The sequence below is a fragment of the Triticum urartu genome, chromosome 7 (assembly GCF_003073215.2).
Source record: "Triticum urartu cultivar G1812 chromosome 7, Tu2.1, whole genome shotgun sequence".
In the NCBI taxonomy this organism is placed as follows: domain Eukaryota; kingdom Viridiplantae; phylum Streptophyta; class Magnoliopsida; order Poales; family Poaceae; genus Triticum; species Triticum urartu.
The window spans coordinates 71,193,429-71,264,209 of NC_053028.1; the positions used below are offsets into that span (position 1 = coordinate 71,193,429).

The 70,781-nt window shown below is 45.8% G+C and overlaps 6 protein-coding genes across 6 annotated transcripts; 5 read left to right on the plus strand and 1 right to left on the minus strand.

Moving 5' to 3' along the window:
• The first annotated feature begins 23,335 nt into the window (after positions 1-23,335).
• On the plus strand, positions 23,336-24,167 carry LOC125521512 (non-specific lipid-transfer protein A-like). The gene is made up of 2 exons (XM_048686567.1): positions 23,336-23,751; positions 23,872-24,167. The coding sequence occupies exons 1-2, from the start codon at positions 23,384-23,386 to the stop codon at positions 23,888-23,890; spliced, it is 387 nt and encodes a 128-aa protein (XP_048542524.1). The 5' UTR covers positions 23,336-23,383; the 3' UTR covers positions 23,891-24,167.
• A 5,658-nt stretch (positions 24,168-29,825) lies between these two features.
• On the plus strand, positions 29,826-38,762 carry LOC125523187 (long chain acyl-CoA synthetase 4-like). The gene is made up of 19 exons (XM_048688238.1): positions 29,826-30,074; positions 30,270-30,333; positions 30,432-30,521; positions 31,956-32,012; positions 32,162-32,210; positions 33,624-33,700; positions 34,666-34,705; positions 34,796-34,890; positions 35,380-35,547; positions 35,650-35,760; positions 35,835-35,922; positions 36,415-36,481; positions 36,573-36,648; positions 36,762-36,879; positions 37,010-37,255; positions 37,346-37,485; positions 37,994-38,176; positions 38,272-38,391; positions 38,533-38,762. Exons 1-19 carry the CDS (start codon positions 29,947-29,949, stop codon positions 38,566-38,568), a joined length of 1,953 nt encoding a protein of 650 aa, XP_048544195.1. The 5' UTR covers positions 29,826-29,946; the 3' UTR covers positions 38,569-38,762.
• Positions 38,763-40,461: 1,699 nt separating this feature from the next.
• LOC125522238 (L10-interacting MYB domain-containing protein-like) lies at positions 40,462-43,099 on the plus strand. Its single transcript, XM_048687320.1, has 3 exons — positions 40,462-40,830; positions 41,304-41,620; positions 41,706-43,099. The coding sequence occupies exons 2-3, from the start codon at positions 41,306-41,308 to the stop codon at positions 42,069-42,071; spliced, it is 681 nt and encodes a 226-aa protein (XP_048543277.1). The 5' UTR covers positions 40,462-40,830; positions 41,304-41,305; the 3' UTR covers positions 42,072-43,099.
• Positions 42,561-44,010, plus strand: LOC125522237. The gene is made up of 2 exons (XM_048687319.1): positions 42,561-43,332; positions 43,413-44,010. Exons 1-2 carry the CDS (start codon positions 42,561-42,563, stop codon positions 43,883-43,885), a joined length of 1,245 nt encoding a protein of 414 aa, XP_048543276.1. The 3' UTR covers positions 43,886-44,010.
• A 649-nt stretch (positions 44,011-44,659) lies between these two features.
• Positions 44,660-47,961, plus strand: LOC125520152. The gene is made up of 3 exons (XM_048684986.1): positions 44,660-45,200; positions 46,369-46,497; positions 46,747-47,961. The coding sequence occupies exons 1-3, from the start codon at positions 44,815-44,817 to the stop codon at positions 47,426-47,428; spliced, it is 1,197 nt and encodes a 398-aa protein (XP_048540943.1). The 5' UTR covers positions 44,660-44,814; the 3' UTR covers positions 47,429-47,961.
• On the minus strand, positions 47,704-51,911 carry LOC125520153 (nuclear nucleic acid-binding protein C1D). Its single transcript, XM_048684987.1, has 6 exons — positions 51,513-51,911; positions 51,359-51,414; positions 50,922-50,976; positions 50,745-50,825; positions 50,419-50,664; positions 47,704-48,047 (listed from the first exon to the last, which is right to left on the minus strand). The coding sequence occupies exons 1-5, from the start codon at positions 51,733-51,735 to the stop codon at positions 50,456-50,458; spliced, it is 624 nt and encodes a 207-aa protein (XP_048540944.1). The 5' UTR covers positions 51,736-51,911; the 3' UTR covers positions 47,704-48,047; positions 50,419-50,455.
• Positions 51,912-70,781: the final 18,870 nt, after the last annotated feature.

The following is a 70,781-nucleotide window of genomic DNA, read 5'->3' on the forward strand; positions in this document are numbered from 1 at the left end:
TCCAAGTAAATTTGTATGTGGAAAACTCTAAACCTTCAAATAAACATTCTGTTTTGTATGCTCGAATAGCTCATGTATCAACTAGGGATGTATGTATCTTCCATGCTAGGCGGGTTATTCTCAAGAGGAGTGGACTCCGCTCCTCACTCACGAGAAAATGGATGGTCACCGGTATGCCCAGTCCCATGCTTTATGCAAATCAAATCAAAATAACCGCAAACAAAACTCCCCCGGGACTCTTGTTAGTTGGAGGAACTCATTGTTTCGAGCAAGCCATGGATTGATGCTTGTTGGTGGAGGGGGGGTATAAACTTTACCATTCTGTTTGGGAACCGCCTATAATGTGTGTAACATGGAAGATATCGAGATCTCTCGGTTGTTATGTTGACAATGAAAGTATACCGCTCAAAATATTATTCATATCTATTTCAAAATCAAGCTTTGGCACCTCTACAAATCCCTGCTTCCCTCTGCGAAGGGCCTATCTATTTACTTTTATGTTGAGTCATCATCCTCTTATTAAAAGCACCAGTTGTAGAGCACCTCTATCATTTGCATCCATTACTGTTAGTTTACATTGAGTATGACTGTCACTGGATCTCTTTTACCATGAATTACAATGTCTAGTCAGTCCTTGATCTTTAAAGGTGCTCTGCATTTATGTTTTGCGGTCTCAGAAAGGGCTAGCGAGATACCATCTTGTCATATCATATCATGATTATTTTGAGAAAGTGCTGTCATCCGAGATTTATTATTATTGCTCGCTAGTTGATTATGTCATTGATATGAGTAAACATGAGACCTAAGTGTTATTGTGAATATGGTTAGTTCATAATCTTTGCTGAAAACATGAATGCTGGCTTTACATATTTAGAACAACAAGAGCAAACAGAGTTTGTAAAAGTTTTTCTTTATCACTTTCAGTTTATCAACTGACTTGCTTGAGGACAAGCAAAGGTTTAAGCTTGGGGGAGTTGATACGTCTCCGACGTATCTACTTTTCGAAACACTTTTGCCCTTGTTTTGGACTCTAACTTGCATGATTTGAATGGAACTAACCTGGACTGACGTTGTTTTCAGCAAAATTGCCATGGTGTTATTTTTGTGCAGAAATAAAAGTTCTCAGAATGACCTGAAAATCAACGGAGATTATTTTTGGAATATATAAAAACTTTGACTCCATATATTCACTTTCGGGGAGAAAAAAATCAGAGAGAAGGATTCATCGCGTTTTACGATACGGAGCCGCCACCAAGCCCTAAACTCCCTCGGGAGGGCTGATCTGGAGTTCATTCGGGGCTCCGGAGAGGGGAATCCGTCACCATCGTCATCATCAACCTTCCTCTATCACCAATTTCATGATGCTCACCGCCGTGCGTGAGTAATTCCATCCTAGGCTTGCTGGACGGTGATGGGTTGGATGAGATTTATCATGTAATCAAGTTAGTTTTGTTAGGGTTTGATCCCTAGTATCCACTATGTTCTGAGATTGATGTTGCTATGACTTTGCTATGCTTAGTGCTTGTCACCAGGGCCCGAGTGCCGTGATTTCAGATCTGAACCTATTATGTTAACATCAATATATGAGAGTTCTTGATCCTATCTTGCAAGTCTATAGTCACCTATTATGTGTTATGATCCGTTAACCCCCGAAATGACAATAATTGGGATGCTTACCGGTGATGACCGTAGTTGTGACAACTATTGCATAGGCAGTTATGGTGAAGAAACCCTACTTTTATAAAACGTTTAGATGTTATAAGATAAATAAAACAGTAGCGAAAACTATTATTTAAATACTGTTAAATAATAAATAATTACAAAACTATTTTAGTTTACGTAGCTAGTTAATGTGGCAGTGGCATATTTGGTAACGTTAAAATAGGTACCATTTTGGTATTTTGCTAAATCAAAAATAAAAGGAAACTAAGCTGAAACAAAAAAGGATAATAAATAAAAGAAAAAGGGAAAACAGAAAAACAGAAAACTAAACTAAAAAGAAAAGGGAGGAAGAAAACCCCCCTGGGCCGTGGCCCAACTGGGCCAACCCACCAGGCCCAGCCGGCCACCCACCCCCACTCCTTATCCCCTCACCCCCCGTAACCCACTCCACCGACACCCCACCTCCCCTCCCCCCACAAAAATATCTGCCCCCTCTCTCCCCGATTGGATCGGGATCGGGGGAGGAGGTCGCTGCCCCCACGCCAGGACGCCGCCGCCGCCAGGAGCGCTCCCCCGCCGGTCTGCTTCTCCTCTTCGTCATCGTCCCCGTCATCCACCTCGCGCATCGCTGCCACGATCCCTACGCCCTCCGTGAGCCGCGCCCCTCCCTCTCCTCCTCTCTCCCTCAACGCGTCGCATCGCCGCTGCCCCGTTGCGTGGCCGCTCCCTTCTTCCCCCTTGGCGCGCTCACCACGCCCCGTGGCTGCGCACGCGCCCCCACCACTGCCTGGGTCGCCCGCCGTGGCCGGCTCCTGCTGCTGCCGCGTGCTGGTCTCGCCCCGCTCCGGTCCACCACCCGACCGCGCCCCTAGCCCCCTGCTGCGCGCGCCGCCAGTCCCGCCGTGTCCTCGCACTCGCCTTCGTGCCTCCTGCGGCCGCCTGCTCTGCCATCGTTGCCGCCGCTGCGCCCGGCCGCCGAACCATGCCGTGGCCGCGCCGGTTCCGCCCACCACTGCGGCCGCCGACGCGCCGTCCTGCTCCGCCCCACCTCCGGCTCGCTGGGCCGCCACCCCGTCGTGGCCTCGCCGCGGCCATCTCCGGCGCCCGGCGCCCGCGCTGCATCGGGACCCCTCCGTTCCCGCGGGTCGTCACCCGGGTTGGGCGCCTACAACGCCCGTGTGCCCGTTAGGCCCCGTTGACCCTATGACATGTCGGGCCCCACCCCACAGAACGGTTTATTAAAAATAGAATAAAAAATATATAATAAATAAATAAAATTAATTAACTTAATTAACTTAATTAATCCTGTTTAGTTAAACTAATTAAACTTGATTAACCTAAATATCTAATTAACCTAACTAATCTGTTAGTTAGGGTGATGTGTCAATGACAGACGGGACCCACACGTTAGTTTGACCCAGTCAACCCCCTGTTGACTGTTGACGTCATGCTGACGTCAGCGTGCACTGTTCTGGATAATGTTGGATTAAAATAATTAAATAAATGCTAAAATGATTTAAATCTTTTTAAATCAATATAAAATAAACCGTAGCTCGGACGGAAAAACTTTGTACATGAAAGTTGCTCAGAACGACGAGACGAATCCGGATATGCAGCCCGTTCCTCCACCACGCACCCCTAGCATAGCGAACACGCAACTTTTCCCCTCCGATTCATCTATCTGAAAACGCGAAACACCGGGGATATTTTCCCGGATGTTTCCCCCCTTCACCGGTACCACCCCATACCGCGTTAGGGCACCCCTAGCACCGATACTTGTCATGACATGCATCCCTATGCATTTGTTTGCTTAATATTTATTGTTTCATCCCCCTCTTCTCTCGCTAGACACCGAGACTGACGCCGCTGCTACCCAGTACGACTACAGTGTTGACGACCCCTCTCTCTTGCCAGAGCAACCAGGCAAGCCCCCCCCCCCTTGATCACCAGATATCGCCTATTCTTCTCTACTGCTTGCATTAGAGTAGTGTAGCATGTTACTGCTTTCCGTTAATCCTATTCTGTTGCATAGCCTGTCATTATTGCTACAACTGTTGATACCTTACCTGCAATCCTACATGCTTAGTATAGGTTGCTAGCACTTCATCAGGGGCCCTACATTCTTGTCCGTCTGCCATGCTATACTATCGGGCCGTGATCACTCGGGAGGTGATCACAGGTAAATACTTATACATTTATACATACTATACATGTGGTGACTAAAGTCGGGTCAGACCGTTGAGTACCCGCAGGTGATTCTGATGTGGGGGCTGAAGGGGCAGGCGGCTCCATCCAGGTAGTGGTGGGCCTGAGTTCTCGACGGCCCCCGACTGTTACTTTGAGGTGGAACGACGGGGCAGGTTGAGACCACCTAGGAGAGAGGTGGGCCTGGCCCTGATCGGTGTTCGCGGATACTTAACACGCTTAACGAGATCTTGGTATTTGATCTGAGTCTAGCTACTGGCCTATACGCACTAACCAACTACGCGGGAACAGTTATGGGCACTCGAAGTCGTGGTATCAGCCGAAGCCTTTGTGACATCAGCGACTGAGAGGTGCGCGCCGGGTTGGACCGTGTAATGCAACTTCCTTTGTAATGGAGGTTGCTAGGTCTACTCTCCGGCCGCCCACGCAACGTGCAGGTGTGCAATGGGCGATGGGCCCAGACCCCTATGCGCATAGGATTTAGACCGGCGTGCTGGCCTCTCTGTTGTGCCTAGGTGGGGCTGCGGCGTGTTGATATTCCGAGGCCGGGCATGACCCAGAAAAGTGTGTCCGGACAAAGGGGATCGAGCGTGTTGGGAAATGTGGTGCACCCCTGCAGGGAAGTTAATCTATTCGAATAGCTGTGATCTTCGGTAACAGGACGACTTGGAGTTGTACCTTGACCTTATGACAACTAGAACCGGATACTTAATAGAACACACCCTTCGAAGTGCCAGATACAACCCGGTGGTCGCTCTCTAACAGGGCGATGAGGAGAGGATCGCCGGGTAGGATTATGCTACACGATGCTACTTGGTGGACTTACCTTCTTCTCTCTTCTACATGCTGCAAGATGGAGGTGGCCAGAAGCATAGTCTTCGATAGGACTAGCTATCCCCCTCTTATTCCGGCATTCTGCAGTTCAGTCCACATATGATAGCCTTATTCCATTTGATACCAATGCATACATATGTAGTGTAGCTCCTTGCTTGCGAGTACTTTGGATGAGTACTCACGGTTGCTTTGCTCCCCCTTTTCCCCCTTCCTATACCCGATTGCTGTGACCAGACAATGGAGCCCAGGAGCCAGACGCCACTGTCGATGACGACTACTACTACTCGGGAGGTGCCTACTACTACGTGCAGCCCGCTGACGATGACCAGGAGTAGTTTAGGAGGATCCCAGGCAGGAGGCCTGCGCCTCTTTCGATCTGTATCCCAGTTTGTGCTAGCCTTCTTAAGGCAAACTTGTTTAACTTATGTCTGTACTCAGATATTGTTGCTTCCGCTGACTCGTCTATGATCAAGCTCTTGTATTCGAGCCCTCGAGGCCCCTGGCTTGTAATATGATGCTTGTATGGCTTATTTTATTTGTAGAGTTGTGTTGTGATATCTTCCCGTGAGTCCCTGATTTTGATCGTACACGTTTGCGTGTATGATTAGTGTACGATTGAATCGGGGGCGTCACAAGTTGGTATCAGAGCCGACTGCATGTAGGAATCCCCCTTCCACACTCCTTGGCCGAAGTCAAGTCTAGACATTACAAAACTTTTTACTAGCATGGCTGTGTGCCTTACGGGCCCACGTCGCCATTTGGGTGGTATTAGGATCTTTTACTCCTCGACCTTTACTCTGGGACTCTAAACTTTTTCTACTCGGGTTAAATGAATTTTACTAACTCTAACATTAGGATCTCGTGGTCACTTCCATCCGGAGAGCCCCTTATTACTGATGGTCGCCTGCTGCATCAGAAGATCCCGAAGATAATCTCCATGTTTTCTCGAGACTTGTCCCCGTTGCTTTTGCAATTCCCTACCACCGAAATATCCCTATGGATAAATACTTACACATGTCGTTCTTACTTTTATTCACAATTGATCTTGTTATTAGGAGATACCTCGAGAATACTTGTGCCGACTGCCTTGTAGTTCTTTGCCCCCTGAATACCCCTACAAATAGTTTCTCGCACTTATCGAGTATCTGCTCATCCCCAATTGATTCAAGTAATTCACAAAGGTCTTCAAAATACTATTCGATCTTCCGAAAATCCTCAACAGCTTATTGCTCTTGAAATTCTTGCTTGCTTGCATTTTGGTTAATCCCATAAGTAGTGTAATCTTATTGGCATCATTTGCCACTATCCTTTTGAGTCCATTGATTCAATAAGATGCGAATGCTCGCATTCCTCGGTCGAATATCCTAGAATTCATCCTTCCGACTCAGTGTCAATTTGAACATGAGCTGATCCTCGACCAATCAAGTTGTCGTCGAATATACCCCTAAGTCTATTCAGCTTGTCCATTCTTAATCAAAGTGTTTTCTTCTAATCCCTTGATTTGGCAATCATAATCATTTGCGTTTGAGCTTTGAATTAGTTAATGGTTTCTATAATCTGATACCTTGCATTGTTTTCCCTTCTGATTGAGTACTGATACTCACACCAGGTTCCTTGTGGTCCGCGAGACCATTTGCTTGGTTATTATCCGACTGTGTCCTTCATTTCCAATAACCTTGAGAGTTTCTCCCCTGATACATAATGCCTTTGGTAAATTATGTCTTCTGCCTTTGGCAAGTTATATCCTATGCCTTGTCAACCATGCTCTGCTTCAAGCACGTGTTAGTTGACCTTAAAGTTCATGGTATATGTCCTAAGATGCCCCGATGGGTTGAACCTATGCTTTCCATAATCTGTGTGAACCCAGAAGTTTTCACGGGTCATACTCCTCTGGTAATTCACCGGGTAGGTTTTGACACTGAAATCATTTTTATTTTGAGGAGTGAATGAAAGGTTATGCATTGGAGAAGTGGGAGTCGACCTTGAACTTTGCGTTCATGCCCATGGACACGATGTAGAAGTTATCATGGAAGCTGCTCGTGAAAATAATTACCCCCTTGTTATGAGTTCATCTTTTATCCATGGTTTGATCATTTATGATTGTGGTTCCGACCATAATTTCTTCCTTTGATTCCATTTCTCCGACAATTTAAAGCGCTTGTCTTCTATAGATCAATACACCCCACTTCAACCTTTAATTTGATATGCCTTCGAGTATTATCCACCTGGTATCTCGAGGATATCATGCCATTGCACTACATCTTACGAATTTGTAATGGAGTAATACCTTTCCCTGTCATAGTCACTCCACGAGTTCTGGGTTGTCGTCAACCGAGAACACCGAATAGTGGATCGAGTTCTCACTGCGATTCGACAACTTTTAGTAATCTTCATTGCTTACGAGTTTGCACTTGATCATGTCATTCCCAACGGATTGACTACATCATCATCGTCAGGCTGACTGCTTGACCATTCTACCTATGTCCTTCATCCCCGGGACACAATCCCGATAGTGCTCTAAGCTTACATCGAACTTTGAGATCATATTGTTTGTCTTGAGAGACAACCCCGAATTCTGAGATGGCATCTTATCTATGGTTGTAGTAACCTTTTACTTCACCATTCCCTTGATGTGATGTCTTCGCCGATCGATTACATCTTCTTGAAACCTCTCGATAAATGTGTCATGATCATCGTCAACATTTTAACTTCTTCCGAGACGTACATTGAGTTCCTGATGAGAAATTCCATGCTTGCCCCCTTGATGATTTGGGTTAACATCGACAACATTATTGCATTCCCTCCAACACAAAACTTGTTCTTGTTTTGTGTTGTACCTTGAGTTCCGTGATATCCAACAATTGTTATTCTTTACCTTGGAGTATTACCATCTGTCTTGTCAAGAATGTCATGAGACTTTCACCACCTCTTATGAATTATTGATGCAAGTAATACTTCTAACCATAACCTTCCCTTCTTGGTCCCCGTGTTGATTCTAACCGGGATTCCAACAAGTGAACGGTACTGCGTGGATTTTGTACTTCTAACAACCCTATTGCTTTGAAGTTGATGGTCGATAGTTCGTTCTTAGACTATTGGTTGTTGAACCACCATTCTAACATTGATCATGCTACCTAAGCCCATCTTTCGGGTGCACCTTTCAATCAATGTTCAATTGTGTATGCTTTCCTCGAGCATACATCATTATATCACTTGATCTGACAAATGTTATCTCCTTGTTCACATAATTGTGTAAACCCATCCTTTCGAAATCTCGATGAATTGTCACTGAGTTCATCAACTACCTCCTTATCCCTTCATTGGTTTAATGATGAGCTCTTGTTCTAGAACTCCCTTCCATAGTACATTTCCCGAGAATCTTACAATGTCATCTCGTCAATTTGTTTTGCACCTTTTCTTCTCAGGAATCCTGAGTCTAAGGTATCCTGACACCAATCAAATCTGAATCTCGGTCAGATATGATGGTGGGAACATATTTACAAGAGTTATAACATTGGTCTTTATATGACTCGGTAAGGTGATGTCATGCCTAGCACACCTGACCGGAGAACCTATTGTTATAATTTCCTTTTTAGCAAGGAGAACCATTTTTCCATGAAGAATTTGAATGCCTTGTTTAATAAGTTATCCTGATGGATCCTTTGTGTTTCCAAGGTCTAAACTTTGCTTGAAGACCATGTCAGTGCTATCTCGAAGCATGTTTGTGGTACTTTGATTTTCAACAAAAACATTTGAAGCCCAAAGCTAAATGTTTCTTGCCTAGTTATCCAAACACCGTTGCTTGGGTAATGTCATGAACGCCCTCCCCCCTTACCTAAATGGTTTTCTACGTTATATCCTATCATGGATATCATGCTCTGGTTGACCTTGGGAAGGATATAGCCCCGAAATATGTGTTTAAACACATTTTTCTTTCCATTGTTCTGATTAAATTTGATAGACACTTTTCCCTTTCCATTGGTTTGTTTAAACCCTTACTGTGATCTATATGATAAAAGCAGTAATAATTCCTTGCTTGTGCAAACACCTCGGTGTATAACTCTGTCAGTAAGACCCTGTTACTATTGTTGATATCATTCCGGTAGCCACCGATGGACGAGAACTTTGCCTATTGGCCCGCCTCGTTCAACGAGCAGGAGAATGGTTCTCTTTGTCCCTCTCCCTTGGTACCGATGTTGTTGTCGACATAACCGACAGACTATCCTCTGACATGCCTTGCTCACATGATCGTGCAAGATGTCATCACCCTTCATACTTTTAACCCACATGGTGGACCCATAACCCACAGTTCCACAGGATCGAAACCTGACTCTCATGTACAACCTATTGTCAAAGTTATTTCTAGCGCTTGACTTCGTATGTAATTCACGGGCCACCTGCTTAGTGATCTATTATGGTATCAGACGCAATACTTATTCCCATTGCTCTGAACCCCTGTCACCCTTCATTTTAGGCAACGAACGAATGCCTATGCGCTTCAAACTTCTATTTTGCGCCTTCTTACTTTGCTCTCGATATTTTCTTAAGTTTTAATTCAAGAGTTACTATCCGGTATCCGCCACCTTCCCTAATGTTGTCGACTAGATAGTCGACCTTGCATAGGTTTGTTCTCCCGGAATGCCCACCCTTTATTCTTTCAGAAGTACGATGGAGTTCCTGAAGAAAGGATGCCGACTTCATCATGATGACCTGAAGCAGAGAAATGAAGACATCAATGTATTGGACCGGCCTCTTCAAGAAGAGGAAGCCAGGATGAGAAGACCCGCTAGATTCGTTACCAGACCTCCCCCCTTTCACTACCTCTTAAATCTTGGAACGAGATTTCTTGTAGTGGAGGAGATTTGTGATGCCCGGGTAATTAAGCTACAGTAACCCCCTCGTAATGATGCCACATCACCTCGGTTACTAATGATAAACTCGCATTGATTAGAAACCGATTCAAATTGAAATTCAAAATCAAGGCAAACAACAAAAAATTTCAAATGTTAAAACTAAAATGTTCGGGTTGTGACAACTATTGCATAGGCAGTTATGGTGAAGAAACCCTACTTTTATAAAATGTTTAGATGTTATAAGATAAATAAAACAGTAGCAAAACTATTATTTAAATATTGTTAAATAATAAATAATTGCAAAACTATTTTATTTTATGTAGCTAGTTAATGTGGCAGTGGCATATTTGGTAACGTCAAAATAGGTACCATTTTGGTATTTTGCTAAATCAAAAATAAAAGGAAACTAAGCTAAAACAGAAAAGGGTAATAAATAAAAGAAAAGGAGAAAACACAAAAACAGAAAACTAAACTAAAAAGAAAAGAGAGGAAGAAAACCCCCTGGGCCGTGGCCCAACCGGGCCAACCCACCAGGCCCAGCCGGCCACCCACCCCCACTCCTTATCCCCTCACCCCCCGTAACCCACTCCACCGACACCCCACCTCCCCTCCCCCCACAAAAATATCTGCCCCCTCTCTCCCCGATTGGATCGGGATCGAGGAGGAGGTCGCTGCCCCCGCGCCAGGACGCCGCCGCCGCCCGGAGCGCTCCCCCGCCGGCCTGCTTCTTCTCTTCGCCGTCGTCCCCGTCATCCACCTCGCGCACCGCTGCCACGATCCCTACGCCCTCCGTGAGCCGCGCCCCTCCCTCTCCTCCTCTCTCCCTCAACGCGTCGCATCGCCGCTGCCCCGCTGCGTGGTCGCTCCCTTCTTCCCCCTTGGCACGCTCACCGCGCCCCGCGGCTGCGCACGCACCCCCGCCACTGCCTGGGTCGCCCGCCGTGGCCGGCTCCTAGTGCTGCCGCGCGCTAGTCTCGCCCTGCTCCGGTCCACCGCCCGACCGCGCCCGTCGCCCCCTGCTGCGCGCGCCGCCAGTCTCGCCGTGGCCTCGCACTCGCCTTCGTGCCTCCTGCGGCCGCCTGCTCTGCCATCGCTACGCGCCTGCTCTGCCATCGCTGCCGCCGCTGCGCCCGGCCGCCGAACCGCGCCGTGGCCACGCCGGTTCCACCCACCACTGCGGCCGCTGACGCGCTGTCCTGCTCCGCCCCACCTCCGGCTCGTTGGGCCGCCGCCCCGCCGTGGCCTCGCCGCAGCCATCTCCGGCGCCCGGCGCCCGCGCTGCATCGGCACCCCTCCACTCCCGCGGGTCGTCGCCTAGGTCGGGCGCCTACAACGCCCGTGTGCCCGTTAGGCCCCGCTGGCCCTATGACATGTGGGGCCCCACCCCACAGAACGGTTTATAAAAAAAGAATAAAAATAATTAATAAAAATAATTAATTAATTAATTAACTAAATAATTAAGTTAATTAATCATGTTTAGTTAAACTAATTAAACTTGATTAACCTAAATATCTAATTAACCTAACTAATCTGTTAGTTAGGGTGATGTGTCAATGACAGACGAAACCCACACGTCAGTTTGACCCAGTCAACCCCCTATTGACTGTTGACATCATACTGACATCATGCTGACGTCAGCGTGCACTGTTCTGGATAATGTTGGATTAAAATAATTAAATAAATGCTAAAAATGATTTAAATCTTTTAAAATCAATATAAAATAAACCGTAGCTTGGATGGAAAAACTTTGTACATGAAAGTTGCTCGGAACGACGAGACGAATCCGGATATGTAGCCCGTTCGTCCACCACGCACCCCTAGCATAGCGAACACTCAATTTTTCCTCTCCGATTCATCTGTCCGAAAACGCGAAACACCGGGGATATTTTCCCGGATGTTTCCTCCCTTCACCGGTACCACCTCATACCGCGTTAGGGCACCCCTAGCACCGATACTTGTCATGTCATGCATTGCTATGCATCTGTTTGCTTAATATTTATTGTTTCTTCCCCCTCTTCTCTCGCTAGACACCGAGACCGACGCGCTGCTACCCAGCACGACTACAGTGTTGACGACCCCTCTCTCTCGCCAGAGCAACCAGGCAAGCCCCCACCCCCCTTGATCACCAGATACCGCCTATTCTTCTCTACTGCTTGCATTAGAGTAGTGTAGCATGTTACTGCTTTCCGTTAATCCTATTTTGTTGCATAGCATGTCATTGTTTCTACAACTGTTGATACCTTACCTGCAATCCTACATGCTTAGTATAGGTTGCTAGAACTTCATCAGTGGCCCTACATTCTTGTCCGTCTGCCATGCTATACTATCGGGCCGTGATCACTCGGGAGGTGATCACGGGTAAATACTTATACATTTATACATACTATACAGGTGGTGACTAAAGTCGGGTCGGCTCGTTGAGTACCCGCAGGTGATTCTGATGTGGGGGCTGAAGGGGCAGGTGGCTGTTGGAAATATGCCCTAGAGGCAATAATAAATTAGTTATTATTATATTTCCTTGTTCATGATAATCGTTTATTATCCATGCTATAATTGTATTGATAGGAAACTCAGATACATGTGTGGATACATAGACAACACCATGTCCCTAGTAAGCCTCTAGTTGAATAGCTCGTTGATCAATAGATGGTTACGGTTTCCTAACCATGGACATTGGATGTCGTTGATAACGGGATCACATCATTAGGAGAATGATGTGATGGACAAGATCCAATCCTAAGCATAGCACTAGATCGTGTAGTTCATATGCTATAGCTTTTCTAATGTCAAGTATCATTTCCTTAGACCATGAGATTGTGCAACTCCCGGATACTGTAGGAATGCCTTGGGTGTATCAAACGTCACAACGTAACTGGGTGGCTATAAAGGTGCATTACAGGTATCTCCGAAAGTGTCTGTTGGGTTGGCACGAATCGAGACTAGGATTTGTCACTCCGTGTAAGCGGAGAGGTATCTCTGGGCCCACTCGGTAGGACATCATCATATGCGCAATGTGACCAAGGAGTTGATCAGGGGATTATGTGTTACGGAACGAGTAAAGAGACTTGCCGGTAACGAGATTGAACAAGGTATCGGATACCGACGATCGAATCTCGGGCAAGTACAAATACCGCTGGACAAAGGGAATTGTATACGGGATTGATTAAGTCCTTGACATCGTGGTTCATCCGATGAGATCATCGTGGAACATGTGGGAGCCATCATGGGTATCCAGATCCCGCTGTTGGTTATTGACCGGAGAACGTCTCGGTCATGTCTGCATGTCTCCCGAACCCGTAGGGTCTACACACTTAAGGTTCGGTGACGCTAGGGTTATGGAGATATTAGTATGCGGTAACCCGAAAGTTGTTCGGAGTCCCGAATGAGATCCCGGACGTCACGAGGAGTTCCGGAATGGTCCGGAGGTAAATAATTATATATAGGAAGTGCTATTTCGGCCATCGGGACAAGTTTCGGGGTCACCGGTATTGTACCGGGACCACCGGAAGGGTCCCGGGGGTCCACCGGGTGGGGCCACCTGCCCCGGGGGGCCACATGGGCTGTAGGGGGTGTGCCTTGGCCTATATGGTCCAAGGGCACCAGCCCCAAGAGGCCCATGCGCCAAGAGAGAGAAAAAAAGGGGAGAGTCCTAAAAGGGGAAGGCACCTCCGAGGTGCCTTGGGGAGGATGGACTCCTCCCCCCCTTGGCCGCACCCTTCCTTGGAGGAAGGGGCAAGGGCTGCGCCTCCCCCCTCTCCCTTGGCCCTATATATAGTGGGGAAAAGGAGGAGCAACCAGACCTGAGCCCTGGCGCCTCCCTCTCCCTCCCGTGACACATCTCCCTCCTCCCGCAGCGCTTAGCGAAGCCCTGTTGGAATCCCGCTACTTCCACCACGCCGTCGTGCTATTGGATCTCCATCAACCTCTCCCTCCTCCTTGCTGGATCAAGGCATGGGAGACGTCACCGGGCTGTACGTGTGTTGAACGCGGAGGTGCCGTGCGTTCGGCACTTGATCATCGGTGATTTGAATCACGACGAGTACGACTTCATCAACCCCGTTCACTTGAACGCTTCCGCTCAACGATCTACAAGGGTATGTAGATGCACTCTCCTTCCCCTCGTTGCTGGTCTCTCCATAGATAGATCTTGGTGACACGTAGGAAAATTTTGAATTTCTGCTACGTTCCCCAACAGTGGCATCATGAGCTAGGTCTATTGCGTAGATTCTATGCATGAGTAGAACACAAAGTAGTTGTGAGCGTTGATTTTGTTCAATATGCTTGCCGTTACTAGTCTTATCTTGATTCGGAGGCATCGTGGGATGAAGCGGCCCGGACCAACCTTACACGTACTCTTACGTGAGACCGGTTCCACCGACAAACATGCACTAGTTGCATAAGGTGGCTGGCGGGTGTATGTCTCTCCCACTTTAGTCGGATCGGATTCGATGAAAAGGGTCCTTATGAAGGGTAAATAGCAATTGGCATATCACGTTGTGGTTTTGCGTAGGTAAGAAACGTTCTTGCTAGAAACCCATAGCAGCCACGTAAAACATGCAAACAACAATTAGAGGACGTCTAACTTGTTTTTGCAGGGTATGCTATGTGATGTGATATGGCCAAAAGGATGTGATGAATGATATATGTAATGTATGAGATTGATCATGTTCTTGTAATAGATGATCATGGAGCCCCAAGATGGAGATCAAAGGAGCTATATGATATTGGCCATATCATGTCACTATTATTTGATTGCATGTGATGTTTATCATCTTTATACATCTTATTTGCTTAGAACGACGGTAGTAAATAAGATGATCCCTCATTAAAATTTCAAGAAGTGTTCTCCCCTAACTGTGCACCGTTGCTACAGTTCGTCGTTTTGAAGCACGCCATGATGATCGGGTGTGATAGATCCTTACGTTCACATACAACGGGTGTAAGACAGTTTTACACAGCAAAAACACTTAGGGTTAACTTGACGAGCCTAGCATGTACAGACATGGCCTCGGAACACAGAAGACCGAAAGGTCGAGCATGAGTCGTATAGAAGATACGATCAACATGATGATGTTCACCGACGTTGACTAGTCCGTCTCACATGATGATCGGACACGGCCTAGTTCACTCGGATCATGTAATCACTTAGATGACTAGAGGGATGTCTATTTAAGTGGGAGTTCATAAGATGAACTTAATTATCCTGAACATAGTCAAAAGGATTTTGCAAATTATGTCGTATCTCACGCTTTAGTTCTACTGTTTAGATATGTTCCTAGAGAAAAATTAGTTGAAAGTTGATAGTAGCAATTATGCGGACTAGGTCCATAAACTGAGGATTGTCCTCATTGCTTCATAGAAGGCTTATGTCCTTAATGCACCGCTCGGTGTGTTGAACCTCGAACGTCGTCTGTGGATGTTGCGAACATCTGACATACACGTTTTGATAACTACGTGATAGTTCAGTTAAATGGTTTAGAGTTGAGGCACCAAAGACGTTTTTGAAACGTCACGAAACATATGAGATGTTTTGAGGGCTGAAATTGGAATTTCAAGCTCGTGCCCACGTCAAGAGGTATAAGACCTCCGATGATTTTCTTAGCCTGCAAACTAAGGGAGAAAAGCTCAATTGTTGAGCTTGTGCTCAGATTGTCTGAGTACAACAATCATTTGAATCAAGTGGGAGTTGATCTTCTAGATGAGATAGTGATGTTTCTCCAAAGTCATTACCACCAAGCTGCTAGAGCTTCGTGATGAACTATAATGTATCAGGGACATATATGATGATCCTTGAGATATTCGCGATGTTTGACACCGCGAAAGTAGAAATCAAGAAGGAGCATCAATTGTTGATGGTTAGTGAAACCACTAGTTTCAAGAAGGGCAAGGGCAAGAAGGGATACTTCATGACACGGAAATTCAGCTGCTGCTCTAGTGAAGAAACCCAAGGTTGAACCCAAACCCGAGACTAAGTGCTTCTGTAATAAAGGGAACAGCTACTGGAGCAGAATTACCCTAGATACTTGGTAGATTAGAAGGCTGGCAAGGTCGATAGAAGTATATTGGATATACATTATGTTAATGTGTACTTTACTAGTACTCCTAGTAGCACCAGGGTATTAGATACCGGTTCGGTTGCTAAGTGTTAGTAACTCGAAATAAAAGCTACGGAATAAACGGAGACTAGCTAAAGGTGAGCTGATGATATGTGTTGGAAGTGTTTCCAATGTTGATATAATCAAATATCGTACGCTCCTTCTACCATCGAGATTGGTGTTTGTGTTGAGCATAGAGATGATTGGATTATGTCTATCGCAATACGGTTATTCATTTAAGGAGAATAATGGTTACTCTGTTTATTTGAATAATACCTTCAATGGTCTTACACCTAAAATGAATGGTTTATTGAATCTCGATCGTAGTGATACACATGTTCATGCCAAAAGATAGTAATGATAGTACCACCTACTTGTGGCACTGCCACGTAAGTCATATCGGTATAAAACGCATGAAGAAGCTCCATGTTGATGGATCTTTGGGCTCACTCGTTTTTGAAAAGTTTGGGACATGCGAACCATGTCTATTGGTATATATGCATGAAGAAACTCCATGCAAATGGACCGTTTTGTACTCGCTTGATTTTGAATCGCTTGAGACATGCAAATCATACCACATGGGCAAGATGACTGAAAGCCTCGGTTTCAGTAAAATGGAACTAGAAAGCAACTGGTTGGAAGTAATACATTTTGATGTGTGCAGTCCAATGAGTGCTGAGGCATGTAGTGGATATCATTATGTTCTTACTTCACAGATGATTTGAGTAGATGTTGAGTATATTTACTTGATGAATCACGAGTCTGAATTATTGAAAGGTTCAAGTAATTTCAGGGTGAAGTTGAAAGATCGTCGTGACAAGAGGATAAAATATCTATGATATGATCATAGAGATGAATATCTGAATTACGAGTTTGGCACAGAATTAAGACATTGTGGAAATTGTTTCACAACTAATACAGCCTGGAACACCATAGTGTGATGGTGTGTCCGAACATCATAACTGCACCCTATTTGATATGATGCATACCATGATGTCTCTTATCGAATTACCACAATAATTTATGGGTTAGGCATTAGAGACAACCACATTCACTTTAAATAGGGCACCACGTAATTCCGATGAGGTGACACCGTATGAACTATGGTATAGAGAAACCTAAGCTCTCATTTCTTAAAAGTTTGGGGCTGCAACGCTTATATGAAAAAGTTTCAGGCTGATAAGCTCGAACCCAAAGCGGATAAATGCATCTTCATAGGACACCCAAAACAGTTGGGTATACCTCCGGTCTCAGATTCGAAAGCAATAAGGGATTGTTTCTAAAATCGGGTTCTTTCTCGAGGAAAAGTTTCTCTCGAAAGAATTGAGTGGGAGGATGGTGGAGACTTGATGAGGTTGTTGAACCGTCTCTTCAACTAGTGTGTGGCAGGGCACAGGAAGTTGTTCCTGTGGCACCTACACCAATTGAAGTGGAAGCTTATGATATTGATCATGAGACTTCGGATCAAGTCACTCCCAAACCTCGTAGGATGACAAGGATGCGTACTACTTCAGAGTGGTACGTAATCCTGTCTTGGAAGTCATGTTGCTAGACAACAATGAACCTACGAGCTATGGAGAAGCGATGGTGGGCCTGGATTCCGATAAATGGCTCGAGGCCATATAATCCGAGAGAGGATCCATGTATGAAAACAAAGTGTAGACTTTGGAAGAACTACTTGATGGTCGTAAGGCTGTTGAGTACAGATGGATTTTAAAAGGAAGACGGACAATGATGGTAAATGTCACCATTAAGAAAGCTCGACTTGTCGTTAAGATGTTTTCCGACAAGTTCAAGGAGTTGACTACGATGAGACTTTCTCACTCGTAGCGATGCTAAGAGTCTGTTGGAATTCTATTAGCAATTACTGCATTATTTATGAAATCTTGCAGGTAGGATGTCAAAACATTGTTTCCTCGATGTTTTTCTTGAGGAAAGGTTGTATGTGATACAACCGGAAGGTTTTGTCAATCCTGAAAGATGCTAATAAGTATGCAAAGCTCCAGCAATCCTTCTAAGGACTGGAGTAAGCATCTCGGAGTTGGAATGTATGCTTTGATGATGATCAAAGATTTTGGGTGTATACAAAGTTTATGAGAAACTGGTATTTCCAAAGAAGTGAGTGGAAGCACTATAGAATTTCTGATGAGTATATGTTGTTAACATATTTTTAATCAGAAATGACGTAGAATTTCTGGAAAGCATATAGGGACATTTGGAAAGTGTTTTTCAATGAAAACCTGGATTAAGCTATTTGAACATTGAGCATCAAGATCTATAAGGATAGATCAAAACGCTTAATGGTACTTTCAAATGAGCACATACCTTGACATGATCTTGAAGGTGTTCAAGATGGATCAGTCAAAGAAGGAGTTCTTGCCTGAGTTATAAGGTATGAAGTTAAGGCTTAAAGCTCGACCACGGCAGAATAGAGAGAAAAGACGAAGGTCGTCCCCTATGCTTAAGACGTAAGCTCTACAGTATGCTATGCTGTGTACCGCACCTGAAGTGTGCCTTGCCATGAGTCAGTCAAGGGGTACAAGAGTGATCCATGAATGGATCACAGGACAGCGGTCAAAGTTATCCTTAGTAACTAGTGGACTAAGGAAGTTTCTCGGTTATGGAGGTGGTAAAAGAGTTCATCGTAAAGGGTTACGTCGATGCAAGCTTAACACCTATCCGGATAGCTCTGAGTAGAGATACCGGATACATATAATGGAGCAACAATTTAGAATAGCTCCAAGTAGAACAGTTATTTGGAATAGCTCCAAATAGAGCGTGGTAGCTACATCTAGGAGATGACATAGAGATTTGTAAAGCACACACGGATCTGAAAGGTTCAGACCCGTTGACTAAAACCTCTCTCACAAGCAACATGATCAAACCTAGAACTCATTGAGTGCTAATCACATAGTGATGTGAACTAGATTACTGACTCTAGTAAACTCTTTGGATGTTGGTCACATGGCGATGTGACCTGTGAATGTTAATCACATGGCGATGTGAACTAGATTATTGACTCTAGTGCAAGTGGGAGACTGTTGGAAATATGCCCTAGAGGCAATAATAAATTAGTTATTATTATATTTCCTTGTTCATGATAATCGTTTATTATCCATGCTATAATTGTATTGATAGGAAACTCAGATACATGTGTGGATACATAGACAACACCATGTCCCTAGTAAGCCTCTAGTTGACTAGCTCGTTGATCAATAGATGGTTACGGTTTCCTAACCATGGACATTGGATGTCGTTGATAACGGGATCACATCATTAGGAGAATGATGTGATGGACAAGACCAATCCTAAGCATAGCACTAGATCGTGTAGTTCATATGCTATAGCTTTTCTAATGTCAAGTATCATTTCCTTAGACCATGAGATTGTGCAACTCCCGGATACTGTAGGAATGCCTTGGGTGTATCAAACGTCACAACGTAACTGGGTGGCTATAAAGGTGCATTACAGGTATCTCCGAAAGTGTCTGTTGGGTTGGCACGAATCGAGACTGGGATTTGTCACTCCGTGTAAGCGGAGAGGTATCTCTGGGCCCACTCGGTAGGACATCATCATATGTGCAATGTGACCAAGGAGCTGATCACGGGATGATGTGTTACGGAACGAGTAAATAGACTTGCCGGTAACGAGATTGAACAAGGTATCGGATACCGACAATCGAATCTCGGGTAAGTACAAATACCGCTGGACAAAGGGAATTGTATACGGGATTGATTAAGTCCTTGACATCGTGGTTCATCCGATGAGATCATCGTGGAACATGTGGGAGCCATCATGGGTATCCAGATCCCGGTGTTGGTTATTGACCGGAGAACGTCTCGGTCATGTCTGCATGTCTCCCGAACCCGTAGGGTCTACACACTTAAGGTTCGGTGACGCTAGGGTTATGGAGATATTAGTATGCGGTAACCCAAAAGTTGTTCGGAGTCCCGAATGAGATCCCGGACGTCACGAGGAGTCCGGAATGGTCCGGAGGTAAAGAATTATATATAGGAAGTGCTATTTCGGCCATCGGGACAAGTTTCGGGGTCACCGGTATTGTACCGGGACCACCGGAAGGGTCCCGGGGGTCCACCGGGTGGGGCCACCTGCCCCGGGGGGCCACATGGGCTGTAGGGGGTGTGCCTTGGCCTATATGGTCCAAGGGCACCAGCCCCAAGAGGCCCATGCGCCAAGAGAGAGAAAAAAGGGGAGAGTCCTAAAAGGGGAAGGCACCTCCGAGGTGCCTTGGGGAGGATGGACTCCTCCCCCCCTTGGCCGCACCCTTCCTTGGAGGAAGGGGCAAGGGCTGCGCCTCCCCCCTCTCCCTTGGCCCTATATATAGTGGGGAAAAGGAGGAGCAACCAGACCTGAGCCCTGGCGCCTCCCTCTCCCTCCCGTGACACATCTCCCTCCTCCCGCAGCGCTTAGCGAAGCCCTGTTGGAATCCCGCTACTTCCACCACGCCGTCGTGCTGTTGGATCTCCATCAACCTCTCCCTCCTCCTTGCTGGACAAGGCATGGGAGACGTCACCGGGTTGTACGTGTGTTGAACGCGGAGGTGCCGTGCGTTCGGCACTTGATCATCGGTGATTTGAATTACGACGAGTACGACTTCATCAACCCCGTTCACTTGAACGCTTCCGCTTAACGATCTAGAAGGGTATGTAGATGCACTCTCCTTCCCCTCGTTGCTGGTCTCTCCATAGATAGATCTTGGTGACACGTAGGAAAATTTTGAATTTCTGCTACGTTCCCCAACAGGGGCTCCATCCAGGTAGTGGTGGGCCTGAGTTCCTGACGGCCCCCGACTGTTACTTTGAGGCGGAACGACAGGGCAGGTTGAGACCACCTAGGAGAGAGGTGGGCCTGGCCTTGGTCGGCGTTCGCGGATACTTAATACGCTTAACGATATCTTGGTATTTGATCTGAGTCTGGCTACTGGCCTATACGCACTAACCAACTACGCGGGAACAGTTATGGGCACTCGACGTCGTGGTATTAGCCGAAGCCTTCATGGCGTCAGCGACTGAGCGGCGCGCGCCGGGTTGGACCGCGTAACGCAACTTCCTTTGTAATGGAGGTTGCTAGGTCTGCTCTCCGGCCGCCGACGCAACGTGCAGGTGTGCAATGGGCGATGGGCCCAGACCCCTGCGCGCATAGGATTTAGACCGGCGTGCTGACCTCTCTGTTATGCCTAGATGGGGCTGCGACGTGTTGATCTTCCGAGGCCGAGCATGACCCAGAAAAGTGTGTCGGGACAAAGGGGATCGAGCGTGTTGGGAATGTGGTGCATCCCTGCAGGGAAGGTAATCTATTCGAATAGTCGTGATCTTCGGTAACAGGACGACTTGGAGTTGTACCTTGACCTTATGACAACTAGAACCTGATACTTAATAAAACACACCCTTCCAAGTGCCAGATACAACCCGGTGGTCGCTCTCTAACAGGGCTACGAGGAGAGGATCGCCGGGTAGGATTATGCTACACGATGCTACTTGGTGGATTTACCTTCTTCTCTCTTCTACATGCTGCAAGATGGAGGTGGCCAGAAGCATATTCTTCGATAGGACTAGCTACCCCCCTCTTATTCCGGCATTCTGCAGTTCAGTCCACATATGATAGCCTTATTCCATTTGATACCAATGCGTACATATGTAGTGTAGCTCCTTGCTTGCGAGTACTTTGGATGAGTAATCACGGTTGGTTTGCTCCCCCTTTTCCCCCTTCCTATACCCGATTGCTGCGACCAAACGATGGAGCCCAGGAGCCAGCCGACACTGTCGATGACGACTACTACTACTCGGGAGGTGCCTACTACTACGTGTAGCCCGCTGACGACGACCAGGAGTAGTTTAGAATGATCCCAGGCAGGAGGCATGCGCCTCTTTCAATCTGTATTCCAGTTTGTGCTAGCCTCTTAAGGCAAACTTGTTTAACTTATGTCTGTACTCAGATATTGTTGATTCCGTTGACTCGTCTATGATCGTGTTCTTGTATTTGAGCCCTTGAGGCCCCTGGCTTGTAATATGATGCTTGTATGACTTATTTTATTTGTAGAGTTGTGTTGTGATAACTTCCCATGAGTCCCTGATCTTGATCGTACACGTTTGCGTGTATGATTAGTGTACGATTGAATCAGGGGCGTCACATTCAAGCCGCCAAAGGCAAAAAATAAGCCTGAAGTGCTAACGACATGTTTCCATAAAAATCATCGATTAACTTAGTGGATGGATAATATGTTTTCCTCATTATTTTTTGCCAATTCTAAAGCATATGTACCATGCATGAAAAAATGACACTTTTGTTAAATATAAACAACAATCATATAATAAATCATCTGTACATTCGGTTTTAGTTTTCATATTAAATTCAAAAAATCAAGTTTCATAATATCAATTCCTTTTAGTATATATTACAATCTATTCCGCAGCAACGTGCGGGGTATTATCTAGTTGCATAAACTGATCGGTCTGAATTGAGTAACTTTCTTCGGGGAATTTACTTTTGGGATCATGACAATAGTAGTGTCATTTCACCCTTCTGGCATAACCCGGGAATTGATCGCATTCAGAACTTCCATGACTAGGTCATCACCCAACATAGACCAGAACCGTTTACAAAAGACCGCGTGAAGGCCATCCGGTCTTGGTGCCTTGAAATCTCCAATGAAAAAGAGAGCCTTTCGTACCTCCTCGGCCATGTATGGCGCCATCAGGGACGTATTCCTTGCTTATTCCTTGCTTCCGAAACTCACCTATGGACTTTACTGAAAACATTAATATCGGGAACGGTCATCTGGGATGTAAAAAGCGCTTTGAAATAACTCGTAATGATACTGTTTATATAATCCAACTCCTCCTTCCAAACCCCTGTATGGTCAAGCAATCTTCGGATACAATTCCTTTTCTTACGGGTTGTAACTGCTTTGTGGAAATAAGATGTATTGAGTGCCGCTATGCATCGGCTGTTGGATCTTTTTTAAAGATCCATCACCTCGTCGTTGGATCTAACGAATTGAGCGACCGAGCATCACCTTCCTGCATTGCAATACAGTTCGTGTTGCAGGAACTTTCTGCAATACGGGTCATGTTGTAGAATTTTTACAAACATAGGTAAAGTTGCGGATTTTGTTTTTGCAACAGAGTATTGTTACAGTTTTTTTTGCAACAAAGTTCTTTTTTTAATTGCAATTCAGTTTTTTTTGCAGCAAAGTTCTCATTGCAATTTAATTTTTCTACAACCGAGCTCTCATTATAAATTTTTGTTTTTGCAACAGAAACTCATTGTAGCGGAAAGTGAGCAGCGGCCAAATTGACCAAAAAAAAGGGAAAGAAGGAACTGCTCGGACAAGACATGCATCGCATGGCCGAGCGAGCGGATACTTGCGTGTGATCCGCCGGTTGAAGCCAAGCATTTTTTATCATATATTCGCAGTCCAAACACAAGAAAAAAATTACAACTTACTTCCTCCGTTTCAAATTACTCGTCGCAGAAATGGATGTATCTGGAACTAAAATACATCTAGATACATTCATATTTGCGACAAGTAATTCGGAACGGGAGGGAGTACAAATTACTGCAATTCCATATTATCCAGCTCCACTCGTTGCGCCGATCCAGCAGAAGATAAAACGTTCCCATCTGCGCCCGAGAACATTCCCTATAAATACCCTGCGCACGTCGACACGCACTCGTAGTCGTAGTCGTGTCTACAAGTGCAGCGCAACCACCATGACGCTTACCCGCTACCTCGCAGCGCTGGCCGCCGCCGCCTCGCTATTCTTCATGCTCGGCGGCCTGCACGGCGCGGAGGCGGGGACGGCGGACAACGACTGCGCCGTCGCCCAGACGGCGTTCGGCGACTGCACCGGCTACGTCGCCGGCGTGGAGGACAAGCTCTCGCCGCGCTGCTGCAGGGGGCTCGCCGACATCAAGGACATGGCTCCGACCTTTGACCGGCGGCGCGCCCTCTGCGCGTGCATCCACAAGGAGATGGTCGCCGCCGGCAAGGTGCTCACCCGCCGCGCCGCCACGCTCCCCGCCAGGTGCAGCGTCCGCATCTCCTTCCTCCCGACCGCCCACGACTTCGACTGCTATCGGTACGTACCTCGAGAAAACATGCGTGCTCCAAATTTTGTTCGTGCCAGATGCTTCAATAGCCTTGTTCGTAATTTGTTTTCCAAAAGGTGAATAGATAAAAATGCTTAGTCCCTTTTCAGGATTCCGAGAGCTGATTGAGAAGTCGGCTTAATCATGGCGCCCAACAAAGAGCATCGAATAAGATGACTTGCAAGACTTGTGGTGGGCATATTTACGTTTCTCTTTCTTTTCTTTTTTCCTTCTTCAATTTCACAAAGAGTAAACAGAAGAATAATCTAGCTAGTAATGATTTTTGGAATAAAGATCATTGCAAGCAGGAGCTGTTTACTTTGAAACAATATTTAGAAACTTAAGTCCACGTGTAATTTGTATCTTATCCATATTATTAATATATTAAACTGTAATCTGTATCTTATCCATATTATTAATATATTAAAGTTCATCGTAATTTTTTTGAAAAATACTCCATCCATTCACAAATATAAGATGTTCTAACTTTTCTATGGATCGGATGTATGTAAACACGTTTTAGGTTGTTTGTTCACTCAGTTTGGTTTGTATGTAGTAAATATTGAAATATCTAAAATATACTAGTATTATATTTGTGACGGAGGAAGTACTAGTAATTAGCTCCCTCTCGGGCAATTTTTAGAGGAAAATCATTTGCCTTCTCTCAAACACATTGGAGGATACTGTTAAGAAGTCTCTTTCCCTACTTGACTCGTGATTGACGGCAACTTAGCTTGGCAGATTTGCTTTCGTTGAATATGACTTCAACGTTAATGCAATCGCTAGGTACAGCTCCGGAAGTCCAAAAGAGGGCTCAGTCCAAAACGCTACATATTGATTGCCATTAAATAAACGCTCGTGATTATTCTCATTCTATGGACAGAAAATGTCACGTCATTTGCAGCTTTGTCCTTCGCTAATTATGTCTGAAAATATTGCCGGTGTTTCATTGCTGCATGCATGTCAGAAGCGGAGAACAGATGGTGCACAGTCCAGGCGATATGAGCCTCGAAATATTTAGGCTCTGTGCAGCCTAAGGTTTTTTTTTTGGAAGTGCAGCCTACTTGTCCTTCCAAAAAAGGAAAACCAAAGAAAAAGAAAAAACAGCAGAAACCCAAAAACCTAAAATGGCCAAGACGAATCAGGGATTACAAGGAAAAAAATGAAAACAAAGAAAATAGAGCAAAAACTAAGAGAAAAATGTAACGGGCAACCACTCAACATGCGCTCCGCATACGACATGTGTCCTCGTAAGACTACTCCCCCGCCCACTCAAGAACGCCTCATGAAAGCTCACTCAAGGGGCATCTTCTACTCCCTCCGTCCCACAATATAAGACGCTCTTATATTATGGGACGGAGTGAGTAATTAATTGCTCCCTTGTTTGAAATAATTGTTACTGCCGACTAATGTATCCAAGCAATTTGTCAGAAGCGCTTCTTGGGCAGGCCATTACTATTTTTTGACATAATTTTTTATTACATAAAAAGAATTTGACATGTTTTAGAAAGTATTTGTAAACTAAAAAACGCTTTCAAACTTCAAAAATAACCTTAATTTTAATAATAATATTCAAAAATCCAACAAAATGTCCACCGGTTTATTTCATTTCTAAAATTGAAAAATATTACTAAAATTAAGAAATATCCCGAAATTCTAAAACTATCCACAAGTATAAAATGTTCATGAATCAAAATCCCTAATTTAAAAATACTGTAATTTTTTTAAAAAAATCTTGGATTTTGAAAAATGCTCCCCTGGTTTAAAAAGTGTTCATTGCATATGCTAGGCGATGTATTGTTAATTAAAAATATTTTCTGAAAAAAATGTTGTGGACTACAAACTAGGGAAAAGTAAAATAAAAATTAGAAAGATACGAAATAAGTTTTTGGATTAATAAATAAAACAAAATAATAAAAGCGAAGATAAAAATGAAAAAACACAAAATGTGAAAAAAAATGTATTTTAACATACACAAAACTTTTATCAAAACAAATATTGAATAATTTATAAATATATTGTTAGTTTTAATAAGTTTTTTAAATATCTAGATCCGTAAAAAAACAACAGCAGTATTTTTAGAAAAACAGATTAATGAACGAAGGAGGAAAAAAACTGAAAATCCGCTCGCGACAGACTGGGCCAGCCCATTTAAGCTGGTTTTCAGGTGGAGCTTCTCCTATTTGATGCCAGTGGGCGTCAAATAGGTGGTCTCATCCAACACCTCGGAATAGGATCCCAATTGCTCGATTAATATGCTCCAATTTTATTCTCGCGCATATCTTTTTTTTGTTTGAAAAACTTTTGATCTATTCATCATCTGTCAATATTTTACAAAAAAACACTAGAAGTAAAAAAAATCTAGGTTCATAGACCATCTAGCAATGACTACAAAGCATTTGAGCGAGCTGAAGGCGTTCCTCCATCATCGTCGGTCCCTCAGCGGAGCCGGGCAAATCTTATTGTAGTCCACAATCAGAAAGTTGTCGTACCGAGGCCCAATAGGACCATCACACCAGAACAGCAATCGTCGCCGCCGATGAAGAGATGCATAGACCGGAAGGGTCCAACCTGAAGACACACGAACATAAACGAACAAATACCGGATCGAAGGGATGCATCAAAGACAAACACCAACCGAATCATGTGAGATCCGTCGGAGAAATACCTCCACGTGCACTCTAATTGCGCTAGACGCATCACCAGAACGAGGGGTAGGCGAGGAGAAACTTATTCCAACTTTAAGGAGCCGATGTCGTCTCGTCTTGCAGAGCAGGACATAAACCTAAAGAAACGGGGGGAAACACATAAAAACGGAGCAGGAGTCCTCTCACCGGCAAGGGCCAGAATCCACTGCGCCTCCATGGCCTTAAGGCCATAGAAGGCAAAGCTGGTTTCTGGTGACGCCGATGGGAGGCGTGAGATCCCTAGCTAATCACCCTTGCGCGGGACACACAAGGCGTAGGGTATGAGACGTGCGCGGCGTGCATATCTCTTTGAGTTCTATATATAATTCTCTAGGTTTGCTCAACATCAGTCGCCTGAAATTTGAATTTGTGTCAGTCGTTTCGATAGAGAGGAAGCAGCGGCCATGGAGGAGCACCGAGGCCGCCGGCTGAGGCAGCAGCAGCCGCGACGGAGTAGCCTCCTCGTCTATCTTAGGGGTGCAACGGGTGCAGAGGGGGCAGCAGCCTCATCGTCCATCTTAGGGGTGGAGAGGTTGCAAGTTCGTCGGCGTCGGAGTTGGAGGTCTGCCGGGGTTAGAGGGATGGCCGTGGTCAGAGGAAGCACGGCGGTGGGCGGCGATTGAGGCGAGGGCGGGGCAGCCGGGTTGGCGCGAGAGCGCCGACAGCCCAGGGTGGCGGAGGGCAGTGGTTAGGCCGGCGGCACGTGTGGCGGTTTCAGGTTTCAAGGAAGAAGATGAACAATAGATGATGCAGGAGGTAGAACAAAACAATCTGGCCACTCATTTCGCATCCAACGGCTAGAAACAGATCGACTGATCCAAATTTATTTTTCAGTCAAACTTACCCCTAGCATGTCCCATACTTCTCCTAAAGAAATCTAGTCGAGTCGTCCTCCTGGATAAGATGTGGACAGAAATTTCATCGCCATGTAACTAGTCGACATCGAGGTGCCAAACGACTCCGTCGATAAGAGCTATTGGGAGTCATCAGCGTGTTATCCCCGGCGTACCTTTGATCCGTTGAGCGAGAGCCGCCGTGTAACTAAATAGGAGTGATAAATAGTACTATTTCCGTCCGAAAAAGTTTATCCCTCAAATGGACGTATCTAGCACCAAATTAGTGTTAGATATATTCATTTAAGAGACATGTTTGGAACAATTTTTTTTTCAGACGGAGGAAGTAGCATGTGATTTCTTTCTGATAAAGCAGGCTAATGTTCGTCTCCTTGCTTTGTTGTGAAGCAGTCTGACATTGTGCCAAGCCAACGCCCAAGTTGCCTAGCCACACTATATTAACTTGCCGTGATCTCAAATGTAATGGCATGTCATGGCTGATGACTGCGTCCGATCGAGGCAGGTGCGCACCAATGCGGCTACAAGATAAGGTCGACGACCTCCTAACCGCATGATTCAGAAGCGGGGCGTCGAGATTTCGAAATCAGAATCAAGGAGTTGCCCCAACCAAACTTCGAAATCGATTTCTAAATTAGATCTGACAACGCGGCGATCTTGTACAGAAAAAATACGAAGGTACCATCGACCACGACCAGCTGATCTGTACAGTTTTTCTTTTTCTTTTCCGCCCCTGCATAGTCAGACATACAACACATCGTCATCCAATCCGGCGAACCAATCTATAGTTGGATGGTTAGAGCATTTTCAACAGCCGCGTTAAAAGACGCGTGCGGTAAATTGGCTTTTTAGCACGCGCGGGACGTTTTCGCGCGCTCCAGCGGTGGCGGAAAACTAGCGTGCACGGGGAAAAGGCGGCAGCTCACGCGCTACATTTAGCGCGCCGCATCCAGCGCGCCTATAAATTGCAGCGCCATCTGCCGCTCTCTCCATCTCTCCATCGCCCTTTGCCGCCGACACGCCACCACCGCGCCACTATGCTGCCTCGCCGTCGGGGAGCTTCGGGCTACCGCGGCGTCCGCATGCGTCCGTTCGGCACCTACTCCGTCGAGATTCGGTCGGGCGGCGGCATGCGCCTCCCCCTCGGAACCTTCGACACCGCCCAACAGAGCGCCCACGCGTACGACGCTGTGGCGTGGCGTCTCCTGCGGTCCCGTCAAGACATGAACTTCGCCGATGTGGCGACGCGGGAGCAGGCACAGGAGTTGACGCCTTTCCCACAGCTTCTCACCGACGAGGATCGTCGCAAGCAACGGAGACGGGAGCGTCGTCACAGGCTGGCCGAGATGAACGAGCAAGCCTAGCGTTGTGGAGCCATCGCTTCCCGGAAGATACCAACGAGGAACAGTTCTTCACCCAGAGGAGGGCGAAAAGGGCAAAGAGGAGGGAGGAGCGAGCCGCCTATCGCGAGGACAAGCGAACGCGGAGGGCGGTAGCTAAATACAACATCGCGCTAAGATATGCGTCCTCCTGGACTCCGACGACGAGCGGTTCCTTGACGCCTACGCACACACGTCGGACGAGGACATCACCAAGACAGAGTCTGAGTCAGACGAGTAGTACACGTTTTTCGTTTTATTTTGTATCGTAGAAGTAGACTATCGTAGAAGCAGGCAGAGTCCGAGTCGAATGAACTATGAATCGTAGTAGGAAAAAACAGATGAAATATACCGCGTCTGCTGGAGCGGCTCGCGCACGCTTTAATTTGCAGCAGTTGCTGGAGTCAGCGCACCGCCGCGTGCAAAAGCTGACTAACCCAGCTGTATTCCTACTTTTAACGCGCGGCGCGTTGTGCGGTTGTTGGATATGCTTTTAGAGGTTCTGTGGTATCCCCAGTCCATCAGGACTTAAATCCTGGTGCTCGCATTTATTTTTAAGAGGTGCTTATAGGGATAGGGTGTGCGTGCGTGTGTTTATAGGGACCAGGACTTAAATCCTGGTGCTCGCATTTATTCCTGACAGGTGCTTATAGGGGTAGGGTGTGCGTGCGTGTGTTTATAGGGATGAGTGTATGCGCGTGTATATAAGCGTTTGTGTCTATACTGATGTTAAAAAAATCCAACTACAGCGTATCTTAACGATATATGCCTTTTTTTCCCTAATATACATGACTGGTTTTCCTTCTAGAATACTCCCCCCGGCCTAACAGCGGGAGTACATGTCTATGTACTGTTATATCAATTGAAGTTTGCTTACCACTATACGCTTTCCGCGCCGTACAGTATAGTCTGCCTACAAAAACGTTTTATGCTTAGGGCAATCTGTAATACAATTTCCATCGTACGACGCGGGCTGGTGGGCCTCGTGTCCGAATATAATTTTCAGAGATCTTTTTTTTAGTCTTGAGAAGAGACGACTACTCCAACTTGCAACGGCTTCCTTCTCTCTCTGTCAAAAAAAAAACTTGCAACAGCTTCCAGCACGTCTCCCAACGGCTGTATATATGGTACTATGTTATGTATCTTTCCGATCTCTCTGTCTCTGTCTGTTCCGTCCAGCATCGTGTCAGCAGCTACCTTTCTCCGATCCATCCCATCCTCAACTATTCTCCCTTCGCTCTCGTATCGTACAGTCGTCGTCGGAGGCGATGAAGTTCCTTGTGGAGTCGGGCGGCGCCGAGGGGAATGCCGGGCCGTCGTACCGGAACGTGCTGGCCAAGGACACCGGCCTGCTGCAGTCGCCGCCCGGCGTCGACTGCCTCTGGGACCTCTTCCGGTGAGCTATTCAGCTAGCACGCAACCCCTCCCACTCCCACTCCCATCCCACCTCGCTGGACGTATGGCCGGCGACCACCGTGCCAGCATACGCTTAAAAAAAATCCATGGCGATCGAGCTGCACATGCTCAAACCCGCTCTGTTTCTGAAGCTTCGTCCATCGATCTAACACGCCTTTTGCGAGCGATCTTGCAGCGCTTCCGTGGAGAAGTACCCCAGCAACCCGATGCTCGGTCACCGGCCAGTTGTCGACGGCAAGGTACTTACTTGAATCTCAGTTCAACTAGCCAACCCGTGCCGATTCCCTCTGCCAGCTTGAATCAATGGAGCCAGCAGCTGAATCAAAATACCATGCAGGTCGGCGACTACGCCTGGATGACTTACAGGGAGGTCTGCGACGTCGTGATCAAGCTCGCCGCCGCCATGAGCAATTCCGGAGTCAAACAGGTGCGTGCGTGCGTGCGTGCATACACACAGCTTGATTGTGACCGTGATGATGTAGACCAGCTATCACAATGTGAAGCCACAGCTAAAACTTAATTTGGGCGATCAGATCGATCGATGGTCAACTGCTCATGAATCGATCCAACACGGGGACAGAAAATTCCAAGCCCTGCTCTCGATCCTAATCCTCCGGAATTATATAATTAAGTAGTAGCAGCAACTAGTAATAATTACGCGTACGCCAGGCTACTTGTTAATACTATATCATTAGCAATACAGTTCGTTGGTGGAGGTATAATATGCCCATATCGCGTGCATAGCTTGCTCGTGTAATCGGTTAATTAGCTGGAGCACGGTTGGACCACGATGTCCACAGCTGCCAAGTTGAACAAACCGTTGAGGAAATCATTAGTTAGGGAATGGCTAGGAGTCAATCAACTGAAATTTTGATTTGGGTCAGTCAATTTGGTCTGGATCAGTTTAAAGCGTTAGATGGAAAATTGAACGGCCCAGATTATGTCTTCTTCCTCAGTGCGTTTTCCTCCACCCGCCGTGTGCTGCCGCCGCCAGCAACCGCCTCGCCCCACCACGGGTCTTGCTGCCGCCCCGGGTCAACCCTTCTAGCCCCGCCCACGTCCATTTTTTTTCTCCGGCGAAGCCCCACCACCGCCCTTGAACCCTAAGATAGATAAAGGGGTGCTGACAGTGAGCCTCTTCATCTCTCCGGCGAGGCTCTTTCCTTCCCCTTCCTTCATTCAAAATCAATTGACCCGATTTCAAAATTCAGCTGACTGACATGTAGCTAGACTGCATTAGTTAAGTGATACACCTATTAATAATACCGGATATGCTGCTCACCACCAATATAGTTGCGGTTGAGAATACTTGGTTAATAGTCTCATGATGAGATCTTTTTGTTGTTGTTGGGTAGCAACTCTGCAAGTGTTTCAATTAAAAAGGTGATGGGGTGCATCATCAGCCAATGACCGTTAGTGTTATCACCTTTGGCTTTAACAAAAGGATAGCATGCTTATCCCTTCCAGTATCCTGTATAAGCTTAAATTACAACCAGATATATACTAGTACTACAAAATATACAACCACTGTCACATGGATATGGCTGGTCTAGTGGTCTGGATGCGAAGAAAGTCCACCCTTGAAGTTTTCTCTTGCATGGAATAGTCTAGTCTTCACCAGAACCATTTCAAGTCTGACCAGCTCATACGCTAGCTGCAGGGAAGAGTTGACCAGTTCGATCGTGCTTGCCGTGTAGATGCTGCATCTATCATATTCGTTTTCCATTAACACAAATTAAATTAATTTGTGTTTGACAAAAACAACTCTCGTACGTGTTGTCCGAATGTTTACTAACGAACCCTCTGATACGTACCATAATATCCTCACAAGAAAGTTGAAATAAAGTGATGTTAATTTCAGGGTGAACGCGCTGGCATCTACGGTGCAAATTGTCCGGAATGGATTATCAGCATGGAGGTAAATCATTACTTAATCATCCCTCACTTAAACAGTGTTTATCCCCGTATATGATGTTGTAGTGAAAAACATTGCAGTACTTCCAGATGAATATTGTATATACATATGTTTTTGTCTGGCTTTGCAACTTATTTCACCATATACTGCAGGCTTGCAATGCCCTTGGAGTTTGCTGCGTGCCGCTCTACGACACTCTTGGTACGTAGTATCTGCCAAGTCTAACAGACCACTTTTAAAACCCTAGAAAATTACTCCCTCCGTTTCATAATGTAAGACGCTTTTTGACACTAGTGTAGTGTAGTGTCAAAAACCGTTTTACATTATGGGACAGAGGGAGTAGTTAAAGGACTAGAATTTTTTTTCATAGAATATAATATTAGTAAGTACTCCTCGTGTTTCTTTTTTCCTTTGCATATTAGTTTTTTCTCAAGTCAAACTTTGCGAAATTTGACCAAATTTATATTAAAGATTATGAAAATCCACATACCTTTTTTATGATGGATCTAATTATATGTATTTAGTATTGTGAATGTTTGTATTTTTCTATAAACTTGGTCAAACTTTAAAAGGTTTGACTGAAGACAAATCTAATATGTGAAGTAAAGAAACGGAGGGAGTATCTTGTATTTTCTTTTCTCCAGGCCATGTCAAATACAAATATAATAGGACGACTTGGGCATGTGATTACCGTCTAGCCAAAAAAAGCCAACCTTGTAACCTCCATCTCAATCCGACGATCCAAATCTACTTCGACTGGAACTCGAACCTAGTACATCAAAAAACCTAACTGCCCTAAGACAAAGCACATATGACCTACCACCTCATTCATATCCCTGCATCTCAGGACTGTGAGTCACAAAACCATAGCCATCGGGTTGCCCAAAACCACCATCTTAAAGTCGAGCTCGCACGTCGTCGTGGGACAACAGAAACCGTTGACGTATAAATGCATAACCCAACTTTTTATTAGTTTGAGCTTTTGGATGAACTGACTGATGCATACAATTTTACATGGTATTAGAGCCAAGAGGTCTTGAGTTCAAGACCCGGCTGGCGCAATTTAAAAATAAAAAAATGCAGCCTAATTTTGGTCTACATTGAGGCCTGACGGAGCCACGCGTGAGAAGGAATGTTGACGTATAAATGCATAACCCACCTTTCTCCATCAGCTTAAGCTTTTCGGTGAACTGACTGGTGCGTGCATTTTACAAAACCACGTCACATATTTTGATATATTTATTTTTTTAATGTAAATTTAGTCAAATTTCACAAAAGTATAACCTAAGAAAACCTAATATGCAGAGGAAAAAAGAACGGAGGGAGTACTTACTACTCCCGCCATCCCAAAATAAGTGACATGGTTTTTGTTCAAAATTTAAACTCAAACCACATCACATATTTTGGGGCGTGTAAATTATTTTATTCTGGCAAAAACAAGTGCCTAGCCCCGTTAGTAACAATCATACTTTTCTAGGGTTTAAAAATGTGTATGTTACACATGCTCGCCAAAAGAAAGAAAGACATGAAGTCATGTTATACTAATCTTCACGACTAGCAAAGACGCAAGTTTAATCAAGATTGGATCCGACTAATACTCTCCTTTTTGTCCAGGTGCTAATGCAGTGGAATTCATCACCTGCCATGCCGAACTCTTGATTGCTTTTGTGGAAGAGAAGAAGATTGGCGAGGTACCAATGCGGCCACTTAATCCTAAATTTCATCACTCCATTAACAAGTTTCAAACAAAGAATATCACTACTACACTAGGTCAAATATATTTTTATTCCTCTTAAGCGCGCATGATTGGCCCACAATGAATATCAAAATCCGAGAAGTTTTACACAAATGAACCCCGGTTTGAAAATACTCCCTCCGTCCCATAATATGATAATATAGAAGAAGTTCTACACAAATGAACCACTAGTGTAGTATAAAAAACGCTCTTATATTATGTGACGAAGGGAGTAGATACCAAGCTGTATTAAATTTTATGGTCTTTCAGAGATGTGGAAAGAGGAGGAATGGAGAAATGTCACACGGGTTTCTAAAAAAAACCGGGCTGGTCAGTTAACCACAACAGTCCAACAAGTATGTACGACCCTTTCGGCCCGTCTAGTCGTAGCCTTACATCAGCCCGGCCCGGCCCGGCCCAGTAAGGTCGCGCGGTGAACCCCACGACCGTGCAGCAAAAAAAAAAAAAGACTGACGGCGAACACCGGTGGCATCTGCGCCGCACGGGCGACGCCGCCAGGCCTTCCCCGGCGAATCACCGCTGGAGATTTGCAGCGGGAGGTGCAGCCCCGTCCCAATGACGGCACGGCGGTCCGTTCCGCGAGAGAGGCGAGTGCTATGGGCTCGCTGCAGGCGATTCTCGGGTTCCCCCCGCCGCGGCCGACTGCGACGGCCGGGTCAACTCCACAGGATCTAGGTTGGGCTAGTTCTTATTTAGATGGCTAGTTCTCCGATTCATCGTCAGTGCGCCGCGGAGAGGTCTCGCTTCTGTCCAATGGAAGCAATTTTCTCAATTATGTTTATCCTCACAGATCAGGAGATGTGTTAGCAAGAGAAAATTACAATTCTGGATCCGTTTACTGTTTGCTTGAGCCTTTACAGTCCCTAGTGCCCTGATTGCTGATGCTTTCAATTGTGGCAGCTCTTGAAAACCTGTCATGCCACTTCAAAGTATTTGAAAAGTAAGTTGTTGCAATAATAAGCGGTATCGATCAATTAGATGGTTCGTCACTGTGGGACTTACATTGGTTCTATTGTTAACTCATTTTCAGCAATCGTCAGCTTCGGAGGAGTCACAAACGATCAGAAAGAGGAAGCTAAGAACCATGGGCTGTCCATTTTCTCATGGGAGGAATTCCTGATCACGGTAAGATTTGGTCTTCAGCTAGCTTCTTTTAGGTGTTTTGATAGAAGTTATGGAAAGAAGTGCTTCGCAACAATCTTTCTTTTAAGAAAAGAAATATGCAATGCAAATTATCTTATTTTGGCATGTCTCCTAATAAGATAGGACTTTTTTTTAATAGATCTAGTGCTTCCTAATAAGATCTTTAACACCCCCTGCAAAACCCTGAAGTAGCTTTACATATATCATATTAAATGTGACATATTAGCTACTTATATGTCTTACATGATTGTTATAATAGTATATATTGCACAACCAATAAGGTAAATTTTGTGAATAATCTTGGTCCCTTGTTATTGAAATAGTTCAGACTGTCCTGTATTCTAGTTGAAAATACTGAACTGTAGTTCATTTCATTCATAATGTAAGGTTTCCAAGTTACTCCTGTATGACGTGCTATTGAACCATTATAATAAAGTTACTCATAAACTTGTGTGCCTGACATGTTTATAGGGTGGAGGTGAACCTGTTGATCTTCCTGAAAAGAAGAAATCCGACATCTGCACGATCATGTACACAAGTGGAACAACAGGAGACCCTAAAGGTGTTATGATATCAAATGAAAGCCTTCTTATTAACCTGGCAGGTGCTGATTCTGTAGTGCAATCTATTGGTGAACCTGTAAGTATATAGCCCCAACACATTTCATAAGGAAATAATCTTTGCACATGCTTCATTGGATCACACAAGTAATGCTTGTTACTCTCCACTTTGTGGTTGCAGTTTGATCAAGACGATGTTTATTTGTCATATCTTCCACTAGCTCATGTCTTCGATAGGATGTTTGAGGAAGTGTTTATATCTCATGGATCGAGAATCGGATTCTGGCGTGGGGTATGCTTTGTGAATACTCTATTTACCTAGGTAGTCAATTGGTTCATACTGATATTAGTGTCATGCATCTGTAGGATGTCAAGTTGTTGGTTGATGATATTGCAGCACTAAGACCAACAGTATTTTGTGCTGTTCCACGTGTACTCGACAGAATATATTCAGGTAAACTCCAGATGTTAGCTGTTAACATAGTTAGATATTTATACAAAATCCATTATTGTGTCATTTGGATAAAGCACTTTTCTTCGATTGCATAACTTGCTACAGAAGTAATAACTGCACAAGTTTCTGTAAACTCTTGCTTTCTTCTATCAGTGACGTGAACATGTTCAGATATTATTTCATATTTGTTTCATTATCTCCAAATGCATTAATAAAAGTTATTTCTGCGGTTTCATTGTTATAGATTTCGAAGATCTTAATTAATCACCAATGAGGAAATGCTGTAGCTTTCAGTTGATGTAGTTGTTGAAACCGTACTTAAAGTATTGGTGGAAAAAATCGATAAGTCTGCAAAAGGAAATAAACGGAGACTATCAAACTTCATAGAGATGGATGACATGTAACGAATAGCTTCAATGGAAGATTACATGTAATGTACTAATGTCTATTTTTACTTTGCCTAATATTTGATGCATTATTATTTTTATGTAGGTCTTACAACCAAGATTTCTGCTGGTGGTATATTAAAGAAAACCTTATTCAATCTTGGTTACAAGATGTAAGTTTGCACATGATTATAACCGAGAACCCTTTTTTTAAGTACACATATCACTTTATTTTTATAGCTACGTATTTTATTGAATCATCAGGAAACTAGACAGCATGAAGAAAGGAATTAAACATGAGAAGGCATCTCCATTCTTTGACAAGTTAGTTTTCAGCAAGGTACAGTTAGACATTCAAGAGCAACCAACCTTATACTTCATCAGATAGAATTAAAAATGTCAATGTAACTTTATGTCTATATACTATGTCCTAACGTAGTGCTTATCTTTAAGGTGAAAGAAAGGCTGGGTGGAAAAATCCGTATTATCGTCTCTGGTGGCGCTCCTCTTGCTGTGGCGGTTGAAGAATTTTTGAGGGTTGTGACATGTGCACATGTTGTTCAAGGCTATGGTATGCACCTTGTTGTTTAAGTTCCTTTATTATTACGTAGACAAGCCCTGCAGATGAATTGCACATATTATTAGATGACAGAAGCACTTCCTAATAAAGCTTTATATAATTCCTATTTTTCCAATTTTAGGACTCACCGAAACCTGTGCGGGATCTTTTGCTGCCATACCAAATGAATTCTCCATGGCTGGGACTGTTGGCCCACCAGTTCCACATATAGACATTCGCCTTGAGTCAGTTTCAGAGATGGGTTATGATGCTCTGGCTAGCATTCCTCGTGGCGAGGTATGCGTAAAGGGAAGTGTTCTGTTCTCTGGATACTACAAAAGAGAGGACCTAACACAGGAAGTCCTGACTGATGGATGGTTTCACACAGGTTAGCTATATCCCTAACTTCAACTGGAGGCAATGGATATCTTAGGTTATTATATTTTAGATGATGACTGTGAGTTGAATAATGATACAGGGGATGTTGGTGAGTGGCAACCAAACGGAGCCTTGAAAATCATTGACAGAAAGAAAAATATATTCAAGCTTTCACAGGGAGAATATGTTGCAGTGGAAAATCTAGAGAATATCTACGGTGTTCTTCCAGAGATTGATTCGGTAAATATTAGTCAATTATTCACTTTGCAAGTGACTGTCGCGATTTCTGTCTTCACTGGGTTTGGTCCTACTTTTATGCACATGCTTGGTGAAAGAATTGTGTAGGGTACATGATTTTGAAGGTAGGTAATTAAAGTGTTAGTTTGAAGTTGAAGACAAGTTCATAGTTGGTACAGTGTGATGACCGCTGATGCCATAACATGTTTCTTAATTTCTTCAGTAATATAATTTTTTACCATAGTAGCACCGCAAAAGCCATTAGTTAGAGGTATATAATCCAAACATGCATCAATGTTAATCCCTGAAAACAGCGACTTCTCAAAATTATATTCTGTTGGTGGTTTCTCTTGTCGTTTCGCTTGCGATCATTTGAGAGACTACACAGAGCACATGTGTCAAAAAAAGAAGGGCATACATGCAAGACATAGATAATGTTTTTGGTCTATTTTCTATATCCAATTCATCCGCCATTTGTCTCAGTATTCATGTTTCTGCCGATCAATTTCAGATATGGGTGTACGGGAACAGCTTTGAATCTTTCCTTATTGCTGTGATAAACCCCAACCAACAAGCGCTCGAGAACTGGGCTGGACAGAATGGAATCACTGGAAATCTGGAAGAACTATGCGAGAACGCGAAGATTAAAGAGCATTTTATAGCAGAACTCGCAAAGGCTGCAAAGGAGAAGAAGGTAAAGCGCCCTGTTTTAGCCATCTACAGCCCAATTACCACCACTGTTTGTTCCAGCCAGTATTAACATGTCCCCGTTGTTTTCGCCTTTGCCAGCTGAAAGGGTTCGAGTTCATAAGGGCGGTCCATCTTGACGCGGTGCCGTTCGACATGGAGCGCGACCTCATCACCCCGACGTACAAGAAGAAACGGCCTCAGATGCTCAAGTACTACCAGGTCAGACCTCATAATGAAACGCACACTTTTCCCCAATTCCGGCTTATCGTGCCGTTCTTTTTTCAAAAGTTCTACAGTTTGCACAAGTAAGACTAAAAACCGCCATCGCTTACCTGAATCATGTTTTGCGTTAATGTTCAGGGAGCCATCGACGCGCTCTACAAGAGCTCGAAGTAGGAGAGCGGGCACTCTGAACAGCAGCGAAACGGTTTCTCGATCCTCGGCGCTTCCATCGAATCCTCGTGTGCGCGTGTGTGTATGTAAATTAATTAATTAATGTACAAGACTTTGTTGTCAATGGTTGCTTACGTTTTTCACACAATGATGATATTCCCTCCGGGTTAATTAATACGACAAGGCTTGTTGCTGAAGGCTGCCTACGTTTTTCACACAACCGATATTCCTTCCCTCTGAATCCTATTCGGTGCTCTGTCTGCACCCCTCTGATTGATTGGCTTATTACTGTTGCTGGTGCGGCCTTCTCCGGTCAGCAGCCCGGCGTCAGCGCAGGCCCGGACGCCGGCGTCACCCTCCGGCATTCTTAAATTCCCTGCCCTATACGCGGAGACAGGCTTGAAGATTCTCGGCCAGTTCTTCCGAATCTTCTCTTCTGTCTTTGTTGACCTGTATCCCACCAATATTATCACTGTGCTTTTTGGCACCATTTCTTTTAGATGAAATAATTTTCTTTGCCACCATTAAAACTGAAGGGGGGCGTTGAATCAATGGTCAGCAGTCAAACGCTGTCTTATGGTTTTGAACATTCTGAGCTCCACTGACGGATGAGCGAACTTTCCCAAAAGCAGTCCACATGCTGCTACCAAGTGAGTGAATGCCAACGCGAAAGGGAGAGGCATCGGCTAGATGGCACAGAGCATGTCACCGTCGCAAGCGAGACCGGGCGTCTGGCGTGCGTACTGCCGCTGAAATTCTATTCTACTGTCGCTGAGGTTTCAGTCAGGGAGGGAGGAACATATACATTTCTTCTCTTTTGGTGCTACATGCATCGCCGTGCCGTTTTGTGAGGCGCACCAGGTGTCCGGCCGAACCGTGTCGCTTTCGTGGGTTTTCCTCCGGCCGTTCCTCCCTTGCGGGGAAGATTCCGCGGCTATTTCAGAGCAAATTCGTGGGTCGAAAATGAAGAAGGAACATAATGACAAAATGTAACTGTTCACGTCGGGGTTTGTCTCTTTTTTTTGTTCTTCATGAGTATTTCGAACTTGGATTTAATTTTTTTTTATATAGCGAAACACTCTAAATTTGATTTTCGTGCAGCGGGGATCATCTAACCCATGGTATCGCCTGATATTTTCCAAGAGTATTTCAAATATGGATTTAAACTTTTTTAGGGATACATATCTTGTGAGCATTGACCAATTTTTGGAAAAAAAATTAAGTCTTAAAAATTTGAATTTTGTGCAGTGGTACCATGGCCTTGGCATCCTGCTATTTCCCCGAACTAGGCATCACACTTCATTTTGTTCTTTAACCATCAGTATGCTACTTTTAAGGAAGGCTCCCCTGGGTTTCCCTTGTACCCCTTGCGATGGCGATTTCCCAGCTATTTCTAAGCAAATTCGTAGTTAAAAAGAAAAAGGAAAACACAACGACAAATTTGGGTTTAGGCGAACCAATCTGTGATTGGATGGTTAGAGGGACAAGTGGTATCCCCAGCCCACCAAGATTCAAGTACTGGTGCTCGCATTATTCTTGAAAAGGTGCTCATAGGCGTAGAGTGTGTGTGCGTGCATTCATAGGGTGGTGAGTGTATGCATATATGTATGAGCGCTTGCGTCTGTACTGTGTTAAAAGAAACAAATTTGGGTTTACAGTAGCGAATCTATCCACCTTACCAACTAATCAGCAGAATGTCCACACTAAGGGCCCGTTCGGAAGCAGTCCACGAGCTGGCTTCCGAAAATCGCTCCGAGAAGTCGCACCGAACGAGTCCACTTCGAGAATCTGGCTCCGCGGAGACGAGGATTCGGCAGTGCAAAAATCACGGAGACGAGAAGCTGCCCAGGCCCAGCTTCGCAAATATCAGAAGTGGGAGTTGCTCAAAATTACGGTAGCAATGCCACCCCGAAGTAAACTACTCGAATCGTTTTCCTCGACGTCTCCTCTGCTCTCGCACCTCAGCTCGTACTCTGCTCGTACAGAAACGAACGGGGCGACCTCCTCTGCTGTCGCAACCCTAGCCGCCGCCCCGTCGCCGGTCGGCTGCCGCGCCGCCGTCCGCCGCCGCTCCTCGGATCTACAGCCCGCCCCGCAAGTCTCGGTCCATCGACGCTCGCAGCAACCGCCCAAAGTCCCCGTGGTGTTGTCTCCCCATCTGCCGCCACTCCCTCCATTGGCCGCCGCCAGCAGCCGCACGAAGTAGAGGTCCCGACGGGCCTGGCCGCAAGATCCACGGTACAGAAGCCATTCCCCCAGGTCAAGGTGAGCAGCCACCTCCCCCCTCTTGTAGTACTCTGATTCAGCCTAGTTCATGCGCTGTGTGTGGACAGCCCCAATTTCCTATGATATGAACCTGATGTGTGGACTTTTTGCGTATATATGTGTAGTGCAGTCTGTAGTGATATGAATTGATTTCAGATAAAATCAATAATTTCCTTATGTTGGTAGTACATGTTCATGCTGGTACAGTTTATTTTCCATATATTTGGGGACATGATTATATACTGATGGATGATGATTGTTTGCTACATATTCGTGCTGCTACTGATTGTTTGTGAGATGGTAGTGATTGTTTCCCAGAAAATTGGACACATGATTTATACTAATGGACACTGATTGTTGCTACATGTTCATGATGCTACTGATTTTGGTATCTATTTGTGAGATGGCACTGATTGTTTGGCATATATTTTCGAGGAAATGTGTATCCGTAAAGTAACATCATTTTTGTATAGAAATGTCGTCAACTGGGTCTGCCGAATGGACCGATGAGAATACTCGGATTATCGTGGAGTTGTTTGTGAAACAAGTGAAGGCTGGAAACATGCCAAACACTCATTTGACACCCAGTGCATATGATGAGGTGGGAAAGGAGTTCTTGATGAGAACTGGGCTTGAGTACACACCAAAGCAAGTGAGGAACAAATGGACCAAGTTAAAACGTGAGTACAACACATTCAAGAAGCTCAAGTTGCGCGAGACTGGAGGGGGTTGGGACTTTGAGAAAAACACTGTTAAACAAGATAATGAGTGGTGGAAAAAGGCGAAAGTTGTAAGTTCGCATGCTTATGTTTCTCAGAAAATAAAATCTGAACTTGTCATGCTTTATGTACTAATGTCTCTCTTTCATACAATAGGACCTTCCAGGTTGTGGCAAGTTCAAGAAGCATGGACTCCGTAACGAAGAAGGCTTGCGCGTCTTGTTTGAGGATATCAGTGTTGATGGCACTGACCATTGGAACCTCGCATCTGGTCTGCCTCCCCCCTCTAGTTCGGCATTGAAAACAGCCTTGAATGTTGATGAAATCACCGATCTTGATTTGGAGGATGATAGTGAAGAGCAACCTTCTCCGACAGTAACTAGTTCATCTAATGTGAGGCTTGGGGTCACGATTCCAGAGAAGAACAAGAAATCGAAGACTTCACAAGTGATGCAAGAGGAGATTAGAAAGATTAGTTCTATTGCCCAAGCTTCACACACATCGTTTCAGTCTTTTCTATAGAAAGATGAGACCATTTCTGTTGCCTCTACCATGGATTTAGTTCGTGCTTGTGGTGCAACATACGGCACTGATGAGCATTTCATTGCTACTGAGCTCTTTCTGAAGAGAGAGCAAAGAGAGATGTTCTTGCACATGACATCCGACTCTCGAAAGGGTTGGTTGCGTAGGAGGTTTGACCTCAAGTATGGGAACTAGTTTGTTCTATCTTATCTTAGCTATGGGAACAATATTTATGCGTATGTTGGTGAACCTATTATTATCTTGTGCTATCGGTACAATATTTATGCCTATGTTGGCGAACCTATTATTATCTTGTGCTATCGGTACAATATTTATGCCTATGTTGGCGAACCTATTATTATCTTGTGCTCGGAACAATATTTATGCTTATGTTGGTGAACCTATTATTATCTTGTCGGTGAACATATTTATTCCTATGTTGGTGAACATATTGTTTTGCTTGATGCTAACTATTGTTTGATATGGCAGATGTCATCGGATAGTGATAGTGAGGATGACAATAGTTATGAAACAATGAGGAATTTGGTTATGCATCAACAACATAATATGAACATGCTTTGTTCAGGTGCAGCAGTCATATTTGGCAAGTATTGTGAAAGTTGGATGATGAAGGCTGAACCTCGGAAATCTATTTTGAGTGGATTTGGATGGCTTCAAGAGACTATTGCCACACCGGGAGAGACCTACACAATGTTGAGAATGACGGCAAGTGTGTTCTTTGATCTTCATGACTTGTTGGTACGTAACTATGGTCTAAAAGAAACAACATTTGTTAGCACTTATGAGTCTCTTGCTATGTTCTTGTGGACATTGGGAGGTTGTGAATCAAATAGAAGAACTCAAAATCGCTCCAAACATTCAGCGGATACTATCCATCGTAAATTCCATGAGGTTCTACAATGTGTAGTGAACATGGCATCTCACTACCTTAAGCCACAAGACCCAAACTTCCACATTGTGCATGATCTAATTAAAAAGGATAGGAGGGCTTATCCTCATCTCAAAGATTGCATTGGTGCAATTGATGGGACTCATATAAGAGCTTCTATTCCCGATGGGCCACCAAAAGTTAGGTACATTGGGAGGACAGGCATGACAACTCAGAATGTGATGGCGGTATGTGACTTCGATATGCACTTCACTTATGCTTCAATTGGGCAACCTGGTTCTATGCACGATACAAATGTATTATACCATGCAATTGAGAAGGACAGGCCCACCTTCCCCCATCCTCCAAAGGGTGAGCATTTCTTTTCATTACAAGTTTACACATGATGTTCTCTATCCTCCAACTAACATGTATGTGTGTTGTCAATTTAGGCAAGTATTACCTTGTAGATGCCGGGTATCCTAATAGAGATGGATATCTAGCACCATACAAAGGAGAACGGTATCATGTCCCTGACTTCCAAAGAGGTTCACCTCCAAATACTCCTAAGGAGAAGTTCAACAAGATTCACTCTTCCAAACGCAATTGCATAGAGAGAACCTTTGGAGTGTGGAAAATGAAATGGCAAATTCTCCTCAAGATGCCAAACTACTCGTTCCAAACACAGATGAAGATTGTTGCAGCTACTATGACATTGCACAACTATGTTCGCCTCCATGACAAAGACGATCTCCACTTTATTCGATGTGAAAGAGATCCGGATTATGTGCCAACAATTCCGGATAGATATAAGAAGTATGTTATTCCTCCGAGTGCATCGGATGCTTCAACTTCAGAGGCAAGTGCTCCTGACATGGATAGGTTTAGGAATGAACTAGCCACGGCCGTTGCTCTTGGTTGGTGAAGTCATGCTTCTGGTCCATACTATTTGTTCCCTGTTTGATTTGCAAACATATGCAAATTTGATGCAGCTTTTGTGGTACTGCATATGTCAAACCTTGTGGTTCTTCATCTTAACTTGAGGGAATTCAAAACTCTACATGTTCAGTACATTTTTTTGCATTTGTGCTAGCTAAAACTGCTCTCTGTACAGCCAAAACTGCTCTCTGTACATCGAAATATCTCTCTGTACAGCCAAAATCGAAGGAATCTGTACAGACAAAAAAAAAGAACCTACTTCTAATCTGGCCTGCAGCGCACATGTGAGCCCAGCCGGCTTTCACTACTGAAATGGGCTTTACACCTGTCCACCTGAATGGGCTTGATCCTACCTTACTAGGCTGCCAGCCCATGCATACGCAGCTGCTCCCCACTACTGCACCGAACGCTCGCTGGCTCCATGAGAATCCAGCTAGCGCCAGCTTCACGAGAAGTTGGCTCGTTTCGGAAGCCAGCGTCCGAACGGGGCCTAAGTACAAGAGACAATCCTGGAATTTTAGACTCCACTGACAAAGATGATGCTTTGCCAATAAGCTTTTCGGCCGGGAAATTCTTTTCCCCTATTGGCTGCGCCGGGTGGACCTAGCAATTTCCTCCCGGCCTTCTAAGCCAGCAGTACGATGATAAGCATGAGGACCGGAGACTGGTCAACCCGAAAAAACTCGGTTTCGCTGGGTCAAACTTTAGGACCGGAAGTGCATCAGCAATTCAGCTCCGCATATATATGCGATCCAGTGGCCCGTGGCCACCACATCATCGTCGATCTACCGTCAGATCTCGTCTCCTCTCCTCTACTTTTCTCCTCGGTTTCTTCGAACTCGAACTCGCCGTGCTCCTTCCTTGCACTCCTCGTACTTGCCGCCAGCCCGCCATTGCCGGCAAGCTTAGCTAGCCATGCAGGACGGTGCAGGAGGAGGAGGAGGGGACGGCAATAGCATGCATCTGCTCCTGAGCATCCTGGCCGACGGCGAGGAGCAGGCGAGGCGGCTCCTCGGTGAGCTGCCGCCGGCCGACGACGAGGGGCAGCTGCTCGGGCGGGGCCCGGCGGCCGAGTGCTGCCGGGGCGTGGCGCGGCAGCTGCTCGGGCGGGGCCCGGCGGCCGAGTGCTGCCGGGGCGTGGCGCGGCAGCTGCTGTGCACGTTCAGGAAGGCCATCGCCGTCGCTAAGGCCATCGAGGCGGCCGGCGGGGACTCGCCGCGGTCGGCCGACGAGGGCGCCGGCGCCGGCAGGGACGCGGCGCAGGCGCAGGAGCGCCAAGGCCAAGGCGTCTGCAAGAGAAGGTGCGTACGTACACGATTATGATTTCAAATTTAGGACGGCGCACTTTTTCTACGTACCTACGGAAATGTCGAGCTAGCCAGCCAGCTATAGTAGCCAGTAGGGTGGTGAAAACGCTCACATATTTGTGTCTCTGAATTCTTTTTCTTCTCACATGCCGATGCTTCAAATCCATGCTCAAAATATTTGCGTGTTTTGGTCTCAAATATGATCCTCCGTCGGATCCATTTTAATTTCTCGCCGATTTAGTACAAAATGGATCGGATGGAGTGGCTTTATTACTCTCGCATCCTATAAGATTATTACACTGTTTCGCTATGGCACCATCAACCAAGCGGAGTAATAACATGCTAAAAAATTGCGGCAAGCCATGCTAAAGAAGTAGTAACACGGTGTTAGACATGTTGAAATATATTGTCCACCCTTCTCCATCAGCTCAGACGTTTGTATGAATCGACTAGAGCATGATTCAATAACACACTAGGCAACTAGTTGCATGTATGCTTGCCATCCAGACAGGGATATCAACTTGGGGATATCAACTTGCTGCCGTTGAGCTCTTCCAATCTCTTCGCGCTATGGTTCATCAACGCCTCATGCTACGATAGTTGTAGCATAGACAATGACATTGACAAGTTGTACTACAAGAGAATAACACCTGCATATATAATAGAGTTAGTTAACCTTTTCCGATCAAAAACCGCATCATTATGGCATAGCCAAATTGACAGATAAAAGGAGTACTCGTGGTTCCAGCAAGAATTAAAGAGCGGAGAGATCTAATGGAAGTTAGTGCCATTTTTTGTTCCCCGTCAAGATGTCATCGCCAGGAAACATAAAGCCAACATAGAAGAAACTAAATACACAGTCCAAATGCTTATCACTTGCTCCTGTGGAAGTTTTCATTCCTGTTTTAAATTTCTCAAATATGTGGATAATTAAATAACTATTCAGTTCTTAGATATGGAGATTTTTGTCTGAAAGGTACCCGACCGCTCGAACGGGGAAACTAGAAAGCGACGTAGAGTAATGGCACAAAGTGGGGTTTTGGTGTTTTGGTCAAAGAGAAATGCATCGATCTACCATGACCATACATATAGCCAGCACTTGGGCATTAGTTAGCATTTGAATTAGTCTAAAAGAACCTGCATGGTCCTGGTTATGACACAGGAAGGGGCTGCCAAGATGGACCAAAAAATTCAGAATACCCGACGACGCAAATCTGGAGTACACGCCGGACGACGGGTTCAGCTGGAGGAAGTACGGCCAGAAGGACATCCTCGGCGCCAAGTTCCCAAGGTTAGTGACCGATTTTCTTTACAGAAAAATAATATTGTAGATTTAGCTGGTGTGTAATTTCATAATATTCTAGATTTTTGCCGATGCTCATGAACACATTAGATAGACAAATTGCATGCAAAAAAGAATATTAGAAATAAAAAGAGTTTGCAAAAAAGAAAAATAGTAGAAAGAAGAGACAGTATTGACCAGCTTCTGGTTTGTGGCACTGACTGAGACGACGATGGTGGGGATATGCCGCGCATGCAGGGGCTACTACCGGTGCACGTACCGCAACGCGCAGGGGTGCGCCGCCACGAGGCAGGTGCAGCGCTCCGACGCCGACCTCGCCGTGTTCGACGTCACGTACCAGGGCGCGCACACCTGCCTCCAGGCGCAGCGCCGGTCCGCCGCGCCTCCCCCTCCTCCTGCCGCGGTGGCCGCGCACGACGTCCAACGGTCACCACCGGCGTTGCCGGACCCGGACATGCAGCTGCTCGAGAATTTCAGGAACGGCCTCAAGGTGGAGACCGACGGGCTACCGCCGCCGCCGCCGCCCTTCCATGGCCACAGCACCACAGCCTTCTCGTTCGCCTACGCCGCGGCAGGAGCAGCGGGCTACTCCCCGGCGGAGAGCGGCGGCCAGCGGCTGCTGCAGGGAGGGGGCTGCTTCGCCCCGGCGTCCTTCTCATCGCCGGCCGCGACGACGTCGGCCGGGCCGGGCTACTTCGCCGTGTCGGCGGCGCACTGCACGCTGGGCACCCACGACTCGCCGGAGCTCGCCGAGGTCGTGTCCGCGGCCACCGCCTCGGACCCCGCCGGCTTCGACTACTCGCTGTACCAGTACCACGGCCTGCAGCAGCACGACCAGGACGCGCACCTGCTGCCATTCCCGTTCGACCCCATGTTCGGCCACCCTTCCTCCTCCCATGGCCAACACAGAGACGCGTGAACGCTCTGTGAACGAACTGAAGCATGATTATTATGAACTGTATATAAAACAGTCGAATTATTCAGCCTCGCTATGTACTATTAATTCATTCATCATCACCATCAGAAATTTACGTCCAGCCTCATCATTTCTTAGATGATGTGCGTGTATGTATGCATACTTAAACGCCATTTCCCATAGGTAGTATCACTATCAGGCATTCCCAAGTGCATGCTGACTAGACTGTCAACGATGACACAGCAGGATCGTCGAAACATAAACATAATCACAACATATAAACATAAAAATAAACATAAGCACAAATGGGACCAGCATTTGACAACATGCATGAGAACCTCAGATGAGTAACAAAAGTGCCTCTGGCACACAAGACCCGCACAGGGGTGAATTATTCTTCCAAACATCTCAAAACGAACGAGCAACAGCAACCTCTAAAAATACATATGTCCAACCCTACATACAGCTAACGAGACTTATCCTCACAACAGCTTTTCTTCTAGCCGTCTCCGATCCTGAGAATGACGGGAGGCCAGCCTCGCTTCACGCCGAAGAAATCATTCGCCGCCAGGACCAGAAGACTTGCCGCACCGTCGCGACGGATTTTCCAAGCTCCTCTTTCCTGCAATCCAGACCAACAATTAATTCACCCAATGTGTGAGATACTAAAAGGGCAACAGCTGTAGGATCTCAAGGCAGCGCTCCTTCGAAGCACGCACTGTTCCACGCAGCTAACAGGAAAGCTTTCTATCCAGTCCATTCCAATAATAATTCAACCAATGTTTTCCAGATGACCCACGGTACCGCGGCAACACCCGCAGGCAATCACACCTTTACGACGACTAACAGGAAAGCTTTGTATCCACGCGTCTGGATCAGCAAACGAATCGGGAATCACTTTCTGAGGTTAATAAAAGCACATTTCACCACATACCAAACACGCCTCGCTACCCGGAAAGGAAAGAACAATCCCCTCATCCAACTGGCTGCAAAACATACACCCACGAGTACCCTTCCATCCTCCACGTGACACAACATCCTTTGTCAAAATACTTTTCCTACTGACCAGCCACAAGAGCAATTCAACTTTTTAATAAAGGAATCTAAATGAACTGAAGTTTCCTAAAAGGACATGGGACTTGTCTAGCCTTAATAGCGCCGTACACCGACTTAACCGTAAATTTGACAGTTTTAGTCAGTGTCCATACGCATCTATCCATCTCATTTGCGAGCTTCACTCCAGCACAATCACTCTTCATTTGATCCCGCAGGCTAGCTAACCCTCCCCAAATCACTTTCCTAAAACTAAAGCTAGTCCATCCATCAGCAAAAACTTCAGAAACTTTTACATTTCTAATGCTGCACAGATTATAAAGTCTGTAATTCTCAGCTAAGCTGATGGTACCTAGCCATACATCTTCCCAGAATATAGTCCCATGTTCATACCAATTTTTCTAAAAATGTATCTTTTACTTTCATAAGACCATACCAGAAATGAAATGTACAGGCTTCAGTTTACACTGACAAATTTACATTACTTGAATATTTATTCCTAATGAGCTTCTGCCAGAGGCCCTCTTAATTACCAACTTTCCACAACCATCTACTCAGTAAACATTCATAACTGAGAAATTCACAGCACCCAGGCCTCCCAAGACCCGTTGACATTGTCCCAAAGTTTTCATAAGAGCTGGCTAGCAACATGCCCGTGGTACTGGCATGCCATGAACCACAAGAAACAAGGTCCAATTTGGTTTACTCTGGGACATTGTAAGGTTAAATGAGTTTCCGTAGCTGGTACAAATGAGATTACTGGTGGGAGACAGCATGAGGTTATTGAGTGACGCGGAACCTGTTGCCGAAGAGTCGTGAATGATCAGACAACGCGCAGGTTGAGGATAGCTACCTGGCACGCTATGCCACTCAGCACAAGAAACAAGATCAGATTTGGTTTACTCAAAAGCCACATACTACTATCTTAGTTGAGTCTTGACTGGTGGTACGAGTGAGATTAGTGATGATAGTCAGCAAGTGTTGGTTGAGTGACACGAAATCCGCCACCGGAGATCCGTGAATGATTGGACAAATCGTTCACCGCACTAGGCCGAGGACAGCCTTGCAGCACGCTACGGCACAAAATCACAAGAAACGAGATCAATTTTGGTTTACTCGGTATTAGCTTAGATGAGTTTTGGCAGTTTATACGAATGGAATTAGTGGTGAGTCGGCGGAAGGTGGTTCCGAGATTTTACAATGAAATTTCTAGATTTTTGGTGCTTCCGAGATTCAGAGTGTAGGGAAGTCGTACTATCAAGAGGGGTACAACAAAATGTATTTTGATTTGAACTCCAAGAAAATCCTAAGCCTATGCCCTGCAACAATCAACTCAAGCCACTCAACTCCTCGTTTTTCAAAAGCCCTAGTACCACCGTGTTTTTCTAGCCATCACTATCAATCCTTCAGGAGTTAGTTTACCCAGAGAGCAAATCCAATTTTCCACAGCACTGTAACTGCCGCGCATCTTGTTCTGGTACTGCCAATCAAAGTTACCTTTGAAGTTTGAAACCTTCTCTGTTAGCTACGATAAGTTTTCCCTGGCACTTCCGAGCCGTTTCGGCATTGGTCCGTTACTTCCGAGCAAATCCTTCCGGTGCCTCCGAGATGTCACTTTGGCATCTTTGCATAGCTTTTCATTGAGGAACTGCTCTGTTTACTTTGGTACTACCAAGACGCCATTCCTTATTAATAAGGATTTGTTACGTGTGATTTATTTGAGGTCAAATTTACAGTGTAAGAATGAATTATAAAAACATATGGAAAGAAAAGTTTTCCTTTAGGGAGTGGCAGTCTTAGAACATTCAGGCCACTGCATAGTACTAAGTCTACCGTGGTAATGCCCGGAAGAAAGGACTTGCATCAAACATTGACAGACCTTGTTCAGCAGCAATAAATACTTAGTGAGGTTCTGAATGCACAAAAGCAGCAATAAATACCTGAGAGCTGCACAAGAGATAAGACCAACACATCAATCTAGTCCTCGTCTTCATCAAGAATAGTTCTAACAGGGCCCTTCACCCCGCTACCATTATACCCAATGAGCTCCTGAGTAGCCTTCGCGAGGAACTCTTCCGCAGCAGCACGAACAGACTTCCTCTCTGGCAGTGGCTGTGACTTCCTCTTCCTCCCAGACCAGCCCGCCCCTTCCCCTTTACTGATTGCCTGCATGCCCTTCTTCTGGTCTGAAAGTAACAAGAATCAGAACCACAACTCTATACCATACAGAGACGAGACCATACAAATTCAACAAGCAATTATATACCGTCTGTCAAATGGGACAACGAACGACCAATGAACCTTGCAGCCGCTTGCGTATTCACGGTGGTGGAAGGTCGCAGTGGTGCTGCAATTCAGAATCCAGGTTGTTATTGGTTTTTATAATCTTACTGAATATCAATTTGTAAGCCAAGCACGCAACAAGAGTGAACAAGTCAAGTACCCTTGTCCCATTCGTTCAATCGATTTAACTTCTCCTGCCACAGGCTCAACCTCTCCTGCAAAAGAAAGAAGGAGAGCTCTTAGGAATGTAACATCCTGTTTGAGCACACAAAAGGAAAAGGAAATCTCCAACTTGCTTCGCGTCAAAAGACAAAAGGAAAGTCATGATGTAATTCTCATGACACCCAAAAACACATGTCTCAAAACTTTCTCATGTCCAAATCACCCTCCCTATAAGTAGTAACTTAGTGCTCCAACATCAGATTAAGAGATACCAACATGACAGCATCCCACTAAACAGTCAGAGGTGAAAGTCACAAGCCCTGCCAGATCTGTTCTGACAGGCAAAAAATCTATCTATATTCGGCAAACACAGTCACATACTTCTGCGCGTCAACTACCGGGAAGCATCACATGTGTGTTCAAAGAGAAACTTACGAACTCCTTCTTGATAGGGTGCTCGTCCGGATTAATCCCGGAACACCTCAGCCGCACTGCAAAACACCGGGAAAAAACGACCTTTGTTATTCAGAAAGAAGAAAGGAATGTATGCGCGAGCTATACGGCAGAACGAGGAGGCGCGAGCCCGTGCCTGCGAAGAGGGAGGTCGCGGCGTGGGCTACGGCGAGGAAGGCGCGCGCCCGCTGCAGGGGCGGGAGCTCGGCGACGGCGTCGGGGTCCTCGGCCGCTGCGGTGAGCATCTCGGCGAGGTGGTCCCCCACGGACTCGGTGGCCGCCAGGGCCTCCTCGGCGGCGCACAGCACCGCGGGCGGCACCGCCGGGGGCGCTCCCGCGACGGGGGCGGCACTGTCCATGGTCTCGATTTAGGCGGCGGCGAAGGCGGAGCGAGAGCTTTCTTTTTTCGGTGAAAAAGTAAAGCGAGGCGAGTTCGATTTGTGTTGGGGGTGTTTTAGGGTTTCAAATCAGCGTGTTTGGGGATCAACCGGTGATCTAATTGGGCCCGGCTATTGAACAGTCTCGGAGAGTTGGATTCCCTTCATCTTAACCTCCGGTTTCTCTCTTGGACTCTCTTCTCCGCACCTTGTCTCTCCTTATCTTCAACCTCCGCCTTCTGTTTTTTTTTCTTTCTTTCAGGGCCCCTCTTCTCCTCATGCCTAACATCTCTCCTCCAACGGTGATGTCGTGTCATCCCCGCCTCTCGCGAGCCCTCGCCAACGACGCCGCGTCTGATCATGGCGTCCATGTCTCGAGTTTGGGCGCCAAAATGAAACAGAATATATAAAGCGTGCATGCTCGCCGTGTGGTTATCCAGCACAACACCTTATGTGTAGTCGGATTCTTAACCCATGCCTGCTCTCGTCCAAGATCTGAGAAGGGAGCATGGCGCATCGGCTAACATCATCACGTGATAGTGGTGTCCAAATGAAAAAGTTCCCCACCTGAACCTGTCAACCCTTTGCTACGCCTACACTAGCGACGATGCACTGCCTCCGTGCAATCTTGGTGTGGCATCATCAGGACGCATCAACCAACCACGACCCTTTCTCTCGCCCTCGGGCGCTTCTATCCATCATGCACGAAATAGATTAATCTGCAAAAACTAAAACTGACAACTGCACAATAGAATTTTATTTAATTGATATATTGTGTTGCCACAGCCGTGATGTGTTACACTACTGAGACCTACTAAGTTGTAGAAATCAGCAACCGTTTGGGCATGCAAAGTTAGGCAATACACAACTAATGATGTGGCGGTCGTGCAATGAATTGGTTTTCTAAGATTGTTAAACTTCAGGGGGGGGGGGGGTCACAAAAAAAGTCCGAATGAGCGATCTCGAGCTTGACATTTGCACAATGGCACTTCCCATGATTTAATTCACGCGGAAAAAATATGAATCGATGAGTCATTGCACAATTTTCAGAGAAGAAATAGGCGCTCGTGCATTTGGTCGAACATGTGCTATGCATAATTTTCAAGTGCGACAGGTGGGCTCGGCACACTCGGATGTGGTCACCAGAGAGGAGGGGGGAGACACCACAGTGGTCCTCAAGATCACCACAGACATGTCTGGGCTCGCGACGGCCGTGCGTTTGGGAGCCAAGGCCGCTCCTATGCGAGCAATGGTGTCCTTGCATGACGGCCATTGCAATGGCTATAAATGAGGATGATAGTGGCAGGAAAGAGCAGGGGGGCATCAGTGCTTGGTTAACGGTTTTTCTTCAACGTAAAATGATTGTCTAGCACCGTATATTGATGGAACACTACTTTGTTCCAAACCATGTGTATCCACCAGAGTACTTAAGGCCCCATGAAAGTGCATTGTCGGTTGTCACCCAATTACTTTTTTGGTGTTGATAACAATAGGATCAGGGAGATCTAATGTTAGTTGTCAAGTTTATTTCAGGACATTGGAATCTCGTGTTCTTCGGTGGCACGGATTTTTTTATTGATTTGCGTTATAGGAGAAACCGTACATTTAAGAGGGGTTTCTGAGATTAGGGAGTTGAGAAACTCATTTCACTCATGCACATATTGCCTTCCCAAAAAATGTCTCCTAAAGGAAGGGTTTTACAAGGTTGAAATGTTCTCGGCAAGTTGTCCGGGTTCCTAGGGTCATGGACCTCCGAGTGCCCAGAGGCATCAAGAGATACCAGCCACCAATGGGCGGTCAGGGTACCCGGAGTAGGGCGTGACCCTCTAACTGGTTTGGGTGTGGAATAGGTTTAATTACAAATTTTAATTACTCATTAGCAATTTTAGGCAAGTGCAGAATATAAATGTGAGCCTAACAATTGCTAAGGTGAGTCAAGTTACAAGCAAGGAAGACAAGAACAATATGTAGAAACTAAACAACACAATAGATATAGCAAATGCAAGGTCAATCGACCAAAGTAACCACAAGTATGGAGCTAGAGTTAGGAATAACTGAAACTCCAGAGATGACGATTCACTTACTAGGAGGGAAGCCAGTCAACGTTGGAGGGGTGGGTATTATATTACCACAAAGGCACTGAGGGAGTCCTGAATTAGGGGTATCCGGACAGCCGGACTATATCCATTGGCCGGACTGTTAGACTATGAAGATACAAGATTGAAGCCTTCGTCTCGTGTTCGGATGGGACTCTACTTGGCGTGGAAGGCAATCTAGGCAATACGGATATGTATATCTCCTCCTTTGTAACCGACCTTGTGTAACCCTAACTTCTCCGGTGTCTATATAAACCGGAGGGTTTTAGTCCGTAGGACAACATACAATCATACCATAGGCTAGCTTCTAGGGTTTAGCCTCTCTGATCTCGTGGTAGATCTACTCTTGTACTACCCATATCATCAATATTAATCAAGCAGGATGTAGGATTTTACCTCCATCAAGAGGGCCCGAACCTGGGTAAAACATTGTGTCCCCTGCCTCCTGTTACCATCCACCTTAGACGCACAGTTCGGGACCCCTACCCGAGATCCGCCGGTTTTGACACCAACATTGGTGCTTTCATTTGAGAGTTCCTCTGTGTCGTCGTTGTTAGGCTTGATGGCTCCCACTATCATTGATGGCGATCCAGTCCAGGGTGAGACTTTTCTCCCCGGACAGATCTTCGTGTTCGGCAGCTTTGCACTGCGGGCCAATTTGCTTGGCCATCTGGAGCAGATTGAAAGTTACGCCTCTGGCCACCGGGTCAGGTTTGGAAGCTTAAACTATACGGCCGACATCCGTGGAGACTTGATCTTCGACGGATTCGAGCCTCTGCCTTGTGCGTCACGCGGTCACGATGAGCACGATTTAGCTCTACCATCGGACATTGTTCAGGAGATCGCGCAGGCAGCCGCTTCGACCCTCAATTCGGAGTCGGTTGCGCCGTCCATGGACGGGTGGATGGACCCCGCCACGGAGGCATTACCCTTAGCGGCGATCGAGCCGAACATCGACCTTAACTTGCCCGAGAGCCGTGTTGTTAAACTGCCGAATTCTTCTCCGGCCACGGACTCCGAACCGCCTGCGCCCGTTCCTATCGAATCTGATTGGGCGCCGATATGGAGTTTACCTCCGCGGATATCTTTCAGCACTCGCCCTTCGGCGACATACTGAGCTCATTAAGGTCTCTCTCCTTGTCAGGAGAGTCCTGGCCGAACTACGTCCGGCAGGACTGGGATGCGGACGACGAAGAAAATTCGCGGCCCACCCACCACCCACTTAGTAGCCACTATCGATGACTTAACCGACATGCTTGACTTCGACTCCGAAGATATCGACGGTATGGACGACGATGCGGGAGACGAAGAGGAACCGCTGCCCACAGGGCACTGGACAGCCACCTCATCATATGATATATACATGGTGGATACACCCAAAGAAGGCAATGACAACGAGACAGCGGAGGATGACCCCTCCAAGAAGCAACCCAAGCGCCGACGTCAGCGGCGCCGCTCTAAGTCCCGCCAAAGCAAAAGTGGTGATACTGGCACAGGAGGTAATAACACTTCGGATAGCATCGAAGACAACAACAACCCCCTCCAGCAAGATTTCGAGCAGGAGGATGGAGGAGCTAGCCCTCCTGAGAGAGCGACATACGAAGAGGAGGAGGAGGATAATTACATGCCCCCTCCGAAGACGAGGCAAGCCTCGGCGATGACGAATTCCCCGTGCCAGAGGATCCCGTCGAACAAGAGCGCTTCAAGCGTCGGCTTATGGCCACGGCAAATAGCCTTAAGAAAAAGCAGCAGCAGCTTCAAGCTGATCAAGATCTGGTAGCTGACAGATGGACTGAAGTCCTCGCGGCCGAGGAATATAAACTCGAGCGCTCCTCCAAGAGTTACCGAAAATGCAGGCTGCTACCTCGACTGGAGGAAGAAGCGTATGATGCGGCTGATCGGCCACCTCGTGGCCGTGATAGAGAGGTATTCCAGCAAAAAGCTGAGCCCGCACCCCGACGCCATTCAAATAAAAAAGCATGGGGAAACACGCCAGACCTGCGAGACGTATTGGAGGACAAAGCAAAACATGCAAGATCGATCTACGGATCACGAGGACGCGCCACTATGCGAGACGATAAACATCACGCCGGATACAATAAAAGTAAATCCGGCCGGGCCGAACACAGCGGGCAAGACCCATTTGAGCTGCGTCGCGATATAGCCCAATATAGAGGCGCCACACACCCCTTATGCTTCACAGACGAAATAATGGATCATCAAATCCTAGAAGGTTTCAAACCTATAAATATTGAATCATACGACGACACAACAGATCCCGCGGTGATGACTTACACGCCATCAAATACCTCCCACTAAAGCTCAAAGGACCAGCGCGGCATTGGCTTAACAGCTTGCCAGCAGAGTCCACCAGCTGTTGGGAAGATCTGGAGGTCGCATTAAGATCTGAAGGCCGCATTCCTCGACAACATTTAGGGCATTTATGTGCGACCACCAGATGCCGATGACTTGAGCCACATAATTCAGCAGCCAGAAGAATCGGCCAGGCAATTCCGGACTCGGTTCCTAACAAAGAAAAATCAAATCATCGACTGTCCGGATGCAGAGGCCCTAGCGGCTTTCAAACATAACATCCGCGACGAGTGGCTAGCCCGGCACCTTGGTCAGGAAAGGCCAAAATCTATGGCAGCCCTCACGACACTCATGACCCGCTTTTGTGCGGGAGAAGACAGCTGGCTGGCTCGCAGTAACAATATGTCAAAGAACCATGGTACCTCGGATACCAAGGACGGCAATAACAGGTCCCGTCGCAACAAACATAAGCGCCGCATTAACAGCGATAATACTGAGGATACGGTAGTCAATGCCGGATTCAAAGGCTCTAAACCCGGTCAGCGGAAAAAACCATTTAAACAAAGTACGCCAGGCCCGTCCAGTTTGGACCGCATACTCGATCGCTCGTGTCAAATATACGGCACCCCAGACAAGCCAGCCAATCACACCAACAGGGATTGTTGGGTGTTCAAGCAAGTGAGCAAGTTAATTGCCGAAAACAAGGATAAGGGGTCACATAGCGATGACGAGGAGGAGCCCCGACAGCCGCACATCGGAGGACAGAAGAGGTTTCCCCCACAAGTGCGGACGGTGAACATGATATACGCAACCCACATCCCCAAGAGGGAGCGGAAGCGTGCGCTCAGGGACGTATATGCGTTGGAGCCAGTCGCCCCAAAGTTCAACCCATGGTCCTCCTATCCGATCACTTTCGATTGCAGGGACCACCCCACTAGTATCCTTCATGGCGGATTTGCTGCACTAGTTCTAGACCCAATCATTGACGGATTTCACCTCACTCGAGTCCTTATGGATGGCAGCAGCAGCCTGAACCTGCTTTATCAGGACACAGTGCGCAAAATGGGTATCGACCCCTCAAGGATCAAACCCACCAAAACGACCTTTAAAGGTGTTATTCCAGGCGTAGAGGCCCATTGCACAGGCTCAATTACACTGGAAGTGGTCTTCGGATCCCCGGATAACTTCCGAAGCGAAGAGTTAATCTTCAATATATTCCCGTTCCGCAGTGGTTATCATGCACTGCTCGGGCGAACCGCATTTGCGAGATTCAATGCGGTACCGCATTATGCATACCTCAAGCTCAAGATGCCAGGACCTCGTGGGGTTATTACAGTCAATGGAAACACAGAACGCTCTCTCCGAACGGAGGAGTACACTGCGGCCCTCACAGCTGAAGCGCAAAGTAGCCTCTCAAGGCAATCCACCAGTTCGGCGTTTCAAGACCCGGACACCTTCAAGCGCACTCGGAGCAATCGGCAACTAGACCGCCTGGCGCGATCTGAGCTCACGTAGCAATGCGGCCCCCACCCCAGTCCCAGCCAAGCAGCGAAACTCGTGCCACGCGTACATAATTACGCATTAAAAATACCATGGGCACAGGCGGGAGGGGGGCACAACTGCGGCACGCCCCAAGACGCGGCTTAAACCGCACTAGGGGCTTCCCGCTTGGTTATTTTTCTCTTTTTCAAGACATTAATCTCTGGAAACCCTGTCCGGCAGACCTATGGCCGAACACATGATGCATCAACCAAGGAGGCAGAAAGCTACGTCACACCATGAAATTCCCAGGTGGATTACAGTAACGAGCGAAGTATTCGATTTAATGCTATTGATCAGCTTGCCCTTGGAATGGACATAGTCCTACTCTTTGCTTATCGCACTATCTGTATCATTCTGCTTTAACGCACCTTTTTGAATAAACAATGCATAACATTACGACTATTATTGCATTCATGTTATATATATATGTGTTCATTAATGACGCCTTGCAACCGTACACTTTGGTACGGCCGATACACCAGGGGCTTAAGTACCCACAATATGGTGTGAGAAGTCCGAACACTTTCACAAGTGCGGCACCCCGAACTTATAGCATTATATGCATCAGCTCCGAATCATGTCTTTGGTCAAATGTTGGGTTTGCCCGGCTCCTATGTTTTGGTACCTTACGTTCCGCTCTATCGGCTAAGGTAGCGCTAGGAGAACTACTGCGATTGTGCCCCGGTTCTGCTGGCTGAACACCTCAGTAGAGAAAGCTAAAATTGACTGTCATGATAAGGCGAGAGACTGGTCGCTGTTCGGCGAGGTTTCGAGTCCCTAAAGACTTATGCCGCTTAGAGCGAGGGGCCGGCCCTGTCCGGCTTAAAGGCGTGTATCGCGCCCCGAATTCGGTCTTCCGAATACTAGGGGCTTCACCGAAATTTAAAATTATAGAATTCTATGGCTAAGTGAGAGTGATAAAGCATTATTAGTCTGGTTGCCTTGTTCGTTGTGCTGAGCACCTCCCTCGAAGGACCCAAAAATGGGAACAAGAGTGCTCAGGTTTATCCCGAACACCCCATCACTCGCAGCATGGGGGCAGAAGCCAAGGACTAGCCATCTCTCAGATTGGATAAACAGCCAAACAGAAGGTAATTTTTTAAATTAAAACAAGCGTTGCATAGCACATATGAAACAAGTTTTCATAAATACAGGATCACACGAGCAAGTTTTACTCAAATATTACATCTTTTGTGCACTCGTCCGCTATGAGACGGGCACCCGGCAGAACACCCTTGTAATACATCTCGGGGTGGCGATGCTCCTTGCCCTCCGGCGGCCCTTCCTTGATCAGCTTCATGGCGTCTAGCTTGACCCATTGCAATTTCACACGGGCGAAAGCCCGGCGTGCACCTTCAATACAGACGGATCGCTTGACGACCTCTAGCCGCGGGCAGGCATCCACAAGCCGCCTCACCAGGCTGAAGTAGCTGTTAGGAAGGGCGTCGCCAGGCCACAGCCGGACTATAAAGCCCTTCATGGCCTGTTCAGCCGCCTTGTGCAGTTCGACCAACTGCTTTAGCTGATCGCTCACGGACACTGGGTGTTCGGTCCCAGTATACTGGGCCCAGAACAACTTCTCCGTTGAGCTACCATCCTCGGCCCAGTAAAACTTCAAGGCATCCGCCACGCCACGGGGAAAATCTGCGAATGCTCCTGGAGAGCTCCGAATTCGGGTAAGTAATCGGTAATTTACTTTTACATGCTTGCTTTGCATATAGAATGCCTTACCTGCCGCTATTTTCTTCATCGCGTCGATCTCCCGGAGGGCCTTTTGGGCTTCGGCCTTGGCACTCTTTGCACTCTCGAGGGCCGCGGCAAGCTCAGACTCATGCGTCTTCTAGTCAAGCTCCAACGCCTCGTGCTTCGTCATGAGATCCTGGAGCTCTTGCTGCACCTTGCCCACCCGAGCCTCTTGTTTTTCCCACTCGGTGCGCTCCTTGGCCGCTTTATCTTCGGCCTCGGACATCGCTTGCTTTAGGGTCACCACTTCGGTCGTGGCCCCTGGCAAATTCACGATGATCCTATCATTTTGCAATCGCATTATTTTTATACATATACATAGACTAGGTACTACCTACCTTTATTCTCCTCGAGCTGCCTCTTGGTAAGGCCGAGCTCGTCCTAGGACCCTTTAAGGTCCTGCTTCAGTACGGTGACCTCCACAGTCAGTGCGGCGGACGCCAGCAGCGAAGCCTGCATATGCATATTGACATACTTCTATTAGACTCCTGCGATATTGTTTGATCCTCTATTCGGCTTTTCTTTGTGAACACCAAACAGAGCATCAGGGGCTACTGTCTATGCGGTAATATTTTCCCTATACTTTAAACACTCACCTTAAAGCCTGTTAGAACGCTGGCACAGGCTTCAGTCAATCCGCTCTTAGCGGACTGAACCTTCTGGATCACCGCACTCATAATAGTGCGGTGCTCCTCGTCGATGGAAGCACTGCGAAGCGCTTCCGGCAGATTGTCTGGCGCCTCTGGATGGACAGAGGTCACCGGCGCAGGCGTCTTGCCCCTCTTAGAAGGAGGCCTCCTGCCCCAGTCTGGAACCACGGGAGGTTCCGGCGCGGTGTTCAGCTGAGGGCCGAACTCGGAGCCCTCAGGGGCTTTGTCCCCTCTGCTCCCGGAGTCCAGGAGGCCGCCTTGAGGCACCTCCGGGACTGTCTCCCCTCGCCCCGGTGCCTCTTGAGACAGCACCTCGGCGTTGTCCGCAGGATGGGGGGAGGTGGCGGTCGGAACTGGATCGCTATCCATATCCGACGAGCCTAGGGAGCCGCCCGATGATACATCGATACGGGCTCAGGGCGGCCTACATTATCACATTCGGCGTTAGGTAAAGTAGTGCGAAAAAGGGGTGCTATGAGTGACTCTGGTATCCGAATACTTACGACTTCCCCAGGGGCTTGACCCTGGGCAGCCACTCGTCTTCGCCGTCGGCGGCGGTGGTAGAGTAGTCCGGAAGAAGAGTCCTTCCCTTCTTGGACCCTTCGGCCTCCCCAGTTGGGGAGGCCTTCCTTTTCTTGTCTCCCCCGTCTGGAGGGGGAGCATTTTCTTCTACCTCCTCGTCTTCGGGGGAGGATTGCGCCGTAGAGTCCTCGGACGGTGAGTCCGATGACGCCTAGCGCCGGGAACTCTTTCAGGTTCCCTTGGCCTTCTTGGTCTTCTCCAGCACCGTATAAGGAGCCGGAGTCAGCATCTTCGCCAAAAGGGCATCTGCTGGGCCTTCGGGCAAAGGAGCCGGACAGTCGATCTGTCCGGCCGTCTCCTGCCAGTCCTGTCAAAGGTATGGGAGTTTAGATCCCGCACGGAGTCAAGCTATGAAAAACAAATATCCTGTAAAAGGTAAAGCAGCTTACCGCGCTGGCTTGGCGCTTCGTGCTGAATCCGCGATCCTCAGTAGTGGGAGGGGGGACCTCGACGCTCTTGAACAGCACCCTCCAGGCATCTTCATGAGTTGTGTCGAAGAGCCTGTTCAGAGTTCGGTGCTACGCCGGGTCGAACTCCCACAAGTTGAAGGCCCGTTGTTGGCACGGGAGGATCCGGCGGTTGAGCATGACCTGGACTATGTTGACAAGTTTGAGCTTCTTGTTGACCATGTTTTGAATACATGTTTGGAGTCCGGTCAGCTCTCCCGAACTACCCCATGACAGGCCCTTCTCTTGCCAGGAGGTGAGCCGTGTGGGGAAGCCAGATCGGAACTCGGGGGCCGCCACCCATGTAGGGTCACGCGGCTCAGTGATGTAGAACCACCCCGACTGCCACCCCTTTATGGTCTCCACGAAGGAGCCCTCGAGCCATGTGACATTGGGCATCTTGCCCACCATGGCGCCTCCGCACTCCGCCTGGCGGCCGCTCACTACCTTCGGCTTGACGTTAAACGTCTTCAGCCATAAGCCGAAGTGGGGCTTGATGCGGAGGAAGGCCTCGCACACGATGATGAACGCCGAGATGTTGAGGATGAAGTTCGGGGCCAGATCGTGGAAATCCAGGCCGTAGTAGAACATGAGCCCCCGGACAAATGGGTGGAGAGGAAATCCCAGTCCGCAGAGGAAATGGGTAAGGAACACTACCCTCTCATGGGGCCTGGGGGTGGGGATGAGCTGCCCCTCTTCTGGGAGCCGGTGTGCGATGTCGTCGGGCAAGTATCCGGCTCTCCTCAGCTTCTTGACATGTCCCTCCGTGACGGAGGAGACTATCCACCTGCCTCCCACTCCGGACATGGTTGGAGAAGGTCGAGGTGGGAAATGTGAACTTGGGCGCTGGAGCTCGAATGTGCGAAGATGGACGAGCGAAGGAGGAAGAAGGCATGGATTAAAAGGTAAATCCTTATCCCTTTATATGGGCAGATGAAACTATGCGTCCCCACTAGCCTGGTAAAAATCGCTTGTCCCCCAAGCGCCGTAATCGATGGCGCGGTTGGGTTACCCACACCCCTATTAATGAGAATCCCGTGATAAGGGGACACGATCTCTGCTTTGACAAGACGTGTCAAAAAACTGCCTCGCGTTATGTGCGGGGCTAGTTAAAGGAAACGGTTCGAATAATCACCGAGCCGTGACATAATGTCGTGTTACCAAAACAAGTCAGCAAATTGGATTTGTGGAAATATTATTCTCTCTACGGTGGTATGTGGAACTTATTTTGCAGGGTCGGACACTATCCTTATATTCAAATTCTTCCGTGGTGTATTCGGAGGAGGAACCCGCCTTGCAATGCCGAAGACAACACTGCGCGCCGGACTCATCGTCATTGAAGCCTGGTTCAGGGGCTACTGAGGGAGTCCTGGATTAGGGGGTCTCCGGACAGCCGGACTATATCCATTGGCTCGACTGTTAGACTATGAAGATACAAGATTGAAGACTTCATCTCGTGTCCGGATGGGACTCTACTTGGCGTGGAAGGCAAGCTAGGCAATACGGATATGTATATCTGCTCCTTTGTAACCGACCTTGTGTAACCCTAACTTCTCCGGTGTCTATATAAACTAGAGGATTTTAGTCCGTAGGACAACATACAATCATACCATAGGCTAGCTTCTAGGGTTTAGCCTCTCTGATCTCGTGGTAGATCTACTCTTGTACTACCCATATCATCAATATTAATCAAGCAGGATGTAGGGTTTTACCTCCATCAAGAGGGCCCGAACCTGGGTAAAACATTGTGTCCCCTACCTCCTATTACCATCCACCTTAGACGCACAGTTCGGGACCCCCTACCCGAGATCCGCCGGTTTTGACACCGACAGGCACACCAACACCATGAAGGCTCACCATATTCTTCTTGAGATATCACAATGAATGTGATTCCTAAAGCAAATATGCCCTAAAGGCAATAATAAAGTTGTTATTTATATTTCCTTATATCATGATAAATGTTTATTATTCATGCTAGAATTGTATTAACCAGAAACTTAGTACATGTGTGAATACATAGACAAACAGAGTGTCACTAGTATGCCTCTACTTGACTAGCTCGTTGAATCAATGATGGTTATGTTTCCTAACCATAGACATGAGTTGTCATTTGATTAATGGGATCACATCATTAGAGAATGATGTGATTGACTTGACCCATCTGTTAGCTTAGCACGATGATCGTTTAGTTTGTTGCTATTGCTTTCTTCATGACTTATACATGTTCCTATGACTATGAGATTATGCAACTCCTGAGTACCGGAGGAACACTTTGTGTGATACCAAACGTCACAATGTAACTGGGTGATTATAAAGGTGCTCTACAGGTGTCTCCGATGGTACATGTTGAGTTGGCATAGATCGAGATTAGGATTTGTCACTCCGATTGTCGAAGAGGTATCTCTGGGCCCTCTCGGTAATGCACATCACTATAAGCCTTGCAAGCAATGTAGCTAATGAGTTAGTTACGGGATGTATAGCATTACGGAACGAGTAAAGAGACTTGCTGGTAACGAGATTAAACTAGGTATTGAGATACCGACGATCGAATCTCGGGCAAGTAACATACCGATGACAAAGGGAACAACGTATACCGTTATGCGGTTTGACCGATAAAGATCTTTGTAGAATATGTAGGAGCCAATATGAGCATCCAGGTTCCGCTATTGGTTATTGACCGGAGACATGTCTCGGTCATGTCTACATAGTTCTCGAACTCGTAGGGTCCTCACGCTTAATGTTCGATGACGATTGGTATTATGAGTTTATGTGAACTGATGTACCGAAGGTTGTTCGGAGTTCTGGATGAGATCACGAACATGACGAGGAGTCTCAAAATGATCGAGTCGTAAAGATCGATATATTGGAAGGCTATATTCGGACATCGGAAAGGTTTCGAGTGATCCGGGTATTTTTCGGAGTACCGGGGGAGTTACGGGAATACGGGAGTACATATGGGCCTTAGTGGGCTTTAAGGGAAAAAGAGGAGAAGCCACGAGGGCTGGCCGCGCGCCCCCCATGGGCCTAGTCCGAATTGGACTAGGGGAGGGGCTGCACCCCCTCTTTCCTTCTCCCCCCCTTCTCCTTCCTTTCCCCTCCTAGTGGGACTAGGAAAGGGTAGTCCTACTCCCACTAGGAGGAGGACTCCTCCTCGCGAGCCCTACTAGGGCCGGCCAACCTTGATAAGTCCATTTTGCATCATGCTTTTATATCGATATTTACTGCATTATGGGCTGTTATTTCACTTTATGTCACAATACTTATGGCTATTCTCTCTTATTTTACAAGGTTTACATAAGGAGGGAGAATGCCGGAAGCTGGAATTCTGGGCTGGAAAAGGAGCAAATATTAGAGACCTATTCTGCGCAACTCCAAAAGTCCCGAAACTCCACGGAATGTCTTAAAATAAATAAAGAAAAATCCTCACCAAAGATGAAGGCCAGGGGGCCCACACCCTGCTCACGAGGGTGGGGGGCGCGCCCCCCTACCTCGTGGGCCCCCCTGGTGGCTCTCCACGTCCATCTTCTCCTATATGAAGTCTTTCGATGAGAAAAAATAGCAAGGAACTTTTCGGGACGAGACTCCGCCGCCACGAGGCGGAACCTTGGCGGATCCAATCTAGAGCTCCGGCAGAGCTGTCCTGCCGGGGATACTTCCCTCCGGGAGGGGGAAATCATCACCATCGTCATCACCAACGCTCCTCTCATCGGGAGAGGGCAATCTCCATCAACATCTTCACCAGAACCATCTCATCTCCAAACCCTAGTTCATCTCTTGTATCCAATTCTTGTCTCAAAGTCCGGGATTGGTGCTAGTAGGTTGCTAGTAGTGTTGATTACTCCTTGTAGTTGATGCTAGGTAGTTTATTTGGTGGAAGATCGTATGTTCAGATCCTATATGCATATTATTACCCCTCTGATTATGAACATGAATATGCTTTGTGAGTAATTACGTTTGTTCCTGAGGACAAGGGAGAAGTCTTGCTATTAGTAGTCATGTGAATTTGGTATTCGTTTGATATTTTGATAAGATGTATGTTGTCTAGCCTCTAGTGGTGTTATGTGAACATCGACTGCATAACACTTCACCATTATTTGGGCCTAGAGGAAGGCATTGGGAAGTAATAAGTAGATGATGGGTTGCTAGAGTGACAGAAGCTTAAACCCTAGTTTATGCGTTGCTTCATAAGGGGCTGATTTGGATCCATATGTTTCATGCTATGGTTAGGTTTACCTTAATACTTTTGTTGTAGTTGCCGATGCTTGCAATAGAGGTTAATCATAAGTGGGATGCTTGTTCAAGTAAGAACAGCACCCAAGCACTGGTCCACCTACATATCAAATTATCAAAGTATCGAACGCGAATCATATGAACGTGATGAAAACTAGCTTGACGATATTCCCATGTGTCCTCGGGAGCGCTTTTCCTATTATAAGAGTTTGTTCCGGCTTGTCCTTTGCTACAAAAAGGATTGGGCCACCTTGCTGCACTTTATTTACTTTTGTTACTTGTTGCTCGTTACAATTTATCTTATCAAAAAACTACCTGTTACCACTTATTTCAGTACTTGTAGAGAATACCTTGCTGAAAACCGCTTATCATTTCCTTCTGCTCCTCGTTGGGTTCGACACTCTTACTTATCGAAAGGACTACGATAGATCCCCTATACTTTTGGGTCATCAAGACTCTTTTCTGGCGCCGTTGCCGGGGAGTGTAGTGCCTTTGGTAGGTGGAATTTGGTAAGGAAAAATTTATATAGTGTGCTGAAATTTACTGTCACTTGTTACTATGGAATGTAATTCTCTGAGGGGCTTGTTCGGGGTATCTTCACCCCGACCAGTAGAGCAAAGAGTTGCTCCTCAACCTACTGAACCTATTGAAAATGAAATTCCTTATGAGTATCCTTCGGGTATGATAGAAAAACTGCTAGCTAATCCTTTTACAGGAGATGGAACAAAGCATCCTGATGAGCACTTAATATATGTGGATGAAGTTTGTGGATTATTTAAGCTTGCAGATATACCCGATGATGTTGCTAAGAAGAAGGTCTTCCCTTTATCTTTGAAGGGAGATGCATTGATATGGTATAGGCTATGTGATGATATGAGATCATGGGACTATAAAAGATTGAAGTTGGAATTTCATCAAAAGTATTACCCTATGCATCTTGTTCACCGTGATCGCAATTATATATATAATTTCTGGCCTTGCGAAGGAGAAAGCATCGCTCAAGCTTGGGGGAGGCTTAAATCAATGTTATATTCATGCCCCAATCGTGAGCTCTCAAGAGAAATGATTATTCAAAATTTATATGCTCGGCTTTCTAAAAACAATCGCACCATGCTCGATACTTCTTGTGCTGGCTCTTTTATGATGAAGACTATTGAATTCAGATGGAATTTATTGGATAGAATTAAATGCAACTCTGAAGATTGGGACCTCGACAAAGGTAAGGAGTCAGGTATGACACCTAAGTTTGATTGTGTTAAATCTTTTATGGACACCGATATTTTCCGTAAGTTTAGCACTAAATATGGACTTGACTCTAAGATAGTAGCTTCTTTCTGTGAATCTTTTGCTACTTATGTTGATCTCCCTAAGGAGAAGTGGTTTAAATATCATCCTCCCATAGAAGTAAAAGTAGCTGCACCTATTAAAGTTGAAGAAAAGACTGTCACTTATAATGATCCTATTGTTCCTACTTCTTATGTTGAGAAACCACCTTTCCCTGTTAAGATAAAGGATCATGCTAAAGCTTCAACTGTGGTTCGTAAAAGCAATATTAAAACATATACACCTCCTGAGCAAGTTAAAGTTGAACCTAATATTGCTATTGTTAAAGATCTCTTATCTGATAATATAGATGGGCATGTTATTTAGTTCGAAAGTGAAACTGCTAGAATTGCTAAACCTTGTGCTAAAGATAAACATAGACCTGTGGTAGGCATGCCTGTTATTTCTGTTAAGATAGGAGATCATTGTTATCATGGCTTATGTGATATGGGTGCCAGTGCTAGTGTTATACCTCATGACTTATACAAAGAAATTATGCATGATATTGCACCTGCAGAGTTAGAAGGTATTGATGTCACAATTAAACTTGCCAATAGAGATACTATTTCACCAATTGGAATTGTTAGAGATGTTGAAGTCTTGTGTGGGAAAACTAAATATCCTGCTGATTTTCTTGTTCTTACTTCTCCGCAAGATAGCTTTTGTCCCATTATATTTGGTAGACCCTTCTTGAACACTGTTAATGCTAGGATAGATTGCGAAAAGAATGTTGTTACTATTGGCTTGGATGATATGGTTCATGAGTTTAATTTCTCTAAATTTAGTAAACAACATCGTGAGGAAGAATTACCTAGTAAGGATGAAATTATTGGTCTTGCTTCTATTGCTGTACCTCCTAGTGATCCTTTAGAACACTATTTGCTAGACCATGAAAATAATATGTTCATGAATGAAAGAAGGGAAATAGATGAAGTATTCTTTAAACAGGAACCTATTCTGCAACACAATTTTCCTGTTGAAATTTTAGGGGATCCTCCTCCACCCAAGGGTGATCCCGTGTTTGAACTTAAACCTTTGCCTGATATTCTTAAATATGCTTATCTTGATGAAAAGAAGATATATCCTGTTATTATTAGTGCTAACCTTTCAGAGCATGAAGAAGAAAGATTATTGAAAACTCTGAAGAAGCATCGTGCTGCTATTGGATATACTCTTGATGCTCTTAAGGGCATTAGTCCCACTCTATGTCAACATAAAATAAATTTGGAAGCAGATGCCAAACCAGTTCATGATCCTCAACGACGTCTGAATCCTAAAATGAAAGATGTGGTAAGAAAAGAAATACTTAAGCTTCTGGAGGCAGGTATAATCTATCCCGTTGCTGATAGTGAGTGGGTAAGTCCTGTCCATTATGTCCCTAAGAAGGGAGGTATTACTGTTGTTCCTAATGATAAAGATGAATTGATTCCACAAAGAATTATCACAGGTTATATGATGGTAATTGATTTCCGCAAATTAAATAAAGCTACTAAGAAAGATCATTACCCCTTACCTTTTATTGATCAAATGCTAGGAAGATTATGCAAACATACACACTATTGCTTTCTAGATGGTTATTCTGGTTTCTCTCAAATACCTGTGTTGGCTAGAGATCAATCTAAGACTACTTTTACATGCCCTTTTGGTACTTTTGCTTATAGACATGTGCCTTTTGGTTTATGTAATGCACCTGCTACCTTTCAAAGATGCATGATGGCTATATTCTCCGACTTTTGTGAAAAGATTTGTGAGGTTTTCATGGACGACTTTTCCGTCTATGGTTCTTCTTTTGATGATTGCTTGAGCAATCTTGATCGAGTTTTGCAGAGATGTGAAGAAACTAATCTTGTCTTGAATTGGGAAAAGTGCCACTTTATGGTTAATGAAGGTATTGTCTTGTGGTACAAAGTTTCTGAAAGAGGTATTGAAGTTGATAAAGCCAAGGTTGATGCTATTGAAAAGATGCCATGTCCCAAGGACATCAAAGGTATAAGAAGTTTCCTTGGTCACGCTGGATTTTATAGGAGGTTCATTAAGGACTTCTCAAAAATTTCTCGGCCTCTGACTAATTTATTGCAAAAAGATATACCATTTGTCTTTGATGATGATTGTGTAGAAGCATTTGAAATACTTATGAAAGCATTAGTCTCTGCACCTGTTGTTCAGCCACCTGATTGGAATTTACCCTTTGAAATTATGTGTGATGCTAGTGATTATGCTGTAGGTGCTGTTCTAGGGCAAAGAGTTGATAAGAAATTAAATGTTATTCATTATGCTAGTAAGACTCTAGACAATGCTCAAAGAAATTATGCTACTACTGAAAAAGAGCTTTTAGCAGTTGTATTTGCTTGTGATAAGTTCAGATCTTATATTGTTGATTCTAAAGTAACTATTCAAACTGATCATGCTGCTATTAAATACCTTATGGAAAAGAAAGATGCTAAACCTAGACTTATTAGATGGGTTCTCTTGCTACAAGAATTTGATTTGCATATTGTTGATAGAAAGGGAGCTAAGAACCCCGTTGCAGACAACTTGTCTAGGTTAGAAAATATTCTTGATGACCCACTGCCTATTAATGATAACTTTCTCGATGAACAATTAAATGTTATAAGTACTTCTCGTAGTACTCCATGGTATGCTGATTATGCTAATTATATTGTTGCTAAGTTTATACCACCTAGCTTCACATACCAGCAAAAGAAAAAGTTTTTCTATGACTTGAGACATTACTTTTGGGATGACCCACATCTTTATAAAGGAGTAGATGGTGTTATTAGACGTTGTGTACCTGAGCATGAACAGGAACAAATCCTACGCAAGTGTCATTCCGAGTCTTATGGAGGACACCACACTGGAGATAGAACTGCACATAAGGTACTGCAATCTGGTTTTTATTGGCCTACTCTCTTCAAGGATGCCCGTAAGTTTGTCTTGTCTTGTGATGAATGTCAAAGAATTGGTAATATTAGTAGACGTCAAGAAATGCCTATGAATTATTCTCTTGTAATTGAACCGTTTGATGTTTGGGGCTTTGATTATATGGGACCTTTTCCTGCCTCTAATGGATACACACATATTTTAGTTGCTGTTGATTACGTTACTAAGTGGGTAGAAGCTATTCCAACTAGTAGTGCCGATCATAACACTTCTATTAAAATGCTTAAAGAAGTTATTTTTCCGAGGTTTGGAGTCCCTAGATATTTAATGACTGATGGTGGTTCACACTTTATTCATGGTGCCTTCCGTAAAATGCTTGCTAAATATGATGTTAATCATAGAATTGCATCTCCTTATCACCCACAGTCTAGTGGTCAAGTAGAGTTGAGCAATAGAGAGCTCAAATTAATTTTGCAAAAGACTGTTAATAGGTCTAGAAAGAATTGGTCTAAGAAACTTGATGATGCATTATGGGCTTATAGAACTGCATATAAAAATCCTATGGGTATGTCTCCGTATAAAATGGTTTATGGAAAAGCATGTCACTTACCTCTCGAACTAGAACATAAGGCATATTGGGCTATTAAAGAGCTTAACTACGATTTCAAACTTGCCGGTGAGAAGAGGTTATTTGATATTAGCTCACTTGATGAATGGAGAACCCAGGCTTATGAAAATGCCAAGTTGTTTAAAGAAAAAGTTAAAAGATGGCATGACAAAGGGATACAAAAGTGTGAGTTTAATGTAGGTGATTATGTATTGCTATACAACTCTCGTTTAAGATTTTTTGCAGGAAAACTTCTCTCCAAATGGGAAGGCCCCTACGTCATCGAAGAGGTCTATCGTTCCGGTGCCATAAAAATCAACAACTTCGAGGGCTCAAATCCGAAGGTGGTAAACGGTCAAAGAATTAAACATTATATCTCAGGTAATCCCATAAATGTTGAAACCAATATTATTGAAACCGTAACCCCGGAGGAATACATAAGGGACACTTTCCAGAATGTTTCAGACTCCGAAAAGGAATAGGTATGTGGTATGGTAAGTAAACCGACTCCAAAACAATTTTTAAGGCAATATTTCTCTGTTTTGGAATATTTAAAAAAATAGAAAAATAAGTAGCAGTCCGGGAAGGACACGAGGGCCCCATGAGGGTGGTGGGC

Bases quoted from the DNA above. Each gene is read 5' to 3' on its own strand.
- LOC125521512 (XM_048686567.1), top strand. From the start codon at position 23,384: ATGACGCTTACCCGCTACCTCGCAGCGCTGGCCGCCGCCGCCTCGCTA.
- LOC125523187 (XM_048688238.1), top strand. From the start codon at position 29,947: ATGAAGTTCCTTGTGGAGTCGGGCGGCGCCGAGGGGAATGCCGGGCCG. The intron at 30,075-30,269 runs GTGAGCTATTCA...GCGATCTTGCAG, and splicing joins TGCCTCTGGGACCTCTTCCG to CGCTTCCGTGGAGAAGTACC. The intron at 36,880-37,009 runs GTATGCACCTTG...TTCCAATTTTAG, and splicing joins ACATGTTGTTCAAGGCTATG to GACTCACCGAAACCTGTGCG.
- LOC125522238 (XM_048687320.1), top strand. From the start codon at position 41,306: ATGTCGTCAACTGGGTCTGCCGAATGGACCGATGAGAATACTCGGATT. The intron at 41,621-41,705 runs GTAAGTTCGCAT...TTCATACAATAG, and splicing joins GGTGGAAAAAGGCGAAAGTT to GACCTTCCAGGTTGTGGCAA.
- LOC125522237 (XM_048687319.1), top strand. From the start codon at position 42,561: ATGTCATCGGATAGTGATAGTGAGGATGACAATAGTTATGAAACAATG. The intron at 43,333-43,412 runs GTGAGCATTTCT...TTGTCAATTTAG, and splicing joins CTTCCCCCATCCTCCAAAGG to GCAAGTATTACCTTGTAGAT.
- LOC125520152 (XM_048684986.1), top strand. From the start codon at position 44,815: ATGCAGGACGGTGCAGGAGGAGGAGGAGGGGACGGCAATAGCATGCAT. The intron at 45,201-46,368 runs GTGCGTACGTAC...GTTATGACACAG, and splicing joins CAAGGCGTCTGCAAGAGAAG to GAAGGGGCTGCCAAGATGGA. The intron at 46,498-46,746 runs GTTAGTGACCGA...CCGCGCATGCAG, and splicing joins CTCGGCGCCAAGTTCCCAAG to GGGCTACTACCGGTGCACGT.
- LOC125520153 (XM_048684987.1), bottom strand. From the start codon at position 51,735: ATGGACAGTGCCGCCCCCGTCGCGGGAGCGCCCCCGGCGGTGCCGCCC. The intron at 51,415-51,512 runs GCACGGGCTCGC...GGTGTTTTGCAG, and splicing joins CGCGACCTCCCTCTTCGCAG to TGCGGCTGAGGTGTTCCGGG. The intron at 50,977-51,358 runs GTAAGTTTCTCT...TTTCTTTTGCAG, and splicing joins ACCCTATCAAGAAGGAGTTC to GAGAGGTTGAGCCTGTGGCA.